This window comes from Ictalurus punctatus, chromosome 17 (genome assembly GCF_001660625.3).
Source record: "Ictalurus punctatus breed USDA103 chromosome 17, Coco_2.0, whole genome shotgun sequence".
NCBI lineage: Eukaryota > Metazoa > Chordata > Actinopteri > Siluriformes > Ictaluridae > Ictalurus > Ictalurus punctatus.
The window spans coordinates 5,974,684-6,045,003 of record NC_030432.2 but is presented as its reverse complement, the minus strand read 5'-3'; the positions used below and the strand labels follow the sequence as shown (position 1 = coordinate 6,045,003).

At 37.5% G+C, this 70,320-nt stretch overlaps 6 protein-coding genes and 1 long non-coding RNA gene across 23 annotated transcripts in view; 3 read left to right on the top strand and 4 right to left on the bottom strand.

Moving 5' to 3' along the window:
* Window positions 1-2,720, bottom strand: part of dhx40 (DEAH (Asp-Glu-Ala-His) box polypeptide 40) — a 12,064-nt gene extending 9,344 nt beyond the window's left edge. The window contains exons 1-6 of one of the 4 annotated variants that reach the window (XM_017490541.3): window positions 2,353-2,720; window positions 1,784-1,929; window positions 1,498-1,617; window positions 1,100-1,327; window positions 892-958; window positions 332-463 (exon numbers count right to left, since the gene is read on the bottom strand). In XM_017490541.3, the coding sequence (XP_017346030.1) occupies window positions 332-463; window positions 892-958; window positions 1,100-1,327; window positions 1,498-1,617; window positions 1,784-1,929; window positions 2,353-2,527 (868 nt within the window). In that variant the 5' untranslated portion in view covers window positions 2,528-2,720. Of the gene's footprint in view, window positions 1-331; window positions 464-891; window positions 959-1,099; window positions 1,328-1,497; window positions 1,618-1,783; window positions 1,930-2,296 lie in introns of all 4 variants that reach the window. The other 3 variants (XM_017490542.3, XM_017490543.3, XM_053687357.1) reach the window with 3 other exon arrangements.
* A 681-nt stretch (window positions 2,721-3,401) lies between these two features.
* On the bottom strand, window positions 3,402-9,793 carry LOC128635285 (zona pellucida sperm-binding protein 4). Of its 3 annotated transcripts, XM_053687358.1 has the most exons (8): window positions 9,260-9,793; window positions 9,048-9,169; window positions 7,444-7,538; window positions 7,220-7,356; window positions 6,864-7,053; window positions 4,408-4,546; window positions 3,670-3,727; window positions 3,402-3,516 (listed from the first exon to the last, which is right to left on the bottom strand). In XM_053687358.1, the coding sequence occupies exons 1-8, from the start codon at window positions 9,426-9,428 to the stop codon at window positions 3,437-3,439; spliced, it is 990 nt and encodes a 329-aa protein (XP_053543333.1). In that variant the 5' UTR covers window positions 9,429-9,793; the 3' UTR covers window positions 3,402-3,436. The 3 variants fall into 3 exon arrangements, with proteins under 3 accessions (XP_053543333.1, XP_053543334.1, XP_053543335.1); XM_053687359.1 differs by lacking the exon at window positions 3,670-3,727 and having other exon boundaries at window positions 3,426-3,516; window positions 4,365-4,546; window positions 9,260-9,792; XM_053687360.1 differs by lacking the exon at window positions 3,670-3,727 and having other exon boundaries at window positions 3,439-3,516; window positions 9,260-9,792.
* Window positions 9,794-12,979: 3,186 nt separating this feature from the next.
* LOC108278357 (uncharacterized) lies at window positions 12,980-20,811 on the bottom strand. 7 transcript variants are annotated; one of them, XM_017491689.3, is made up of 10 exons: window positions 20,396-20,805; window positions 19,834-20,175; window positions 19,618-19,707; window positions 18,723-18,770; window positions 18,385-18,630; window positions 17,721-17,744; window positions 17,438-17,485; window positions 17,296-17,355; window positions 15,986-16,042; window positions 12,980-13,598 (listed from the first exon to the last, which is right to left on the bottom strand). In XM_017491689.3, the coding sequence occupies exons 1-10, from the start codon at window positions 20,451-20,453 to the stop codon at window positions 13,594-13,596; spliced, it is 978 nt and encodes a 325-aa protein (XP_017347178.1). In that variant the 5' UTR covers window positions 20,454-20,805; the 3' UTR covers window positions 12,980-13,593. The 7 variants fall into 7 exon arrangements, with proteins under 7 accessions (XP_017347178.1, XP_017347180.1, XP_017347177.1 ...); XM_017491688.3 differs by lacking the exon at window positions 12,980-13,598 and adding an exon at window positions 13,804-14,123 and having other exon boundaries at window positions 17,296-17,352; window positions 20,396-20,811; XM_017491685.3 differs by lacking the exon at window positions 12,980-13,598 and adding an exon at window positions 13,804-14,123 and having other exon boundaries at window positions 20,396-20,807.
* A 3,265-nt stretch (window positions 20,812-24,076) lies between these two features.
* On the bottom strand, window positions 24,077-34,594 carry LOC108278212 (uncharacterized). 2 transcript variants are annotated; one of them, XR_001815288.3, is made up of 5 exons: window positions 33,626-34,594; window positions 32,715-32,764; window positions 32,571-32,636; window positions 32,361-32,441; window positions 24,077-25,412 (listed from the first exon to the last, which is right to left on the bottom strand). It is a non-coding gene; the product is annotated as an uncharacterized LOC108278212 (long non-coding RNA). The 2 variants fall into 2 exon arrangements; XR_008398250.1 differs by lacking the exon at window positions 24,077-25,412 and adding an exon at window positions 30,494-30,722.
* Window positions 28,004-30,437, top strand: LOC108278211 (tubulin alpha-1A chain). The gene is made up of 4 exons (XM_017491420.3): window positions 28,004-28,121; window positions 28,782-29,004; window positions 29,088-29,236; window positions 29,316-30,437. The coding sequence occupies exons 1-4, from the start codon at window positions 28,119-28,121 to the stop codon at window positions 30,294-30,296; spliced, it is 1,356 nt and encodes a 451-aa protein (XP_017346909.1). The 5' UTR covers window positions 28,004-28,118; the 3' UTR covers window positions 30,297-30,437.
* Window positions 34,595-38,100: 3,506 nt separating the features above from the next.
* Window positions 38,101-52,394, top strand: itgae.2 (integrin, alpha E, tandem duplicate 2). Of its 2 annotated transcripts, none has more exons than XM_017491419.3 (32): window positions 38,101-38,241; window positions 38,453-38,555; window positions 38,684-38,760; window positions 38,994-39,064; window positions 41,312-41,420; window positions 41,500-41,571; window positions 41,679-41,732; window positions 41,863-41,984; window positions 42,495-42,646; window positions 42,775-42,928; window positions 43,547-43,694; window positions 44,314-44,384; window positions 44,522-44,648; window positions 44,726-44,853; window positions 44,950-45,087; window positions 45,175-45,381; window positions 46,281-46,408; window positions 48,123-48,265; window positions 48,375-48,523; window positions 48,674-48,790; window positions 49,296-49,366; window positions 49,467-49,590; window positions 49,692-49,781; window positions 49,889-49,965; window positions 50,055-50,135; window positions 50,229-50,304; window positions 50,437-50,538; window positions 50,743-50,775; window positions 50,896-50,976; window positions 51,379-51,465; window positions 51,587-51,697; window positions 51,787-52,394. In XM_017491419.3, the coding sequence occupies exons 1-32, from the start codon at window positions 38,214-38,216 to the stop codon at window positions 51,838-51,840; spliced, it is 3,285 nt and encodes a 1,094-aa protein (XP_017346908.2). In that variant the 5' UTR covers window positions 38,101-38,213; the 3' UTR covers window positions 51,841-52,394. The 2 variants fall into 2 exon arrangements, with proteins under 2 accessions (XP_017346908.2, XP_053543395.1); XM_053687420.1 differs by having other exon boundaries at window positions 51,784-52,394.
* Window positions 52,395-60,123: 7,729 nt separating this feature from the next.
* cul5a (cullin 5a) overlaps window positions 60,124-70,320 on the top strand; it is a 24,846-nt gene continuing 14,649 nt past the window's right edge. The window contains exons 1-4 of one of the 4 annotated variants that reach the window (XM_053687361.1): window positions 60,124-60,322; window positions 62,063-62,189; window positions 68,790-68,899; window positions 69,020-69,119. In XM_053687361.1, the coding sequence (XP_053543336.1) occupies window positions 62,139-62,189; window positions 68,790-68,899; window positions 69,020-69,119 (261 nt within the window). In that variant the 5' untranslated portion in view covers window positions 60,124-60,322; window positions 62,063-62,138. Of the gene's footprint in view, window positions 60,323-61,943; window positions 62,190-64,817; window positions 64,949-68,789; window positions 68,900-69,019; window positions 69,120-70,320 lie in introns of those variants that run through there. The other 3 variants (XM_017490806.3, XM_017490804.3, XM_017490805.3) reach the window with 3 other exon arrangements.

Below are 70,320 nucleotides of genomic sequence, written 5' to 3'. Positions count from 1 at the left end.
AAAAAAAACAATTTACACAGATTAACCTGTTCAAAAGTTTACACCGCCACGCAAGAGAGCCACGTTTCTGTTACATGAAACGCTACTGGTGATGGTGGCACACTTTAAGGCAAATTGTGTCCTATGTTAAATGATGTCAGCCAACATCCTGTGCATTCAAAGCGTGAAACATGTCAGTGGAATAGACTGGAAAATAGTCTGTAAAAGTTTCAAACTAGTGCTGGCCAGTACTGCTCAGTCTCACATTAGTGCACCCCTTGTGTGCGTATAAAAATGTTACATTTTGAACAACCACATTAGAGATAAACAGAACCAAACCGACTGAAGATACCTGTTGGCATGGATCCATACAAAGGCAGAATAAGAAGGCCTTCGACTGTTCTATCATTCACATCATAACGGTAATCTATGGACTCGGCCTTTTCAAAGAGCATGTCACAGGCTTTCTCGATCTCAGACTGACCTGAAAGAACAACAGGGTAATATGATAATGATAATGAGCCTTTATTGGTCACATATACATTAGAGCATAGTGAAATTCTTTTCTTCACATACCCCAGCATGATAGGAAGCTGGGGTCAGAGTGCAGGGTCAGCCATGATACAGCGGCCCTGGAGCAGAGAGGGTTAAGGGCCTTGCTCAAGGGCCCAACAGTGGCAGCTTAGCAGTGCTGGAGATTGAACCCCCGACCTTCTGATCAGTAAACCAGAGCCTAAACTGCTAAGCCACCACTGCCCCCAACTTTTTTTTATATAATCATACGAATTAAAAAGACACTTCCCATATTAAAAACTAACACAATATTGAACGAGGACACTGGAAGAATTCAGCACAAATCACAGTCAAATTGATCTACAGCTAAAATATGAAATGAGTAATATCCATGCTTACCTGTCAGAAAGACGAGGATATCGCCAGCTGCTTCATTTGTATGAACATCTAAAGCCATCTTCACCACCTTAAGACATAAGAGATTTGAGTTAGGACCATTACACACTTCACTTGTCTCATCAGAAATCTTGGATTTAAAGCTTTCATGCGCAAAAAAAACAACAACAACAAAAAAAAACAGGCAAATCCGATTGATTTCACAACTCACTGCTTTCACGTATGCAGAACCTTCTTTTTCCTTTGGTCCAATCAAATTGCAGAACAGTTCTTTCACAGGGTAGGTTCTTCCAGGAATCGCAAATACAGGACAATCTCCCAAAAAGACACTCAGCTTGTCTGTTTCCAGAGTCGCAGACATCACTACCACCTTCAAAGGAAGCGTGCGGCCATGGCAGCCTCGAGATGGAGTCTTTTTCAGCAATCCGAGCAAAATATCCTGTGAGAAGAAGTGGTGTGAGGACTACACACACAAAGTAAGCCATAATCTGAGCGGAGTTTAATAGAAGGCAAGTTTAATGGGAAGAAAACAATTACATCAAACAAACACAAAACATGTTGTTGTTGTTTTTTTAAATTAATGACCCCTTTATGAATTAATGATTATACCGTGTTGAGGCTCCTCTCGTGAACTTCATCGAGGATCACAACACTGTATTGCCTTAAACTTCTGTCTGTTAGGATTTCCCTCAGCATACAGCCGTCTGTCATGTACTTAACCAAAGTGTCCTATGAACATAACAAATAAATCACAATCAAATCATACTAGAGAAAAATAAGTAAGTATACAAGCACACAAACTCATAGGTGTAAAATAATAATAATAATAATCATTTGAAAAAGTATAAGAAATCTTACATTTATGATTAAGCTTTAGAATCCAATTGTTTCTTACCTTTGTGGTGCAGTCGTCAAAGCGCACCTGATAACCAACCTGGTGCCCTAAACTGACCCCCATCTCCTGAGAGACTCTCTGAGCGACGGTGATGGCCGCCACTCTCCTCGGCTGCGTGAGGCCGATTTTCCCATCTCTGCATAAACCTAAACACATAGATATTTGTTTCATCAAATATCGCTTTAATAGTCATATTAATGTACAGAAGCCATTCTTTCGTATTCTGCATAATGCACTTATATAACGAGCCATTTGTTGTACAGCCGAGGAGGTCATTCAGTCATGATCCCAGCTTCCTGACAGGTTGGGGTATGCGAAGAAAAGAATTTCACTATGCATATGTATGTGTGATAAATAAAGACTCTATCATTGTTTGTATACGTTTCAATTTTACATTAATGCTTAGAAAAGATCTGACATGATTTATCTTAGTTTCATTCTTTTTCTTCATAAAACGTGACGTGTTTCATGCCACTGTTGATAAAAAAAATATTATTTAAAAAAAATGTTAACCTCTTAGTTTTTGTGTACAGGAGTTTTTGTGCACTTGGAGATGTGTTACAGCTCACCAGCCTTATACAGGTACTGCGGCAGCTGCGTGGTTTTCCCGCTTCCGGTCTCACCAGTTACAACCAGGAACTGGTTTTCCTTTACAGCTTCTATTAGCTTGTGTCTGTGTTGATAAATGGGAAGGAGTTTGGACTCCACGTCTCCTGTCCAGCTCGATTCTTCCGGGTTCGTCATACTGTAGCTAAGATAAGGCAGTTATGATGTGTTCATTTGCTAAAACTGAGAACGAACATAAAGTTTCTTCTTTGTTGGTAGTTTCACAACGCTTGGGAATAATATATTCTACAACTAACAAAACAACTACACAAAAACAACAGGCAACGCTTTCTTTAGTGAGGTGATGTGATGTTTTCTTTCCTGCATCACGTGTGCGGCCACACCACGGCATCAAAATCGCGCTGGTGTTCCTACACGGTTAAATGCGCCACTGCCATCTAGTGGCCAGGAGGTGTACAGCAAAACAAATGGGGAAATATAAGACGTACTGTACAGTGGTTTATATTTATTTGATGACGAGAAAGTAACTCATTTTGAGTCAGCTACAGTTAGTGAGGGATAATTGTATATTTCTGGAATTCATTTAAACTTGAGTATATAGTATATCAATGCTATTTTACTTCCTCACATTACTGAATAGAACTTCATAAATGCCCACTGCATGTTTCTAATTACAAAACTGACTGAAAGTTGCAAAGCCTTTTTTTTGTCCTTCACCAATTTGAAATGTGTAACTGTCAAAGTCCGGGTGTGCCACACAGGGTGGTGTGGCACACCCGTGCCACAAATGGTGTGATTATGAGACGACTGTGACTTCAGCTTTTCTTTCCCCAATTACCAGATTAAATGTGATACTAAATAGATCCATGATGAAACACCCCAATAATACCCAATAAGTTTTGAGAAATAGCACATACAATACACATTCAACATCATTTTGTGCACAAAACTTTTATATATAAAAAAAAAACAAAAAAAAAACTTTCAGCTCTCATTTAATTACACGGGTCCTCCTACAAATATACACAAAATATTCAAACTATTTTTCCAGGTTTCTTGAACACAACAGCTAATGCACTGATGCAGTCACATGGCGAAAATCAGAGGCCCCCCTCGAACGACTAATCTTCTGTTGAGAATTCTCTGAACACCAGACTGCCTCCTCTCTGTGGAAAAAAACACCACAAGAGAACAGGAGCTTAAATTCAATCTAAAAATAAAAGCAGAATTACAACCATTAACTACAATTCCACTAGGCTAATGGTGCCACGGAATTAAACTGTTAAACAGATATTAAAACTGATGGATTGTATATTCACTTCTTGTCTTCGGACAAAGAGCTCCTTTGCACACTTCTGCATCACAATGCAAGTAAACCTTGAGGGGGGTGGGGGGGAAAGAAACCATATTTGATGCAACAGTTTCAAATTAATGATTTAAAAATAATCCCTGTAAAAAACACACAAAAAACAAAAACAAAACCCTAAATAAAAAAGGACATAGTCCTTGGGGCAAACAGGAGTTTTAGCTATTAAAATGTGTTCTCAGAATATTAATATGGATTAATTTATGGAGATACTAGAGATCCAGATCCTTTCTGCTTCTGGATGGAGCTCAAATCTTCTTTAATTCCAGACTGCTGGGACTACGGCTGCTCCTAAGGCCATACAGACTTCATATAAATCCAAAATGAACTTTCACACTAACTGTCGTTACCCAGATGAGGATGGGTTCCCTTCTGAGTCGGGTTCCTCTCAAGGTTTCTTCCTCTTAAAACATCTTAGGGAGTTTTTCCTTGCCACCGTCGCCACTCAGTGGCTTGCTCAGTTGGGATAAATTCGCACCTTTAATATCTGTACATGTTGATATTTCTGTAAAGCTGCTTTGAGACAATGTCTATTGTAAAAAGCGCTATACAAAAAAAATTGAATTGAATTAATATGATTAACATGATATCTAGTTAAGTGACCAGTCAGTTTCTGCTCTGAGAACATATTCCAATTCTGAAACTCACAAATGCTCCTAGGGCTTTCACAAGAAGCACATGAGAAATTTACGGAGTCATAGATGTCTTCGCTCTCTACAAAAGAGAACATTGTAATCTTCAGCCACTTGTGAAGCTTGGGATATTTGACTCCATCACCAGGCCGAACTTCTAGGACTTCAACACTGTAGTCATCATCTTGTCGAGGACGGCTGAGAAAATGGAAAATAAATATTGCAAGAAATTCCTATTGGAATTTTGGTACATCAATACGAGATGAAGGTATTGAAATGAATTACAAAACTCAATTGAAATGGAAAACAAGTAAGGAATAAATTGAATAAGTGGCAAGGTGTGTTGTTATAAGAAAATAATCAACAACAAGGTGGTGTGATGTGGCCTGACATGAAGTGGAGTTACTATTATCTCTCAACTGCATGTCCCAAAGAGTTTTAGTACTTTAATATCACAGTGATTTGCCAATGATTACACTTTTTTAAATTAAAGAATGCCACATCATCCTGTTTCTCTAGACAGAGTTGTATTTAATGTTGTGGAACATCTACAAACCAAGATATTCCTGTAATAACTTATGCTATAGCAGCTATAAACTGTAATTCCCTTGTCAGCCTTTTTTTTTTTTCTCAGGAGGTTAATAAGATTTATTTTTATTTTTTTAAAAAGCAGGTTGTCATGTTACTGAGAATCCAGAATTCCATCTGTCTCGAAGACTTTCTCATCCCATCTACCTCCACAACACCTTCCTAACACTCAAGGAGCCATTTAACAATAATTATTAATTGGTGTGGCCATTAAGGTTTTAGTCAATCACTGGTTCTAAATATTTTCTCTTAAATACCCCCCCAAAAAGTCACATTTTTCTTTACATTTCCAGGCAGTGGGCTGATGTTGGAGCATCCTGTCTGTTTCCTATGCCAGGAATGCACAGTCAGCCTTTACATGCCACAGATACTTCCTGACCTTCTTAAAAGTAACAAGGTCGCAAAACAAGGTCAGGCCAAACAAGCATGAGTCCTGATCTAATGCCTACACAAACTTAAAAGAAAGAGGGAAAGTGAGAGATTGCTTTATTATACCCATTTTTACTACAAATTACATAACAGACCTACAGTGCCCTCCACTAATATTGATACCCTTGGTAAATATGAGCAAAGAAGGCTGTGAAAATTTGTCTTTGTTTATCTTTTGATTAAAAATATAAATAAATCACAGAAATACACTGCCCTATGGATATCAATCAATTGCAAACAAAACACAGATTTATAAAAAAATAAAATCAGTTATTGACACCCTTTTAGGCAATACTTTGTGCTACTTTCCTTTGACAAGATAACAGCTCGGAGTCTTCTCCTATAATGCCTGATGATGTTGGAGAATACATAGCAAGGGATCCGAGACCGTTCCTTCATACAGAATCTCTCCAAATCCTTCAAATTTCGAGGTCCATGCTGGTGGACTCTCCTCTTCAGTTCACCCCACAAGTTTTCTCTGGGTTTCAGGTCAGGTGACTGGGATGGCCATGGCAGGACCTTGATTTTGTGGTCAGTAAACCATTTTTGTATTGATTTTGATGTATGTTTTGGATCATCGTCCTGCTGGAAGATCCAACCATGGCCCATTTTAAGCTTTCTGGCAGAGGCAGTCAGGTTTTCATTTAATGTCTGTTGATATTTGATAGAGTCCATGATGTCATGTATCATAACAAAATGTCCAGGTCCTCTGGCAGAAAAACAGCCACAAAGCATTAAAGAGCCACCACCATATTTAACCGTGGGCATGAGGTACTTTTCCATATGGCTCCCTCTCTGTGTGCATCAAAACCACCTCTGGTGTTTATTACCAAAAAGCTCTATTTTGGTTTCATAACATTTCCAGTTGACTGGAACGTCTTTAATTATTGCCCTGATGGTGGAAATGGGCATTTTCAATGCTTATGCTATTTACTTATAGTCAACCTCCCATTTTGTGAAGCTCAACAACCCTTTGCCACACATGACAGCTATGTTCATTGGTTGATATATTCCAGTTATGAATGACTAAGGGAATTTGGCCCATGTTACCTCATATTTATACCCCTGTGAAACAGGAAGTCATGGTTGAACTATTTCCTGTTCCTAGTCACCGAGGTGTACTAAAAAAATTAAAAACATCAGTGGTAATATACTTAATATATTTTTCTCATATGAATTCATAGGGATGGCAATAATTGTTGCACACCTATATTTAACAAAAAAAATTTTTTATATATAAACCTGTTTTGTTTTCAATTGTTTAATATCCATGAGAGCAGAGTATTTGTGATTTTTTTTATTATTAAATAAAAGATCAAAAGGTTAAACAATACCAAATTTTCCACAGCATTTTTTGCTCATATTGACCGAGGGTTCCAATATTAGTGGAGGGCACTGTATAAGCTATAAAAGGATATAAACAAAACAAGTCTATTTTCTTACAAACAAAATATCAATTAATAGAATAAATAATCAACAGAGAAGCTGATTAATGTACCCTCTGTGAAGCAGAGTCCATCTGAGCTCATCATGTGGATCAGGACTGGGTGTGGCCCAGCAGTCATTAAGCACAAGCTCAAGGTCTTTATCCTCATGCTTTAGGACAAATACCTCCACAAACACTGGCTCCCCCAGACCGTGCATCACAGGAGGTGCCTGGATCTTATAGAAGTTCCTGAAAGAAGAATCTAACAAAGTCTGGTTAGGAAAACATAGGTCCAAAGTTTCCAAAATTGTTCTCAGCACTGCTGCTAATTCATATTAAACGTAATATATAAATGTTGAGACGATTTCAAGAAAAAGATTTTATGTGATTGTTCATTGAATGATGACCAGTAAATACTCAATACAGACCTGTGGCGAATCTCATCTGAGCACGGAGCATGCCCTCATTTTTCAGGACGGAAGCAGTTGTTAATATCGGCGCTCTAATTTCAACAGCTGTGCTGCTGCTAGTATTGAGCAGTGCATATGTACAAGACACAGTCAGCCTGGGGGGGGGAGTAGTCTGTAAGTAATTAAGTCTAGAGCGAGGAGTTAGAAATTTGGAGAAAACGTAAATGTGTAAGCAGAAGTACTTAAAAAGAGTGTCTCTAAATACTGATCCTTGCTTGGAGTGGGGAAACTTTACTACCACAATATTCACCCAGAATGTGATATTTCCACCAAGGATCTGCAAGTCATAAAGAAACACTCTGTTAACTAGTGAACACCCAAAAAACAAATGATAAGGTGGGGGGTTGGAAATAAGCCCAGCCTCATTCATTACCCTCTGACATTCATTTTGAAAGAGTTCCATTTTCTAATAAGCTTATCTACAATTTAATAGAAATTCCATTTTCCCTATTTACCTGGAGCTTGAAATTAAAGATTCATAAAGATCATCAAATACCCCAGCACTAGTGACAGAGCCACGGGAATACCCCAGCACTAGTGACAGAGCCACGGGAATACCCCAGCACTAGTGACAGAGCCACGGGAATACCCCAGCACTAGTGACAGAGCCACGGGAATACCCCAGCACTAGTGACAGAGCCACGGGAATACCCCAGCACTAGTGACAGAGCCACGGGAATACCCCAGCACTAGTGACAGAGCCACGGGAATACCCCAGCACTAGTGACAGAGCCACGGGAATACCCCAGCACTAGTGACAGAGCCACGGGAATACCCCAGCACTAGTGACAGAGCCAAGGGAATACCCCAGCACTAGTGACAGAGCCAAGGGAATACCCCAGCACTAGTGACAGAGCCACAGGAATACCCCAGCACTAGTGACAGAGCCGGGAATACCCCAGCACTAGTGACAGAGCCACAGGAATACTCCAGCACTAGTGACAGAGCCACGGGAATACCCCAGCACTAGTGACAGAGCCACGGGAATACCCCAGCACTAGTGACAGAGCCAAGGGAATACCCCAGCACTAGTGACAGAGCCAAGGGAATACCCCAGCACTAGTGACAGAGCCACAGGAATACCCCAGCACTAGTGACAGAGCCGGGAATACCCCAGCACTAGTGACAGAGCCACGGGAATACCCCAGCACTAGTGACAGAGCCACGGGAATACCCCAGCACTAGTGACAGAGCCACAGGAATACCCCAGCACTAGTGACAGAGCCGGGAATACCCCAGCACTAGTGACAGAGCCAAGGGAATACCCCAGCACTAGTGACAGAGCCACAGGAATACCCCAGCACTAGTGACAGAGCCGGGAATACCCCAGCACTAGTGACAGAGCCACAGGAATACTCCAGCACTAGTGACAGAGCCACGGGAATACCCCAGCACTAGTGACAGAGCCACGGGAATACCCCAGCACTAGTGACAGAGCCAAGGGAATACCCCAGCACTAGTGACAGAGCCAAGGGAATACCCCAGCACTAGTGACAGAGCCACAGGAATACCCCAGCACTAGTGACAGAGCCGGGAATACCCCAGCACTAGTGACAGAGCCACAGGAATACTCCAGCACTAGTGACAGAGCCACAGGAATACTCCAGCACTAGTGACAGAACCACAGGAATACCCCAGCCTGTTTGCAGCATGTGGGGACAGAAGGATGTGCTCTGGATGGAGCATAGCTGGCTATCTACACACTGCACATTCCGTTTCCTAAGAAACAAGCTAGAATACAATACGCGTGTGTTGATTAAGAAGCTGTAAAAGGTCTTCAGCTTACCGTTTTCTGCACGTGACAGCTGCTGTGTGAAACCCCAATGATGATAAAGTCTGGTGTATCGGTTACATCATATGAGCATCGCCCGGCCATCAGTCTAGCATTCTGGTACCGACCATGTTCGTCTGCAGCGTCATTTAATAGAATGTGCATTTAATTCAATACACTGCTTTATTTTTTTTTTTTATTTCTACTAATCTCAGACCAAAACCTACCTTGGACATAAATATACGTTGGCACTGGCTCACTGGAGTCTTTGGAAATATACGCGAACATGTTTGGGGCTGTACATATGATGGTATCATTGCTTTCAGTTTGTTTATAAAAACACTGGACTTCACAGATGAGCACCACTGATATTAGTAACCCCAATAATGTAAGCATCTTTTTTAAAGAATATAATGTAAAATTAGGCCAATATTTTGGGTTAGTTAGTCTTTAATCCTCTAGAGCAAGAAGGATTTTTTATTTTATTTTTTTAAATCGAAGAGCACAGCTGCGTGTTATTCATTCCTAATGAGAAAATTGCGCCTAGTGGAGAATGAGACGCGCATGCGCAATAGCACACGTGGCTCATTTCCGGTGTGACGGTTAATTCATTTCCTCTGTTTGTCCGTCACTGCGAGTGTACCTGTGACTGTATGTGTGAGTGTACAATGTGGCGTCATTCACTCTCATTGTACGTTTTTAAACCTTTTTTTGTACAAATTGGAGCCAAAGCATGCGCAGTAGATACAGCCAGTCAGCCTTTGGCCCCGCCCATACAACCTTACGCACACATCCACGATGTACCTGTGGCAATAACAAAGAAGTAGACTTTCAGCATGTGAAACACTGCTGCGAATATGGGCGGCATCCGGATATGACATCACATGCCAATGTTAAAATATACCATGTGTACCAAAGCAATCATAAAAAAGCAAATATACCAAAGCAAATATACCAAAGCAATCTAGGCAATTTCTCTTTGATGTTGATTTTATATTCTTTTAAAGCTGTGTTGTATAAAACGGTATTAAACATCATCGTTCTGAAGAGGTCATGCCGTGACGTGTCGATCTTCTATTGGTCTTCACGTGATATGAATTCGCAGGTTCACCAAACTTGAGCAGCATGAGTTCAGAGTGTTCTCATTGAATAGGAGAGTTCCAGCAGAGCAGTGGAGATGAGGGAGCAAGGTACCTCAGCCTTAGTGTCTTTGCTATGGTTGTACTGTGAACAGCTTCTCCCTCATTAACAGGTCACTGGTAGACGGCCTCCTCTACACTGTTAAAAATTTTCCTGTTAAAAAACAGTAAAGAACTGGCAGCACGGTTGCCAGCAAGTTACTGTCAAATTAGCAATGTTGTTGAAATGTACAGTTGGATACTGGTTTTGCAAATACAGCATAAAGCTGTTATTTTCCACATTTACAGTAAAATACTGACAAAGGATTAGCAGTTAATTAATGTTTACTTGACCTTTTTCACAAGAGGTATATTTGCAGGATTTTACTGTAAACTACAAATATTTACAAATGTACTACATGCTACTGTATAAGCTATTGATTAATGAACTGCTAGCAAAAAGGACTACAGTTATTTTTTTTACTTCACATTTCTTTTCTAAACCTTGTGATTTGATCAATTACCCATTTTAACAGCCTTGCAATAAAAATAAAATGTTTTAATACATTGTATACAGTAAATGTAGCCTTTAAAATAGTGACTTAAAATTTGAACACAAATAACTTCAAAGTGTCTTTAAAAAAAATTCTCTCTTAATTTAGCTTTTGAAAAGCTTTCTTGAAAAAGAAATAAAAGCCTAAAGCACATTTAGGGCAAAAAATGCAGTTTCAGGCATTTATATATATATATATATATATATATATATATATATATATATATATATATATATATATATATATATATATATATATACACACACACACACACACACACACACACACTACAAAATCTGAAGGTAATTGGTAAACAAATTTCAGCCATATAAATAATAAATACATAAATGCATTAGCAAGACTTGCAGTCTGTCCATAAAACTGAACTCTTTACACTAACAACGACTGACTAAGAGACTAAAGGAGTGTATGTAAGTGTGTGTGGGTGTATGTGTGTCTGTGTGTGCGTGCATGTGGTGTGTGTGTGTATGTATATATATATATATATATATATATATATATATATATATATATATATATACACACACACACACACACACACACACACATATATATATATATATATATATATATATATATATATATATATATATATATATATACACACATATATATATATATATATACATATATATGTGTGTGTGTGTGTGTGTGTGGTGTGTCTGGGTGTGAGAATGTCTGGGGTCACTGACTTATATAAAGTCCCACTCAAAGTCCATCCATTTCTTTAGTAGACTGGACAAACAAGGGTTGACTGATGTCATCTTTTTCCGGACTGACCTTCACCATCCGCTTTGACAGGACTTTGCCTCATCCAGCCTTGGTGCCTCTCTCAGGATTTATCTTGATGAACCGCCTGAAAAGCGACACAATGACCTCAAATCACACAGTATCAGCTGAAGGTTGTACACATCTAAGCACCTAACCTTTAAATGAATTCCAGTGTGCATGCAGCATCATCTTGGTACTGAAGTAGTAAGTAGATGTAATAAGTAGAAAAGACAGCAGCAAGCCCAGGCAGAAAAGCTGGCTGGATGCCCTCACAAATGATGTGCCCTTCAAGGCTGATCATCCAGTGGTGAATACAGCTTCCTGGTGTTTCTCCTGAAACATCTTGACACGTCAAAGTTGCCATTCCAGCATCACTGACGTTTTCAGATTAGAAGAGAAGGAATATCATGCATCTCTGAATAAAACTGAACATTAGAAATTGTACAGATCTGTAAAACAAAAGGGGACTGTCACCTATTAATTCAAACGATGAAGATGGGTGAAAAATCACAGTTTAAACACGTGTGGGTTCACTGCATTTTTCTGTTCCCAAAATGCAATGCAATAAAATACTGTAAATACTGAGTAATCTATACTATAAAATACCATTATATTTCATTGAAGTCATTTCACCAACCAAAATGAACATAATTTACTGCATTTAAAAATAACAGGATTATACTGTTGATATTTTTAATTAAATTAACAGCCATTTCTAATAGTGTAGGTAGAGCCATCATTGTTCCATATTCTTTCTGTTTTTGAATACTGAATTTAAGGGTGCTCTGCAGGATGATCAAATTTTGGGATATTGTTTGTTTTCTTTATACTGTTTGTTTAGGTATATTCTCTCTCTAGGGCTGTCCAGAAAAAGGGATTTATATAGAGATCATGTGACACTATAATTGTACACATGTCTTTGCTGGACCCTTGAGCAAGGCCCTTAACCCTCACCTGCTCAGTTGTTTAAATGTGCTAAATGTACCTTTCACTTCTGTAAGTTGCTCTGGATCAGGACATATGCCGTAAAATATATTATTATAGGTCAACTCCAACTAAATATGTGATTTCAGATGGTGACTGGGTGCACCACAACTAATTTAGGGTGTTTGCAGTATGGGGTGCAGTCATTTATTTGTAAATCATTTTTCAACCTATATTGTCGACGTCCCACCACTTAAATATTATGGGATATTAGATTAGATTCATGACATACATTATAAACCCTGACCTGACCATTGAACCCATATGTGAGCCTTCCTCAATATGTTGCCACAAAGTTTGAAGCACACAATTGTATAGGATGTCTTTGTATGATGTAGCATTAGTTTCCCCTTCACTGGAACAAACTGCGAAAAACTGTGAACAAATACTGCAAGGCACAAGTCTACTATTAGAATTTAAGATAGCTATTTATGCTTAGCTAATGCTTTCCAAAGGAGAGAGTGTATAAAAAAAAAAACCTCTGCTAAGACAGCACAGACTAATATAATTTTTATTGCTTCATTGTTTTCTAGGGTCAAATCCAACAGATCAAATCTAAGAAGGCTGATTTTGTGTCATGTTAGCGTTCTTAAATGGTTAACATTACAGCTAGGCATTTAATTAATATTCTAATCCATTGATGAGAACAGGCACAAGTGAAAACCAAGCAAACAGTAGAAATGTAAAGAGACTCAAAGGTACAAAAACTAGAAGAAAAAAAGAATAAACTAATGCTCAGCATAGACAAGAATGCAAGTAAAGACTTCACAGTATGGTGTATATACACATTTAATTAATCCATAAATGTATTGATCCAACCAAACAAGTATAGTTTTTGGTTTGTTAAATTGTTTTAGCTAACTTAAAAAAAAAAAAAAAAGAAGTTTAAAATCTTTAAAATAAATAAATAATCAGTCCAAAAAAATGCACAAAATCTATTATTTAGATTTATTAAAATAATGCAAGGTTGTGCTGTATAATTTTATTTCAGTAAAAATCACTAAGCCATAAGAGCTTTTCTCTGACTGTCACCCCGGTATCTTCTGTTGCAGCCTCTCTCTATCTTCCCACTGGCCTGGGTCCGTGTAACCTTGATTAGGTTGAACTGCATCTCTAATCTAACGGTTTTTACAAAAACAAAATGACATACAGTGAAAATCGTTTGACTTGTGATAATTTGAAGAACATTCTCTCTCTAGCAGACGCACATGCTGAAGACAGAAGGCCTCATAGATCTAAAAACGAGCCTAGGAGGAAAGATTTTTAGCTTCATAAATACTGCATTAATCAGAAACTCAGCACAAAATAATCAGACTCAAAAGAAAGAGTTAAGGACCTATTTATTGATTTATCTTCACAAGAAAAAATATCTCAAAAGTATATAACTGATGATGATTAAGCCTGATAAACAATGAAAGAAATCACACTGATACACGACCTCAGACATCTTTATGCAGTATAAACCAGAACCATGTACCCATTTTCACTATTTCCTAAGTCACAAATCCAGTGGAACAATACCATTACAGAATATTACAGTACATAAACTTAAACAGGCATGTTTTCAGTGAGTTGGAAGATGACTGTTTATTTATTGTTTGCTGGAGTTCGGTCATATAATGGATTTTTGAACTGATATTCTGCTGGAGAGAAATGAGAGAGAGAGAGAGAGAGAGAGAAAGAAAGAAACATATATAAATGTTCTTGTGTAATATTTTACAGTGTACATAGTGATTTTCCAAAAATGTCTAGTCAATGTTTAGCCTTTATCTGTGATATTTATCATCTAACAGTGTTTAGTTCCCCGAAATAAAACATTTCATAATTCTAATAAGAGTAAGTTTAAAAAATTGTCATATATAGAAATGTGCTGTTCAAAATGTACTGTCAATAGACAACAAATGTACATCGAATGTGGGCATATAGCATCGTTAATTGTATCTTCATTTATTTTAGATTCAATGATGTAGCTTCCATTTCAATTACTGAGGCAACAGCTGTGCTAGCACAGTCTCATTTATGCAGGCCTAATTATTTGAATGTATGCTTAGCATAACTCTGTATTGTGAAAATGGAAGCCCTTTTGTATTTATATTTTATAAATTTATATTTTACTTCTTTTTTTTTTTTAATGACAGCTGTGTATCAGCTAAACACAAGCTGTTTTTGCATGTCTAGTGCTAAAGACTCCCTAAAATTCATCATTATTTAAAAAAAAAAAAGGTCAAGCATTGAGATGGAATGACCCATTACTGTTTCAGTCCAAATTATATTAGCAGTATCATGAGCATTCACAATGTTATCAAAATATGGTTGTATTGTGATATGTTACTTCTTGTAGTATACTTTTCAACATAGTAGTCATTATGTAAGAAATAACAGATTGTGCGGTCATGTGACACAACACCAAAGTGAATTTTTTTCTGGTGTGTTATTCTGGAGTGTGTTATTCTGCTTATACCACAGTGATTTGTCAACTATTACAATTTTTAACATTATAGGAATGATGAACAGTTCCTAGCAAAAAAAAAGTTCACCACAGCTATGATTATAAGTTTCTTTGTTAAACAACATGTTTTTAATCAATTTATTATAGTCTTAGATTATGTAGAGCATCTAAGTTCCTGTGTATGGTGAAACCAAATAACGTATTACAAGGAAAAAGTTGAGTTATTTGAAAATTCAGTTCCCTGTACTATATTAAAAACACATTAATAACACATTATTTGATGTTTTACTTTGTGAATTTAATTTATTTTTGAAAATATGCACTCATTTCAAATCTGATGACTGCAACAAGCTCCAAAAACGTTGACAGTGACGTCTGAGGGATCAGAGATCACATGCATTCAGAAGTAGTTTTCGGCCTTGCCCTTTACGCACCTGATTCCTTGAATCTTTTAATTATATTGTGCGCTGTAGAAGGTGAAATGCCCAAAATCCTACCGATTTGTCTTTAGGGAATGTTGTTCTCAACATGTTGGATTATTCGTGACGCATCTGTTGGCAGATTGCCGAGATTCGTCCCATCCTTACTCTTGAAGGACTAGGCATTTTTTGGAGGCTCCTTATATACTATGATTAAACGATTGCCTCACCTGTTTCACATCACCTTCTTATTTCAACTTGTCACATCGCTATTAGTCCCAAATTGCCCCCGTCCCAACTTTTTTGGAACATGTTGCATACATATATTTCTTCAAAAAACTATGGAGTTGATTAAGTAAAACATCAAATACCTTGTCTTTATACGTTTTTTGTTTAAATACAAGTACATTTACAAATCACTCCTCTGTTTTTATTAGTATTTTCCATACTGTCCCAACTTTTTCGGAATTTCGGGGTTGTAGAACGAGCGTATTAATATAAACTGGGACTACTGTAAGAGCTGCATGGTTCTACAAAAAATAACGCACTGCTTCTGACCAATCGGATTAGAGAATTCAACCACACTGTGGTATAAGGGTATAATTGATTACTAAACTCTTCAGTGGTGTCAGTGTACCTTTGTCTTTGTTTCTGTTCCTAGCACAGCGAGACTTGTCTATCTCTGACTGATTGGCTAGAACACAAAAGAACAAGATGTTTTTTATTGTTTGTATACAGTGGATATAAAATATCTACACACCCTTGTTAAAATTAAGGACTTAGTCAGATCTTTTTCCATCTTTACTGTGATGTACCAAAGAAATTGAAGTGAAATACAAACAGAAACGCTTTAGGGGAAAAATAACCTTACAGTGAAGTGATTCTGATTGACCCCAAATAAAGAGCAGCTGTTTTTGTAGGATTTTCCTGACATCATCTTGGTTTCATCTGACTGCTGAAGCCATGGTCTATAAAGAGCGTACAAAGCACGTACGAGATCTCATTGTCAAAAGGTAGAGGGGTACAGAGTCATTTCCAAAACTTCCAAAAGACCTATGGCAACATTAAAGGAACTGCATGAATAGATGCCAAGTAGTGGTCACTCTCTACATGTGACAACAGCCTTTTGTGTTCTTTACATGTCTGGGCTATAGGGTAGGGTATGTAGACAGAAGCCCATTCTCAGGACTTCTTCCAAGGTAGACATTTTTTGTGGCATAATTCTAATTAAAAAGATAGCTTATAACCCAAAGAACACCATTCCCATGATGAAGCGTTCTAGTGGCAGCATTATGGTATGAGCCTGCTTCTCTTCAGCTGGGACTGGGGCTCTAGTCAAGATAGAGGGAATCATAACTCCAAATACCGATCTATTCTGTCACAAAATCTGCAGGCCTCTGTTAGACAGTTGAAGATGAAGAAAGATTTCACCTTCCAGCACAATAATGACATGATAAATGATGATAAATAAACAATGATAAAGCACAAATGAAAGTCAACAAAGAAATGGCTTCAGAAGAAGATCAGTGTAGTGGAATGCCCAGTCAGAGACTAGATCTAAATCCTATTGAAGACGTGTGGTCATTAGATCCCTTTGCAATTTGATAGACCTGGAGCATTTTTGCAAGGAACATGTGGATTAAAATTGCCAAATCAAACTGGAAGACTAAGTGTGGTATTACAGGCAAAAGGTATTTTAACAAAGTATTATTTAAGGGGTGTACACACTTTTGCAACCATGGTACTGTACGTTTTTTTTCTTTTCTTCACATTAAAGGTGGAAAAAGATCTGACAAGCTTGATCTTGGTTTCATTTTATCACAAAAACCTACTATTTTAACAGGGGTGTGTAGAATTGTTATACTACTGTAATCATTTTCAATGTATTGCTACCAGTAAATATCATCAAATACTAAAGAAATTAAAAATTAAGAAATGTTAACCTACCATAGTACAGTCCTACTGAACCCGGCTGCTGATTTGGCATTTTTCTGAAAGCTGCTGCTGCTGATGATGAGTTTCAGTCACCTTGTATGGTAATTTTATTTGCAATAAATGATAACTATGCTGTTAACAAATAATGAATTACCTTTTGGGGGGACTTTTGACTTTTGTTTGGGATTGTGCTCATCATTTTCTTAAAAACAGAGAAAAGTAATAGTTTAAAAAAAAAAAAAAAAACTTGCATCATAGTGATTGATAGCAGGTAGTAGTCGGGCAAGAACAGATAAATATGACCAATATCTAGTGATTATTATTTCAGGGAAATGTCAAATACATTTTAAACACCATTTAGAATTATACTATACATGCATTCTGTGAACATGATTAATTAAATAGGTAGGAAAAAATTAACAGGAATAAAAGCTTACCATAGACATCATTGTCATGGTAACCTGGAAAAAAGATCAACAAATTAAAACGTAATAAACACTTAAAAACAATTACAATAAATAAATCGCTTGACTATCACCAATAAACAATTGTGTTATTTCTTAGTTCTCTTAATTTGCACATTTCTTAACTGATTCAATAATTTTTTAAATGGCAGTTGAGTGATCAAATAATTCATTAAATATTTAGTCAGTAAATATTTAATGAATTATTAAATATTCAGTACTTCACTAAATAAAATAATTAAATATTCATTAATTCGCTAAATTTTAGTGGCTCAAATGGGTTTTCATAAGGTTTTCCACCTGAAAACCATTCATTGTCTGAGAAAAGCCACTTCCATGTTCAAAATGAACTGGTTAATGCATAAGAAAGCAGAACAAAGACTTTTGCTAGTCAGCTAGATACAGTATGTCAGTTAGCTTGCTCCTCCATACGACAGCCTAACCTATTCCCAATGCATAGCTCTGTTTTTATTTAAGCAGACAAGTGTTAAAATGTGATTAGCACACTGCAGGTGATGATAAATAATATGGATGGTGTCTTGATTGTAATGCCTTCCAAGGTAACAATGCTTCTGAATAAAAGGAAGTACAATAAAAAATGTGATCATTTCTAATACAATATTTTGGATTCCCTTACCTTGCATATCTCTCTCCACATGGTGTTCAGCAGGGCACTCTCTGTCAGTATCATAATACTGATCATGACCATTTCTTCTCTCAGTGTTTACATAATCCTCGTCCTGCTCTTCCCTCATTGTATCTTCTCCTGATGCGTTTTCATAATCCGCCCCTTGTGTATCACTCTCTATGTCTTCATACTCACCATCACACTCATCAACCTTGGTGCGGTCAACACGATCTCTATGTTCTCCCTCCCTTTGTTCTTATATAATATAATCACCAAAGATGTCATGAGGTCAAAGGTCATCAACTTGCTTTCATAAAGATATAGAGATGACGAAAAATAGTGCTCACCTTGGTTGACGTAATAAGAATCAGATGCACTGTTTAGACACTTTCCTGCTAACACGGAGAGAACACTGTTACCACTGTATTTCCAGATCAATTACAGTAAATGGTATTGTATATGTGCGCTAATGTTGTATACCTTACTTGTGTTTCTCTACAATTTCTAATGAAAAGTGAACTGAAAGTCATTTACTGTAAACTCTACAGTAATTTACTGGCAGCAGAGTAAAGTGCTTTAAATTCACAGTAAATAACTGAAATATATTCACAGTATTGTAATATCTTTACAGGTGATTTGGGTTACTTTTGAATAGTTTATTACTGGGGTTTTTTCCATTAATATACTGTAAATTTTTCATGTTAAAATATGTGTAAATATAATTACAGTATAATATAAATATAATTTATATATTTATACATTATAATATATAATATAATATAAACCATAATCCATTTGCTCATTTGGCTGATGCTTTAATAAAAAAGAACCCAACCATCGCAGTGGTAGAATTGAACACGCAAACTTCTAATCAGTACCCTTAACCACTGAGACACCACAACTGGTGCAACTAATTTGCACTGATTTGAGCACCTCTAACGCGGAATTCAAGGTCAACGCAAGGATTACCATTCTCACCCCTGCCAAAAATATTAGATATCCCACTATGCACTGTGTTTTCTGGTATTTTACTGTAAGCCAATGTATTGCTCTAACTGCCGAATCGTTTACAGTACAATCCTGTTTAAAAAAAAACATACACAGTATTTTGCTGTAAAATAAATATTATAAATTTACAGCATTTTTTTTTTACAGTCTACAAAACATAAACCCCAGAGACAAGTATACCTATATGGGAACATTCCTATATGAACCAATCAAATGGAAATAGAAAATGCTCACCTCTGAATTTGTAGATAAGACAAAATACAGTCACAAGCAGAATAAATATTCCAACTCCAGCAACAATGTAGTACCATGGGAAATTTAAGCCTGCAACCACATAATGACCATAGTTTCAGCATAGTGGCATAGTAAATACACTACACGATTGCTATATTAATTGGGTGAAGGGGTGGTTGAGATTTTGAAAAAACTATTCACCCTCCCAATTGTTACCTCCTTTGTGACTTTCTAAACTTTGCGAGAGCTTTATTTCGACTCTCTGGCACTCGTGGCTCAGCTGACAGCAGTAGATGCCCAGGTCAGAGGCCTGAAACTGATGAACGAGGATGGAAAAGTTTCCTCTGCCAAACAGGAAGGGGAATGCTGTCAATCTGCCATCCCTAGGATCCTCAAAGGTGACATTTCCAGAAGACCCGATGCTCAGAAGGCTGGAAGTTTGGCTCCACCTGACTTCTTCGGTTTTTCCACTTTTCAAAAGGCTGCATGGGAGCAAGACCTCCGAGCCCAGCCAAATGTTGAGAGTAGTGTTGCTACATGACTCTGAACAATTTAATCCTGAACAAAAATAGGGAGCAATATGATGTGCGTCAAAAATAAAATTCAGACCATGTTTGTCACATATAACCATTTACAAATGGAGTCATATAATGGCATGTACAATACGAATTCATTCAACCATTTTCACTATAAGCACATAGAGCTCTAGGGGTTTTTAATTGGGTTTTATGATTATCTTTCATTTGTCACAAAGAAAAAAAGAAAATTTTCCACTCACCATATGGCACAAGGGCACTGAAAAATGTTAACAGCTGAACAAAATATTTCACACACATGTCCTACCCATTACCCACACCAATTTGCAATGACACATGTAAGAAGCAGAGCACAGAAACAGCCCATCCTGTAGGTAGCTGTCCTCTTTCACTTCCTGAGAGACACCCACGTTTTCAGCCTGTATATGGACTCTTGCTAAAGTATAATACGAAACCTGTTTATCTAGGGATTCAAATTAAATACATATTTGAATAATGTTGGTTACACTGCTTACAAATGCCCAAACAATATGTGCTCTATTTAGAACATCAAAACCGCATCATATTTAAATTAAATTTTATTACACATCTGCTGCAGTTGCTACTGTTGACAGAGTTCACACCTTCTGACATAATATTTCAATGTAGCTTGTATCCAGACCTCACCACATCCTGTCATACAGAAAGGTTGATACAATATGTACATATAACTAGACCAGTAAACAAATGAATTGGGGGAAAAAAAACACCTTTTCTAACAATTGAAAGATTTTATCAATTATATTTGGTTAATTGCTTGTGCTGTAACAAGTGCTTATTTATTTGGTTATTAAAGTGCTCAAGTGCTTATTACAATACAGGTAATAGAAAATTGTACTTCATTGTAAGAATAATAAGAAAAGCTATTGTTTTTACATCTGTCAACTTGGCCTAAAATTTTAAACTGATTTAATTAATGAAACCAAAGCATTTAGGTTATGAAATAACAAAGATCTCTGTGAAATGCCCACCCCACTATCACTTCAGTTTTGCAGCACAGAGTTGCATGAAAACCACACAACCATTTGTTCCATTTTGAAAGCTGCAAACCACTGTTTCCTTTAAATGCTATTTACTGTTTTTTGTTACTTCTTCTGCAACAATATACATGGAGATTACATGACAATTATTGTCCTTTCTACTAGTTTATACTGAGCACAAATGATCTTTGGCATATTGATTTGCCTCCCCTTCCCCCCACCGCCACAGGGTTTCAAGCTCCATTTTTACACAACGCTCAGCGTAATAAGTTGACAACAAACAAACACACCAGCGCCCTCATGTGACTGTGTTAACATGAGTGTTTTAGTGGCTTCTTTCTTATGTAAAGTTGATTTTTTTTTTTTTTTAAATGAGTGAATTAGTTTTATAGTGTAACACTGTTGATTTCACAGTTCTGATCAGTCAGATGGTGTTGAAGGATTTCTATAACAGCAGCTCAGACTGTTCTGGCTGCAAGACAAATCTCAGGTTTATATCACATTACATTTTACATTATCTGTTTTTATCCAAAGCGACATACAAGTGAGGAAATACAAGCAAAGCGATATTATCAAGCTGAGAACAATACAAGTAGTGCTACTGTACAAGACAAGTGTATGAGCCAGTGTAAGTTTTTTGTTGTTGTTGTTTTTCTTTTTAACAAGGGGGGGGGGGGGGGGGGGGGTAGTTCAAGGTTAGTTAAGTGTTCATGGAAGAGGTGGGTCTTTAGCCATTTTTTGAAGATAGCGACAGATTCTGCGGTCTTGATTGAGGTTGGAAGTTCATTCCACCACTGAGGGATGGTTAGTTTGAAGGTAGCGAAAGGGACCTCATGCCTCGCTGAATAGGCACTACCAGGCGTCGGTCGTTAACCGAATGCAGATTATGTGAGGGAACGTAAACCTCAAGGAGAGTGTTGAGGTAGGGGGGTGCTGTTCCAGACAAGGTCGTGTGTATAACCATCAAGGCCTTGAATTTGATACGGGTGGCTACAGGAAGCCACTGGAGAGATATGAAGCGGAGTGTGACATGGGTTCTCTTGGGCTGGTTGAAGACGAGGCATGCTGCTGCATTCTGAATCATCTGAAGGGGTTTGATGGAGTAATGTGTTGCAATAGTCCAGTTTTGAGATAACAAGAGCCTAGACTTGTAGCTGTGTAACCTGTTCAGTGAGATAGGGTCTGATTTTCTTGATGTTATACAGAATGAACCTACCGGACCGTGCAGTTGTTGAAATGTGGTCTGTGAAGGTCAAGCTGTCATCAAAAGTCACTCCAAGGTTCCTGGCTGTTCTGGTTGGCTTGAGTGTGGTTGAGCCGAGCTGTACAGTGAGGTTGTGGTTGATTGAGGGGCAGGCTGGGGTGATGAGAAGCTCAGATTTTGCCAAGTTGAACTTATGGTGGTGTTGCCTCATCCAGTTTGAGATATCAGACAGGCAGGCAGAGATGTGCACTGAGAAGGATAGATCATCATGCTGGAAAGACAAATAGAGCTGAGTGTCATCAGCATAGCAATGTTATGAGAAGCCATGAGACTCAGTCACAGGCCCCAGAGATGTAATATAAATAGAAAAGTGCAGTGGACCCAGAACTGACCCCTGGGGAACCCCAGTTGTGAGCTGCTGTTTCAGAAGCCCCTCCCCTCCACAATACCTTGTAGGATCTGCCTGTCAGATATGATTCCACCCAGCACAGACCCTTTCCGGTGATGCCTATGGGGATAGAGTTGACAGGAGGATGTGATGATTCACAGTGTCAAAAGCAGCAGAGAGGTCAAGTAGGATGAGGACAGATGATCTTGAGGTTGATCTTGCTAGTCGTAAGGCTAGCATGTTGATAGCATGATTTAGCATATTTTAACACACTGCTAACATGAATTAGCTTGTTGCTAGCATCATTTAGCACATTGCTAGCATTATTTAGCATGTTGCTAGCATGATTTAGTACATTGCTATCGTTACTTAGCATGTTGCTAACACGGTTTAGCATGTTGCTAGCATGGATTAGCGCACTGCTAGCATGGATTAGCACAATGCTAGCATGAATTTGCATGTTTTAACACACTGCTAACATGATTTAGCATGTTGCTAGCTTGTTTTAGCACATTGCTAGTATGATTTACCGTGTTGCTAGCATGCTAATAAACACAACACAAGTAGCTAAATGTATTTCAAGAAATATTAATGAAGGCATAAATGTAATTATAACAAACTAAATCCCCCCAGCTCCGGCACACTGTGCACATTATTGACGAGCCGATTCTGGCGCACTGTGCAAATTATCAACGGGCCGATTCCGGCGCACTGTGCAAATTATCGACGGGCCTTAACAACCATGCCCTTTTTTTAAAATCACCAAATAACTCCTATACTACCCACTTATCATAAGGAAGAACACGGGAGGATATTAAGGTCAACTACATTAAAAAAAAATAAAAATAAAAAAAAACAGTATTCTTGAAAATAATTAGTGGAGTTGGAACCTAAAATGCAAATTTGGCTTGGTTAAAACATCCACTAGAGGGCCTCAGAGACATTGGCTTCACTTTTGACTCCCTGTTCCGATGTCCACCCGTTGTGTGGTTGCAGACCATCATCGTTACAACTTACATATCAGAGGGCAGAAATGGACCATCCTATGGGTGAGGGTGTTTTCACATCTAGTGCTTTTGAGACCTCAGCATGTATATGTGAACACACCAAGTAATCTCAAGCTCCCCTAAAAGGACCCAAAAACTAACCATACTTGGATCACCTCCGGAGGTCCGGTACATGACTGTATACAAAGACAAACTTTTACAAGCATTGCTTAATAGACCGGGAAATATTCCTAAATACATATTACTTAACATGTAAATTCTAATATTAATCTCTGATCCCATTGTCAAGTAGAGACGGAAGCAGGTGCAAGTTGATGTTTTACTAAAAAGCTGGTGAACAATCCAAGAATCAGAGTCAAAACAAGTCAAAGAAATTCAGGAAACAGGCAAGTTCAGAGAGTAACAAATAAAACAAGGTCAGAACCAGAAATACAGCACTTACTCCTATGCTTTGGATCATTGTCTTGCTGAAGAATCCAGTTGCACTTGAGTTTCAACTTGCGGAGTAAAGAGCAGACATTCTCCTTTAGGATTTTCTGGTAGAGAGCAGAATTCATGTTTCCCTCAATTACTGCAAGTTGTCCAGGCCCTGAAGCAGCAAAGCATCCCCACACCATCACACTTCCACCACCATGCTTGACTGTAGGTATGATGTTCTTTTTGTGGAATTCTGTCTTTGGGACCTGTGTCTTCTAAACAGTTCCACTTTTGACTCATCAGTCCACAGAACATTCTCCCAAAAAGGATTGAAGAGCATCAAGGTGTGTTTTGGCAAAATTCAGATGAGCCTTAATGTTCTTCTGGGTTAGCAGTGGTTTTCACCTCACCACTCTTCCATGGATGCCATTTCCCCCCAGTGTCTTTCTGATAGTGGAGTCATGAACAGTGACCTTTATTGATGCAAGAGAGGCCTGTAGTTCCTTTGCTGTTGTCCGTTTGGCTTTTGTGACTTGCTGTATGAGTAGTTGCTGTGCTCCTGAAGGAATTTTGGAAGTTTGGCCACATCTAGGAAGGTTCACAGCTGTGCCTAGTTTGCCTTAAAGTATCTTGAATTACTGTTATTGGCCTGTATATGTAAATTATACACAGCAAAATCCACAGAAACAAATCACACTTAAGTTCATACTGTACCACACCCTCTAGCAGATCATGCATGATGTCAACAACATAGTTATCAGTACAATGGAAATGCTGTAATGAATTGAGCACACATGATTTTTTGACACCATATATTGACCGCAGTTCAGGATTTTCATTTAGTGCCTTACAATGTTCAGTATGAACCTCTTTGGAACGGAAAATTAACCCAGAATGATTTTCAGTAAATATAGATTGAACTTCTTCCTTACTAATTACTTCCCACTGAAAATGAACTGAATACTAGTGATGTGGACCTGTGTGTGAGGAGTTTGCATGTTCTCCCCGTGCTGCGGGGGTTTCCTCCGGGTACTTCGGTTTCCTCCCCCAGTCCAAAGACATGCACGGTAGGCTGATTGGCATTCCCAAAGTGTCCGTAGTGTATGAATGGGTGTGTGAATGTGTATGTGATTGTGTGCCCTGCGATGGATTGGCACCCTGTCCAGGGTGTACCCCACCTTGTGCCCCATGCTTCTTGGGATAGGCTCCAGGTTCCCCGTGACCCTGAAAAGGATAAAGCGGTATAGAAGATGGATGGATGGAAAATGCCATTAGAAACCTCTTTATAAATGAGTCCTACAATTTTACTTTCCTAACTTCAAATTAACTACCCACACATGTCTGATAATCTGAATTTAAGTTTGATATGCCCAGTCCTCATATCAGGATCTTTGCTTCCATGCAGCTAACATGTGCACAGTAAAATCCCTAGTGTTGAATTAACACCCACAGTGTTCATTTGTGTCCAATAGACAGTTAACTCCAAATCTTCTAGTTGCCAGTGACTAAAGAGGAAGTAATTATTCAAACATTAAAACCTGAGCCTTCAATGTGGATTTATATATTTTAAAATGAACTTTTGGCCATATAGTGTAATTTGAGTTTGTATTCACAAATGTTCCTTTATTATCACAAGTAAACGATCCAAAAGATTGTCTCTCCCTATCTGAATGTGATGCAAATATTCTCTTCAGGGCATGCTGGTAGAAAAATAATCAAAGCCATGGTGATGTGATCTGTTACCACCATGAAGTGGATCATTTTTCTATAACAGCACACCCTGAAGTGTTTTATTCCTCTTACACCACAGTAATTTGTCAACAATTAAATTATTTAACATTTATTATTGAAAGACATGCTTTATAGCCATTTATAGTTACATTTAATGCTCTGGAACATTGCAGGACAAGTTACATTATAATCTCCATTTTTTTTCTGTCTCTTGAAGTTAATAAGATAAAAAAACAAAACAAAAAAAAAACAGTGCTCGTCATGTTATTAAGAAACCACAAAGTGATCAGTCCTAAAGACTTTCTTATGTTGGAAAATTTACTGACTGTTACAAAGCTGACACTATAGGTTCATTTTATAAATGTTATATATATATATATATATATATATATATATATATATATATATATATATATATATATATATATAAAGCCTTACAGAAAACCTTATCATATCAGTGATTATTATTATTATTATTATTATTATTATTATTATTATTATTATTAATGTTTATTAGATTGAGTAGATCAGTGGTCACCAACCCTCTTCCTTGAGATCTACCTTCCTGCAGATTTGATCTACTTGTGTGTGTGTGTGTGTGTGTGTGTGTGTGTGTGTGTGTGTGTGTGTGTGCATTATGCTTTGCATTATATATCCTTCCATATATAATGGATGAATAATAACAACACACATTTATCCACCACATCTTGGAGAATTTTCTAAGGAGTGGTCTTCTTAATCAATGGTGTCTTATATTCACAAATTATGGTCACAGTTAGAGTTCAGATGTAAAGTATTTGACAAATACTCAAGGCACCTGATGTTAACTTGTTAGGTTTACTCCTTTTTAGTAGTCTATGACAAGAGGTACAAGTAAAATAATCTTTTTAAAATAACTATCATCACATATGCACTGGCCTGTTTTTGTGGCATACCGTATATAAAATAGACATTTCTTTAACACAACATTAGAAAATGTACTTTGACTAAAGAGAAGAACAAAAGGCACCAGATGGAAGATGAGAGTTCAATCAAGTTACAATGAAAGATGCTTGTAGCCTGAATGTGTTTTAACCTTTAATATGACCATATTTTAAAGTGGAATCTGTGTCGCGCTGAAAATTTAAAATGCGTCATGAATTATATAATTTTTTTTGCTAAATAATAGAACTGCCATAAAGTTGGTTTTACGTTGGATGTTCGATATTCGCAGATAATCTGAAATTAAGGGACCGTCTCTAAAGTTACATACGACATTGTTAAACACGTTTCTAACTTCAATAGCATTTGAAGGGAATGACTTACAGTCATATAACCAACTGTATAACCAACATATAATAGCTTATTTTAATAAATATCAAAAATCTAAAAGATGTGCATTATATCTGACACCTATATGAACACTTTACAGTTGGTTGTATGACTGTACATCATTCCCTTCAAATGCTATTGAGCTTTAAATAATGGTATATTTTGTGTATGGGCCCATTCTGTAGTGAAATACATGTCTAATTTACATGTGATTTAATAGCTTATTTTATGAAATGTCAAAAATATAAAAGGTGTGCGTTATTCCTGACACCCAGTTGAACACTTTACAGCTGGATGTGTGACTGTACATCATTCCCTTCAAATGCTATTGAGCTTTAAATCATGGTATATTTTGTGTATGGGCCCATGCAGTAATAAAATACATGGCAATATTTATATATGATTTAATAGTTTATTTTGTTAAATATCAAAAATCTAAAAGGTGTGCGTCATACCTGACACCTAGATGAACACTTTACAGTTGGTTATATGACTGTAAGTCATTCCCTTCAAATGTTATTTAAGTTAGAAACGTGAATAACAATGTCGTATGTAACTTTAGAGACAGTCCCTTAATTTCCGAAAATCTGAGAATATCGAACGTCCAACGTCAAACCAACTTTATTCCAGTAATAAATGAGTAGCACAGTGGGGCACAAGTCAATATTTTCCTCGCGGAATCTTTTACTCGCGGCCTCTTTTCATCCAATAGTAAGCAGCCATCGTTTCCACAGCGACCAATAAGAATGCAGGAGACGCTGTCGCCAGGGCAACGCGTCAATAAACTCGGATGCTCGCGCAGTCAAAAGTCATTCTTCTTACAACGACCCGTTAGTTGTCGAGCTGTAAGATTTCTCCGCGGAGACATTATCAAACCCGTTAGGAATAATGGTGAGAACTTTCCCCCCTGTTTTATATGAAATAGAAATATGTAAAATAGGCTTACATAACCTGTTTTTTTATTATTTTTACGTATGTCATACATATATATATATATATATATAAATCAATATTAATGCTGGAGCGACTGCAGCAGCCATTAACCTCTTAGCAATAGAGTCACTGGTCATATTGACTTTAGGCAGATGAGACAGAAAATAATATCAAACGAACAAACTTCCTTTTTTCTTGGGTCAAAATGACCCAAGCATAACCTGTGTCATATAAATGTAAAGTAAAATGTTTCTATCTACAGCAGAGACACATAGTTTGACCTAAAAAAAAAAAAAAAAGGTTCGTCTTTGTGTAGAAAATTAAAACTGGTCATTTTGACCCAAACAGAGAGATAGAGACTCCCATGAAATCATAATTTCCAGGTGACAACAGACTGCTGCATAAGTACAGATAATTTCTCAGCAATTGTATAGATTTTGGTCATATCTGGATAATTTCTTTGCTATCTGTACTTAGGCATTATTCATTTTGTTCATTCATATACAGTAACACTCTGTCCTGGTCAGGGGTGACAGCAGTCCATCGCAGGGCATATTAAGGATCACTGTCTAATTCCGAAATGCTCCTTTTTCTAAACTGTGTTCCGTCCTCCCACAGCGTGAGTGCGTCTCTATCCACGTTGGTCAGGCTGGTGTCCAGATTGGCAATGCGTGCTGGGAACTCTACTGTCTTGAACACGGCATCCAGCCGGACGGACAGATGCCCAGCGACAAGACCATCGGAGGTGGAGATGATTCCTTCAACACCTTCTTCAGTGAGACTGGGGCTGGAAAGCATGTCCCCAGGGCTGTTTTTGTGGATCTGGAGCCCACAGTCATAGGTAATATTGAGATCTTATGGTGCATGCTAATGGGTCTGTGGTGGTCTGGTTCATAATCTAATTTATATGGATTTTTCCTTTAGATGAGGTCCGCACTGGAACATACCGCCAGCTGTTCCACCCTGAGCAGCTCATCACAGGAAAAGAGGATGCTGCCAATAACTACGCTCGTGGTCACTACACCATTGGCAAGGAAATTATTGATCTGGTGTTGGACAGGATCCGCAAACTGGTATCAGCAAACTGTCTACTGTTAATTACAAATATAACAGAATAATATGAATATATTTACTATATGATTCTCTTTATAGGCTGACCAGTGCACAGGTCTCCAGGGTTTCCTGGTGTTCCACAGCTATGGTGGTGGAACCGGTTCTGGTTTCACCTCCCTGCTGTTGGAACGCCTGTCTGTTGACTACGGTAAGAAGTCCAAGCTGGAGTTCTCCATCTACCCAGCTCCCCAAGTGTCTACTGCTGTGGTGGAGCCCTACAACTCCATCCTGACCACCCACTCCACCCTAGAGCACTCTGACTGTGCATTCATGGTGGACAACGAAGCCATCTATGACATTTGCCGTAGAAACCTCGATATTGAGCGCCCTACATACACTAACCTGAATAGGCTGATTGGTCAGATCGTGTCCTCCATCACGGCCTCTCTCCGTTTTGATGGCGCCCTCAATGTCGACCTTACTGAATTCCAGACCAACTTGGTTCCCTACCCTCGTATTCATTTCCCACTGGCCACCTATGCTCCAGTGATCTCTGCAGAGAAAGCTTACCATGAGCAGCTCTCTGTGGCTGAAATCACAAATGCCTGCTTTGAGCCGGCCAATCAGATGGTGAAATGTGACCCACGTCACGGCAAGTACATGGCCTGCTGCTTGCTGTACCGTGGTGATGTGGTGCCTAAAGATGTGAATGCTGCTATTGCCACCATCAAGACCAAGCGCACCATCCAGTTTGTGGACTGGTGTCCCACTGGGTTCAAGGTGGGCATCAACTACCAGCCTCCCACTGTGGTTCCAGGTGGAGACCTGGCCAAGGTGCAGAGGGCTGTGTGCATGCTGAGCAACACCACAGCTGTTGCTGAGGCCTGGGCTCGTCTCGATCACAAGTTTGATCTGATGTACGCCAAGCGCGCCTTTGTGCACTGGTATGTTGGTGAGGGTATGGAAGAGGGAGAGTTCTCTGAGGCCAGAGAAGACATGGCTGCCCTGGAGAAGGATTATGAAGAAGTTGGTGTTGACTCCATTGAAGGTGAAGGAGAGGAAGAGGGAGAGGAGTATTAAAATACTGGAAGGAAGTCATTGTCTGGTGCAAGATGAAATGAAACGTGAATTGAATGGCATGAACTTGAACTTCAAATGAAACAACAAACAAAATAACACTGTATGCAAAAACATAAAGAAATAAAGCTCCGTTCAAGTTCCCACATTTGGTTGTCTTTTAATTGTATTAAATTGGAAAAAATAATAAATAAAAAATTATTTAAAAAAAAACAAAGAATACATATTTTCTAAAGCAAAACACTTTTCCATAAGCAAATAGTAGGGTTGCACGATTATGACCAAAATGATAATCCCGATTATTTTGATCTATATTGAGATCTCGATTATTTATGATTATTCATTGATTTTAGTGACAACGTATTTTTATTGCACTTTCACATTTAAATAAACAGACCGCTGCTTTCACCTCCATGTTGTGCTACATTCCTGCAAATGTACAAATCGTATACAAATTAGACTGATCTTTAAAGTGCATCATCTCATACAAGCAAAAATAAATAAATAAATAAAATTATACCCAAAATATAGGATAAGCAAAAATAAAAATGCCATCAACCAAATGAAAATATGAAATCAAATATCAATCAATATGCAACCAAATGAAAACAATTCAGGTGTATGCAGAAAAGGCAATAACAGTGTTTACAGGAGGAGAGACGCAAGACAGTTCCTTTTAGGAGCACTTGTGTACCTAATTACAAAACTTAGGAGCAGAGGTGAATTGAGTTTTTTATTATTTATTTATTTATTTTTAGAGATGGTAACATCAATGTGCCACAATATAACACACAAGTAGGCATGAGAAAACTTGAACTCGTCGACTATGACAGAATTTAGGAACATAGTGTGAGCCATGACACATTAATTTACCTTCTGATAAACTAAATGTAATATTTTCAGTTAATTTTACAGGCTGTATGCAAAAAAACAACCGTTAACCTGTTCCACCTTGTAAACAAATACAATAAACCTCAATGTTCAGTCTTTGAATTCTGCTCCTCTTAAATATATTTAAAGCTCCATTATTAGACATTTTCCACTGTCATGGTTCGGGGCTGGAGTCAGTTCTCCAACCGCTCTGTGTGTATTGTGTATATATCTGAATAATCTCATATTGGATGTGATTGGGTGAGTTTATTTATCCGTCAGATGCACAGTGGTTTAGTTTAATGGTGTTCATTAGGGATGCACCAATCAGGATTTTTACAACCAAAACCGATCCAGATACCAATCTTTTTTAATTTAAGCTTTAATCAGGAGGTCTGTCATAAACAGTTAAATGTAAGCACTCTGCTCGTGGTCACTGTTAATTGAGTTAAAATAATAGCAATGAGAAATACTTTGGTTAATTGATAAATAAACAAGCATAAAATATTTATTTTTAAATATCTTAAACAATAAAGAGTCCTAATTAAAAGTAGACTAACACAAGCATGATCCATATTAGGAAAAAGGCTAATAGCCTTCTAAGGAAATAGCGAACTAAGCTTAATGTCAAATTGATATTAAATGCAACCCAAAGTAATTAAACATTATTTCATTTCTCATTTTATTTATATTTTATGAAGTCATTATATCTATTTTTTAAATTAAACGATTTCTTTATAACTAAGCACAATTTCTGTCTTTACATTTTATTAGTTTTCTGTTTGTTTGTTTATCAGTTGTTACTTTTAGATGGGTTCCCCCAGTACAGTGTTGCCATTTTTGATGATAATATTGTGTTTTTGGATTAAAATCAAAACATGGAAACTGGAGATGGCTTTTCAAGTGATATCTGGCAACCCTGAGTTTAAATGACGTCACTACGCTATGTATTTGAGTTACTCTACTGCCCACACTCCAGTCCAATAGGTGGCGGTAATGCACCTTTAGTGGTTTGCCAACCGCCATTAAAAACAAAAAGAAGAAGTAGTATTTGAGTTACTGAAGAGCACGAAGGACAGCAGCAGCGTGCTCCTTCTGAATAGTTGTTAGTCTTGATTATGATTGGTGAGGAATTATTTAATAAAGAAATTTAAAAGAAACGAAACTAAACATTAGAGCTGCAGCACTGTACAATACCTCAGACTGGAAGCTGAAGGAGTCTGCAGAGAGGAACTGAACATCGCTTCAGGCGCTGCTTGTCTCACCGGCACTGAGAGGCTGTGGAAAGTAGAGCATAAAGATCATAAGTGCTTCATATCATAGCAGTTTCATACTAACACATCTACCATTCTGTCACTTGTAAAATTCAGTGATTGAATTTAGTAAATAAATGTAACTTTTGGTTACCAGAACAACAGCTGAAGGGTCTTGGTGATGTTCGGTGGGCAGTAGCTGCAGGTTTGGCTCAATGACCTATACACACACACTTAGACAATAGCAGCCTACAGGTTACAAATGTAGTTAAATGATTTCTTTCTAACTGACACATACCTGAAGGACAGAGGGAGTGTCTAATGATTCTTCCAGCACATCCTCAGGCTCTGCAATAAATTACTTTTATGTGACTCAGAATTACATTTACAACTAATATTTTCTGTCATACATTTAAAACCAACAGTCAGATTTATTATTTAGTAACATTAGGATAAATATTGTGTTGTGTTGAGACCTTAAAATGGGTAGCCATGTTTTCAAGTGCACCTGCATTCAGCGAACTATTCAATTGTATAATTCATGTTTAAGCATTAATAAGAAAGAAGAATATTTGACCAGCTACTCATTTTAATGTTTAGCTCTGCTCAATACAATTTTATCTTAATGTTAGCTCCCAAGCTAAGTAGCCAGGTTTGTTAGCAGTGTAACTTATGCTAACGTGTTTGAGAAAGTACAGGTGACATGATTAAACTCTCTAAAATCTCCGGTGCATCACCCAAATCTATATAAACATTATACCTTTAACCGAGTTCAACAAGCAAACCAGCTTTAAACTCACTAAGATATTGTGTAAATGAAATAATGAGCTAAGTTGTCCAGATAGATAACATTCACCTGTAACAGTTCGTTAACGCGCTAGCTTGCTCATCACTACATTCATCATGATTTAGTGTAAAACCAGTAACCAGGTTTGGTAAAAGTGACTTACTAATGGGGTAAACATTATATTATGGAAATAAACTACATTATTAAGACAAGCTAATCAACTTGGCTAAGGATTTTAGTGTGTAATATGAACCAGTAGCCAGGTTCGCTAGCACGGTAACTAGCATTAGGCTAATTAGCACCAATAGACACTGCTGCTTGTGAACTAGATGACATGACACTGTAACACTGTGACTTGAACATGATTTATTGTAAAAGCAGTGAGGCAGTAAAGTCACATGACCGACCGAAGCTCCTCTTACCGTGAGGAGACGGAGTGTGGTCAGGAGGAGCGCTTCCTCTCCGCATGCGGCGGTAAACACGGTAACCCGCACCGGCAGAGAGAACGAGCAGCCCCGCAGCACAGGCGATCTCACCCAGTTCTTCAGATCCGGCAGAAATCTTCGGAAATCCATCGCTTTCTTCCAAGTCACTTGTTGTAGAGTTGAGGGAGATGAAGTTGATCCGTCACGAAGCAGAAACTCGATGTTGTGTTTTGGTTCAAAATAATTCAATGGAACGCATTTATCAACATGGAGACATTTTAAACACAAACATTTTTGTGCACAGATGGATGCACAGATAGATGCACAGATGGATGCAGGTGCAGGCTCTTGTTTTATTTTAAAAATCAGGTAAACAAGCTACAACACAATCCAAGAGTCCAAAATGGGTTTCAAAATATATCAGGAAAAGCTCAAAACCAGAGGAAAAAACAGAGCGCAAAAGTAACACAAGGTCAGAATCAGAAATAAGCTACAACAAGCAATATAAATTCAGAAATTAATTCACAAATATAGCGATTGTATCACTGAAAGTTGCCAGTCGCTGTACTATGAAGTCGCCAATAGGCGTGCCTACTACTGGTTGCCATAGTAACATTTATCAGTGGGTGGTGCAATTAGCATTCCACTTTCGGCAACAAATCAGTATTCTTGCCACTGAAATGAAACATTCTGGAGGGAGAACGTTTGTATATAAAATTCACAAGTGTACAGTATATATGCATATACTACAATATGAAGGAGAAGCAGTGTGTGTTCTTTGACATTGCAGCCATCTATCTGTGGCGAAAACACAAGCTGTCTGGGTCCACAAAAAAATTTGGACGCACAGACAGAATGGCGGATCACGGATCACTCTACTGTCCTCACAACCATTGGTAGTCTCTGCACTAAATCACACAAAATTTGCATAAAGTGAAACTTTCATCTTTCTCGCATCACCGGACACGCCCACATCTAGTCGCTGTCGACCATGTCGCCGGAAGTCACCAGCTCTAATTGCAAATAAATGAAAAAGGAGTCACTGTATGTGTGAACATACCTTGAACGTACCATAACTCAATTGTAATCAGTCAGTGATGCATTAATCAATCAAAGGTACATTATTCTAAAAGTTTCTAAAATATCATTTTTGATTCAACTTTAAAGTTTAAAGCTTTTGGTGGATATGTTATGCTTGGAATATGTAGGCTATTTAAAAAAACAAACCAATTCAATTATTTCAGTGAAAAAGCATGCACCTGTGTACCCCTAAATGTAGTCATCACTGTATGTGGACGTCTGCTAAAATATTACAATAAGCCTGTTCATCCAAGACTTTTAAATAATTTTTTATTTGAATTATGTCTGTTATTTTTGATACATTGTTTGATGCATTGCAAAAACCAAAGCAGCATGTGCCATTTAATATCAGCATTGTGTCATATGTAATGAAATGAATTTATATATTTTTTTATTGCGGCTGTGTTTGCTGCGGCCTCTGGTGTTGAAAAGTTGTAAGTGGATGAGTTCACATTCACTGATGTACTATTTTACCCTAGGTCCAATCCAGAACTTCACGACATCCTGTCATACTCTGAAAGAAAAGTTAATCAAATCTGTACATATATCCAGAACGGAAAACAAAAGAATTGCTCCTATAGTGCAGGTCAAAGCAGTGCTTCTGTTTTACATTTTTTAAATCTTTTATTTATGAGTGCTGCTCAGATTTTTATTGTGACTCAAGTAAACCAAGACTAGGAAATGACAAAGATCTCTGTGATATGCTCAGGCCATTTTTATTCAGCTTTGCATCAGAGAAGTGCATGAAAACCACATAGTCACATGATCCATTTTGAAAGCTGCAAACCACAATGTGTTTCCTTTAAATGCTATTTCTATTTGGTACTACTTCTACAAATATGCATTCTTTTCCAATGTAATACAACAGTTTTCATTACAAATGATATCATTCACAACAACTGTGTGTTTGTGTGTGTGTGTGTGTGTGTGTGTGTGTGTGTGTGTGTGTGTGTGTGTGTGTGTGTGTGTGTGTGTTTTACTATGTTTACTCTTTACGGATTTGCTTATATACTAATGTAAAATATGAAAATCAGAAATTCCCCAGCAGCTCTGAGATTCTTAATTTTTTATTTTTTTTTATAATAACACTAATTAAGAAAAAAAACATAGCCTCTTTCTGATTGGAGCTTTTGATCACTGTTGAATTCACAAATATGATTAGTCAGAAGATGTTGATTAATTGTTTATAACAGCAGCTCTGAAAGTACTGTAGTTCCAGCTACAAGGAAATCACTTGTGTGATTGTTCATATAGTGAAGCATTTTGTGAGAAGATTGTACGTTCACATTACCGTGGTGCAGAATGGGGTTCGATAACATCATTTGAGTAGGTGGGTGCTGGTCTATTATTTTAGCTTTGTAGGCAAGCATCAGTGTTTTGATTCTGAAGCAGACAACTACAAGATGCCATTGGAGAGAATGGAGCAACATAGAAGAATTTGGGAGAGTAAGAACAAGAAATGACAATCTTGAAATGACAAGGGACTGAAGAAATCCTTATTTATTATTCATCATGTTAAACAGTAGGCTCCCTGTTAGAGTTAGAGTAGGGTTACAGCTGAATTAACAAAACAGTATGCCAACCTACTGTAGCTCTAGTAGTGGCTATGGTGAACATTCATGAATATAACTTAGATATCCTTTCATGAGGCTTTGGCTAGAAATACACAGAACACATACTGTATATGTTTGCCAACAACTTTCTTAAAAACCTCCAAACATGGTGTCATACAGACCCATGCAACTCTTTTTTTCCTCATTTTTGCGATGTAAAAAAAATTTTAAACCAAGTTAAATTGTGTCAGCATTTTTTCCACCCTCAATGTGAAATTATAATGTATAAAAATTAAGTAAATTTTTTTAGGGACAAATAGGACAAATAAAAAAACTTACAATAAACTGGTTGCATAAGTGTGCACACCCTTTTATAACTGGGAATGTGGCTGTGCTCAGAATAAACCAATCACATTCAATCTCATGTTCAGAAGTAATTATCATACAGCTGTCTTCAATGGGTTATTCTGATTAACACCTAAATAAAGAACAACTCTTTCTGTAGGATTTTCTTCACATCTTCTTGGTTTCATGACAAAGCATGCATGATGTCTAACTTGTTGAAGGGAATCAATTAGGAGAGGGGTAGAAAAGAATTAGATCCGAAAACATTAGATGTACCATCAAACATCGTGAAGGCCATCAATAACAAGTGGAGAAAATGGAACACCACAGTGACATCACCAAGAACAGGATGTCCCTCCAAAATTTATAAAAGGATGAGACAAAATCTTACCAGGGAGGCTGCCAAGAGACCTACAGCAACATTAAAGGTGCTGCAGGAATATCTGACAAGTACTGATTATTCTCTGCATTTGATAGCAATTTCTCGTATTCTTCAGATGTCTGGGCTATGGGGTAGGGTGGCTAATCAGAAGCCCTTTCTCACAGAAAAACACCACCAAAAACCCAACTAAACACAAACCATGAGGCAAAATGTGTTATGGTCTAATGAGACTAACTCCAAAAGGTATGTTTGGTGCAAAATAAAGCACATCACCCACAGAACACCATCCCCATGGTGAAGCATGATGGTGGCAGCATCATGCTTTAGGGCTGCTTTACTTCAGCAAGAACTGGGGCTTTTATCAAGGTGGAGGGAATCATGAATAGCTACAAATACCAGTCGATTTTAGTGCAAACCCTTTAGGTGTCTGTTAGTAACCTGACAATGAAAAGGAATTTCACCGTTCAGCATGACAACATCCAAATCAACAAAGGAATGACTTCACCAAACGAGCATCAATAATTTTGAATGATCTAGACAGAGTCCAGACCTGAATCTAATAAAAATCTGTGGCGTGACCTGAAGCGGGATGTGCACAGTAGATGCCCTCATAATCTGACGGCTCTAGAATGTTTTTGTAAGAAAGAGTGAGGAAAATATTGCCAAGTAAAGATGTGCCACTCTGATAGACTCTTACCAAAAAAAGACTGAGTGGTGTAATAAAATCAAAAGGTAGAATGTTTGTATGTCATTTAATAGGATACACTAGAATGGCCCAGCTTACATGTATTATTTAACATATTAAGACTAATATATCACTGTGAGCTATTCCTCTATATACTATATTTGCTTAACATTAAGACCTCAAGAGTATTTCTAGAGCTGACACCAGAATCATCCTGAATTAAAGTGTACAGTAACAAGTCTTCAAATAAATGAAATCCCTTCTGTTTTCCTCTCTGCGTCAAGGCCAATTCGAATGCCTTTTATTGTTTTTAAAATAAGCATGCAGGAAGATTTTTTCAGATGCTGCAAGTGTGCCAGATTCCTTCAGCTTACAGAGCCCAGTTATCATATAAATCAAATTCTTTCCATTTTTCAAAGGCTGGTAGGAGGAGTGGATGTGTGTTCACAAAGAGGGCAGGAAGAAGAACAACGGAAGCTTTATATGCAGACAATGTAACAGTCATTTGTGGCATACGAGCTACTCAACTGTCTCAGCAAGATGTTTGCAGCTGTGCTGTTTATAACAGGTATGTCCTTTTTAGACTATTCTATGAGCATCTTACATATTTGAGTAAGAAGTATAAAAATTATACGTGACCAAATATATATACTTGATTCTTGATTTTTTTTATTTTTTATTTAAAGAACCAAGTGTTGAAAGTTTCTTACTTTTGTTAGTATTCTGTACTAGGCTTCAGTCCTTCTATATTTTGTAAAAAAAAATTAAAAAATTCACAGGGATATACACAGCAGTGGGATTCAACATATACATAACGCCAGTGAAAAGTTTTACAAATGAAGACCCACTGTTTGGTCAAACCATTATTCAGTCAAAGGATGGGTTAGTATCTTCAACTAAGTTTTTTTTAAATTGTAAAATATGTTTAATATGCTTATTTACCAATGGTACTGGAATAAAAATGTATTTATTTATATATTTTGTTTTATTGATTTATTTATTTATTTTAGAGTTTTTGTTCCTTTGCCTACCTCTGGAGACGTTTTCAGATGCACAAAGATCAACTGTACTCTAATCAATGTTAATGGTAAAGTTAGTTTTCTTTTCTTTTTTTCTTTTTTTTTTACTGTGGTAATGCGTTTGTCTATTTCATACATATTTTTAAAAAATAGGTCAGACATGTTTATACACATACTATACTATTGCACTTTAATAAGTTACATTATCTTTAAATTGCATTTGCTGTAAGATTATCTTTATCTTTTCACACTGCAATACTTCCATGTTATATGAAAAATAATCCTAATAAATCAATTACAGATGTAATGAAAGGCCTGAGTCCAATTGCATCTGTAGCATCCAGCTGGAAGGAAGATAATGAGCAGTTTCTGGTATTTTTTTATTTAAATTAAATATTTTCCATGATGATGCTTTAATATATTTTTTGGTCATTAGAAGTGAATTGTGCTCAAATTGTAGGTCAGATACTGTACGTGATGCAGTTCGTGTCTGCTTCTCATGACAGTCTATTTCTGTGTAAAACCACAGTTTCCCCTGCTAAAGGCGTCAGACATACCGATTCTCTTTTAGGCAGCGAGTCATGTTCCCTCACAAATTGGCTATGAAAAGAAAGGACATGTTGCTGACTTGGGGCCTGATAAGTAAATGGTGTCTAGACTATGCACAAAACTGTAGCCTACACAGAAGCAGACACCCGGGGTTAATAACAAATTAGCAGATTGTTTAAAATTCTCATTTATCCATTCATAACAGCCACCTGCAGTCACTCATGACCTTTCTTAGTCACAAGTCTAACCACACACATTTGTGACATAACCGACCCAGATTTTCAGTACATAATACAGATGGAGTTTAATGTAACTTGGAACTAAACAAAAAGAAACTTCCCCAGTAACCATGTTCTTCCTGTAATTCAGATTTTCTGGGGTGAGTCACTTTACGGTGCGGTGAAAAAGTATTTGCCGCATACGGATTTCTTCTGTTTTTGTGTATCTCTCATACTAAATTGTTTCAGAAATTAAAACACAATCTAAGATAAAACAAAGGCAACCTGGGTAATTACACAATACAGTTTTTAAATGAGAATGTTACTTACTGCAGCAAAAAAGTTATCCAAAACCAACTGGGCCTGTGTGAAAGGGCCTGTGTGTATTTGCCCCCATACAGTAGTTACTAATTCCCCAAATCTATGAAACTGCATTCATAATGGGGTTCAGCTGGACTAGACACAACCAGGTCTGATTACTGCAAACCCTGTTCAATCACATCAACACTTAAACAGAACTTTTTCAACAGTAGGAAGTTAGTTAAAACGTCTTACCCAGTAACACACCATGCCAAGAAATCCCAGAAATGATGAGGAAGAAGGTGATTGACATACATCAGTCTGGGAAGGGTTACAAAGCTATTTCAAAAGCTCTGGGACTCCGAAGAACCACAGTGAGAGTACAGAGAGTTCAGTAGTGAACCTTCCCAGAAGTGGCTGACCTTCCAAAATAGAACAACAATAAGGCTCATCTGAATTTTGCCAAAACACACCTTGATGATCCTCAAACCTTTTGGGAGAATGTTCTGTGGACTGATGAGTTGAAAGTGGAACTGTTTGGAAGACAGAGGTCCTGTTACATCTGGCGTAAACCAAACACCGAATTCCACAAAAAGAACATCATACCTACAGTCGAGCATGGTGGAGGTAGTGTGATGGTGTGGGGATGCTTTGCTGCTTCAGGGTCTGGGCAACTTACAATAATCGAGGGAAACATGAATTCTGCTCTCTACCAGAAAATCCTAAAGGAGAATTTCAGTCTGTAAGTTGAAACTCAAGCGCAACTGGATTATGCAGCAAGACAATGATCCAAAGCATAGGAGTAAGTCCTAGTCCTAGAAGTAAGTGAAAGTCTGATCTCCAGTTATCGGAAGTGCTCAGTTGCAGTTCTTGCTGGTAAAGCTGGCACAACCAGATTTTAAGTTTAAGGGGGCAATTAGTTTTTCACATGGGTGATAAGTGTTGGATAAATTTTTTGCTTCAATAAACAAATAAAATAAATATAAACTGTATTGTGTCTTTACTCAGGTTGCCTTTATGTTGTATTTTGTTTGAAGAGCTCAAACTATTTAGTATGAGATATACACACACAAAAAAACAGAAGAAATCAGGATGGGGCAAATACTTTTTCACAGCACTGTATTATCTAAAATGTGACAAAACATTTCAGACATTTTCTATAGCATCACTTAAACATTGGAACAAAAAAGCAAAATCAGCAAACTTTTATTAATGCACATGTGACAATAATCATGAGATTGTGACAGTTGGATCAGAGCAAAGAAGAAGAAGACGCTGGGATTTTGAAAGAAGGAGACTAAATACTGGAAAACAGAGGGTTTATATAACTAACCAAGTAACTGACTAATTAAGTTAAATAAGTACATTTAACTATATAATTAAATAAGCCAAGTAAGTAAATAAATAAACTATAAAATTATTTTATTCATCTTCAACCTAGAAGATGCCACTAAGCCATTTATTTATACCACAGTAAGTTTCATTTGAATTGAAAAATACATGAAAAACAAATGATTCTCCAAAGCTCTTGAACCTTTTTCTTAACACTTAGGTTTGTAACCAAGTTCGGACAAGGAATTCGTCAACTGAATATTACAATGGAAACTGCACATACCTATATAATGAGCAGAGAAAGAGTCAAATCTATCCTGATAAGTTGGGTATGTGTCTACACTAAATCATACACAAGAAATTCTGTCATCGGAAGACTTCCCACTTAATAACATTACACCACTTTAGTTTTACAGGTACTGGAACAAAATGCCAACAACAATAACAACCACAATAAAGGCAGCCAAAAATCTCATCAAGGTAAAAGCATCTGAGGAAAAAGTAGAAATGATTAATAATAATTAAGTCTATATTGTGCATATTTTATCATGAATGTGTTTTTAAATACTGTAAATGTTTGTAATTAGACCACTGGAGGAAGAGAAGAGCTGCAGAGAATGATGAGGATGAAGAAGATGAAGGTAATTAAAATTTTGTCTATCAATCAGTCCATGAACAAAGTTTCTTAAATTACACTTCTTTAAACTACAGTTTAGATTCTCATGTAGGTAACATTTGTGAAATCTCTCTGATACTTGTGTTTATCTGAAGATGCAGGGACGGAGATCACTTTTGTGCTGGACGGCTCTAGTAGCATTCATAAGGTCGATTTTGAAAGGGCCAAAGACTTTATTTATAATGTGATGAACAATGTTTGGAAGACATGTTTCAGTGTAAGTACGGGATCAAACAGTATGAAAAATTAATGATATGATAACTGTATAAACCAGTATAAAAAATTTAACATACTGTGATATTTTAGGAAAATTGCTAGAATATTTAATTGCCTTTAATTTTTATGTAATGTCCTCTGCTTTAGTGTGTCTGTAAAAAAAAAGACCACAATTTAGATGTCCAAAAAATGATATTACAGAGAAATTATATGATGAAAGAACAAAAGAAAGAAATAAAGAAAGAAAGTAATATTAATTATTAGAACACTTTTTAGATAATGTGAATATCATTGAACTTACAGAACATCCTTAAGGCTTTCTGGAATTACTCCATGATGAAGCCATTCAGAGACCTTTCACTAAGGTTCACAAATAAACTGAGCTCTGAAGTTCTAAAAGAAAGCTACTTATTTAGATAAACATTTATCATTAGCAACAAAGCCAGAACTAAGGTAAACTCTGTCTCTCTCCACAACCCCCCCCCCCCCCCCCCCCCATCTCTCTCCTCAGTGCAACTTTGCAATAGTGCAGTATGGCAGAAACATAAGTACAGAACTCTCACTGAAAGAAAATAATGACAGTGTTGAAGCCTTGAATAAGGTGAAGAATATAACACAGATTCATGAAATCACCAAGACTGCTTCAGCCCTCTACCATGTTCTGTAAGTAATCAAACCCATTTGTTATCATGGGTTTGCACAAAAGTGCATCAATGGCTGACAGTCTATCAATGTTTGCAGCACATCTTACTAAAGTCCTTAATAGCTTCTGTGTCCTGTACTACCTGCAGCACAGACGTTTTTGTTCCTCAAAATGGATCAAAAGAGAACGCAAAAAAAATGATTATTCTGCTGTCTGATGGAGAAATGTTAGGAGATACAAGAACCCTCACAGATGTTTTGAACATGCCACAGATGAAGGGGATTGTTCGCTATTCTATAGGAGTAAGTGCACAATTTTACAACGTTTCATGGCTCTAGTGACAAGAATAGAACAGGAACTGTTAATAAGCTGTATGCTATACAGTGAGGGAAAAAAGTATTTGATCCCCTGCTGATTTTGTACGTTTGCCCACTGACAAAGAAATGATCAGTCTATAATTTTAATGGTAGATTTATTTGAACAGTGAGAGACAGAATAACAACAAGAAAATCCAGAAAAACGCATGTCAAAAATGTTATAAATTGATTTGCATTTTAATGAGGGAAATAACTATTTGACCCCTCTGCAAAACATGACTTAGTACTTGGTGGCAAAACCCTTGTTGGCAATCACAGAGGTCAGACGTTTCTTGTAGTTGGCCAGCAGGTTTGCACACATCTCAGGAGGGGTTTTGTCCCACTCCTCTTTGCAGATCTTCTCCAAGTCATTAAGGTTTTGAGGCTGACGTTTGGCAACTCGAACCTTCAGCTCCCTCCACAGATTTTCTATGGGATTAAGGTCTGGAGACTGGCTAGGCCACTCCAGGACCTTAATGTGCTTCTTCTTGAGCCACTCCTTTGTTGCCTTGGCCGTGTGTTTTGGGTCATTGTCATGCTAATACAGCGATTTTCTATTCTCAGGTGGGGCCAGAGGTTCTGAATAGACCAAACGCAATACTAGAAATGATAGAGATAGCTGGCAGTGATGAACGATTTTTCAATGTTTCTAATTATGCAGCCTTAGAAAAAATCCTTTCTTCTTTGGAAAAAAGCATCATTGGAATTGAAGGTAAGTTATTTGAAAATAAATGCAAATCACTTGTGCTTGTTAATAATTGATCGATAAATTATGCCTCAGCACTGCTGAATTTTCACATTGGTCAGAACACTGCTGATTTTACAGATTTCTATGATTGCACTTGTTCTAAAATGTTATAATTTCTATTCTAAATGTGTAAGTTAACAGTGTTGGCACGTTGTAACAGTCAGTAGGTCTTCTGCTATGGGAGAGAATTCAGGATAAAAGACTGTATTTTGTGGTTTCTCTATAACATGACATGGTGCATTTTATTCTTTTTATTATTTTATTTGGTAAATTGGAGTGAGACAAGTGGAATAAAACACTTCAGGACGTCCTATAGAATGCTAGATTTTCATGAATGGAGCATTGCTGAATTGTACTCTTTTTTTCAGCAGACATTTAGTCAAAACTTTTTCACTTTGGAATGATAAACTCCGTGTTTCATTTGCAAAGATAGTGTTGCTTCGCACTTTTGACTTGTAGTCTTAAAGTTGACCCATATTAAAAAAAAATTAAAAAGTTTTTTTTGTCTAATATGGTTCTAGTTTTGAATAAAATGCTGCAGATATTGTTCGGGGTGTTTTTGATTGATTGTCTCTTCTATCAGGCATACAGAAGGGAGCAGGATTTGAATTTCAGCTTGCAGAGGCTGGATTTAGCTCTCACTTTACCCATGATGTAAGTGTTACTCATCAGTTATAGCTGGAGATTATTTAAAGGACATAGAGTAACTGCTTTTGTTTAAAAGTTGTTATGAAGTCAAGTTTGTCCTTATACACAATATACAATTACATACCATCTCTTTCAACCTGTAGGGTTCAATCCTTTTTGGTGCTGTAGGGGCCTATGACTGGAGTGGAGGGATCATTGTGAAAAAAAATAACGAAGAGCCTGTGGCATTTTTCAATGCAACCATGGACGAATCCAGATTTTCCTATTTGGGTATGATCAGCAGAAAGCATGAATGTTGAAGAAAATTGTTTAGTAGATCTCATCCTAAAGCTTTTTGGAAATTATAGGTTACAGTGTGGTATCTGCACATCTGGACAAGAAAACATTATATATATCCGGGGCACCCAGGTACAACTTGACTGGTGCAGTATTTATTTTTGATGGGACCAATCAGGATTTGCTAAAAGGAGATCAGGTTTGAATAAATAAATAAATAAATAAATACATTAACTTTTTTAAAAAGATAAAAATAGTAATTTGACAATAACTGACATGCATATTGGTTCTACAGATAGGATCTTATTTTGGATCAGTTCTATGTGCCTTGGACATCAATAAAAATATGGAGACAGATTATCTTCTGGTTGGAGTGCCGCATTTTCATATAAAAGGGGAAGAGGGCAAAGTACTGGTTTACAAACTGAATAAAGTATGTCTACTAATTACATCTTTCCTTCCAAATATTTTTTTCATTTTGTCTCCTTTAAATTAACAATTCAGTGGATTGCTTCTGCAGGGAAAATTTGAGAAAGAAGCCTCTGAATTGCGTGGACTAGCCAAGTACACATATGCAAGGTTTGGCTCAGCCATAGCCGATATTGGAGACATTGATGGGAACCATTTCAATGATGTGGCAGTGGGAGCTCCTCTTGAAGAAGATAACGCAGGAAGTGTCTACATATATAACGGATTTATGGATGGGATAAAGCACCAGTTTTCACAGGTAGGCTATACAGTGCCTTGCATAAGCCTTGACCTTTTCACATGTTGTAATTTTACAACCTGAAATTGAAATGGAATAATTGGGCTTTTTTCTTTTTGTTGCTATTTGATTTACACAACATTGAAGGTACAAAATATTTTTTATTGTGACACACAAGTTAATAAAACAAGAAATTCCAGACATTTTTGTGGGTTGCATAAATATTCATGCCTCTGGTTCAGTACTGTGTAGAACCACCTTTGCCTCCAATTACAGTTGTCAACTTTGCATCTTTGGCTGCAATAAAAGTTCTCTAGGTTCTGTGTGTTAGTTTTGCATCTTTACATTTGGATCCTGATATTTTTGCCCAGTCCTCTGCAAAATTGCTCTAGCCCTGTCTGATTGGATGGAGACCATTTGCAAATAGCAATTTTCAAGGTTTGATGATGCTGGTTATTTAGATAGGTTCTCTTACCAAATCTGTGGATTTCCAGGAACAGGTGTATTAATCTTGAGATTATGCAAAACTTTAATTGCACACAGGCGGACTCCGTTTAAATAATGTTGTCATGTCTGATTATAACTGGTTGTTATTTAGAGATCTCGCAGCAATGAGTATTCAGTGGTTGAAGGCCTGGATCTAATTAGATTGCAATCCTCTGCAAATAATAATGCACCATTATCGGATTATCGGACAATTATGTAATCTCATTACACAACAACAAAATTATTTCTGAAGAACTGTATTATGTGTATAGCCAAGTAAAACCTACTATTTCTTCTGTAATGGGGTATTGTTCATTGTCAAAAAGCGATTGAATATGAATGTCATTTTTCATGACTGATCATCCAATTGACCTGTTTTAGCTCATTTGTTTCTTGTTTGTTTTGAGTGAGTGATTTTTTTTTTTTCTTCACAGAGAATCACACCATCAGACTTTGGAATAAAACTTGTGCATTTTGGCCAGGCAGTGAGTGCCATGTCTTCCTCAGAAAATGAGGCACCACTAATCAGTGTTGGGAGTGAAGGAGCCATACATGTCTTTCAGTGAGTATAGAAAATAGCATTGTAGGAACTAGGTGTAGAACAAAAAAAAACCCTCATGGTATGACAACCCAGTATCACACTTTCAGTACTGTATATGACAGTGTGTCCTATTTCATCAGTTTTCAAAAAGGATGTTGTGGTTGTTGATTGTTCTTTAAAATACAATGAAGGCTACTGTTTTTTGTAATGAATGGTTATAAGCTACAATTTTTAGGGACATAAAAATATCACAATTTTAAATCTACATAATGTAACATTTGGGAATTGCATCCTTTCTAAACAGAAAAACACTATTGTGAGCATTTTGTATCATGTGTTGTGCGGTGTCATTCTGAGCCACATGAATTAATCATGGGGAGTTTTCCAGAAAGAAGGTTACTACTGACCCCAATCTGTTAATCTCAAGCAAATTACCTTATATTGACACGATCCAGCGACAAAGCAACAGGTGACCTTCCAATTTCGTTCGGTGTGTGACACAGAGATGTGATTTCACAGACACCAGCCTGCTACAAAGTGACAGTGGAACAAGAATCTGAATTGAGATTTTCTTAATGCTATGAAATTTAGGTATAACACAGTAAAGCAACACACCTGAAAGAGTGATCAAACGATTCCTCTAACTAATCCTATGCCATTTGTGGTATGACGATTCTTCAGTTCCTCACTCACAATTTTGGTTCCTATACCTCCATTTTGTTCACATTGCATGTGCTATATACACTGTGGCCAAAAGTATGTGGACACCTACACTTCCTACCCATATGGGCTTGTTGAACAATCCTATTCCAAAGTTAGACCCCCTTTTCTGTTATAACAGCCTCCAATCTTTTGAAAAGGCTTTCCACTCAATTTTTGTATGTAGTTGTGACAATTTTCCCATGAAGCCAAAAAAGCAAAATAAATATGGGAGACAATCAAGTTAATAAAGAAATATTTGGGAGGGTGCCAGATAAACCAGTGTAGAAGGATGGGGTGAGATTTGGCCTAGGTAGAAGATTAGATTGCAGTTAGGTTCCAGTTATGGACATCATGGATCTGTAAGAAAAAAACATCTTATATTATCACTGAGGGCAGTGGTAGACCAGTGGTTAAGACGATAGACTACTGATTGGAAGGCTGTGAGTTCAAATGCCAAGCTGCCACCGCTGGGCTCTTGAGCAAGGCCCTTAACCCTCAACTGTTCCGTTGTATAAATTAGATGAACATAAGTCACTCTGGATAAAGGAGTCTGCCAAATGCAGATTAACTTAATTGAATAAATATAACTGTTTAATTTATTTAAAATTACTTCAGAACTACTGAACCTTAGTTTAGGCCATATAATCTTTAAACACTGAATAAACTAATCAGGTTTTTTTTTCTCGAATGTGTAGAGGTTTCACAGTTTAAATGAAATTTAATTTCAACTTAAAATTTAGGGTTTTTTTAAACCACCATTCTGAAATGCACCCCCCTCCTTTTTCATTTTGAACAAATGAATCCTTAGCACGTGAGCTTTGATATTATAGCCGTTTTTTTGTTTTCTATATTACAGTATACTCCTAAGCCTGTAAATGACTACATTCCTAATAAAAAGTTGATTTTAAAAATAAATCACCAAAATAAATTAGTTATAACATGCATTTGCTTATTTGCATTCATTATTTAATGGATTCATAGTGAGAAGAGATATGACGATAAATGTGTAATGTAATTTTTATTTCACTTCTAGGACCATTCCTGTTATGATAATTAAACCAAAATTAAACATTGATCATAAGGAAATTACCCTTGATAAGCAGAACAATGATGAATCAAGCCAATTTGACACAAGGCTCCAAATCTGCTTCAATGCACCAAAAGGAGAAATTAAGTGTAAGTAGTCCTACCTAAACTTAAATGTGTCAGCTTAGTCTTCTGTCTTTATTTTTTTGATTGATTTCCATTTTTAATCGTTTTTGTCTCTCACTCTTCATCCCTTTAGTCGGTGAACTACCACTTGAGTACAATATTGATTTGGACTCGGGAATGGAACAAAAGCGACTGATTCATACCAAGCCTTATGAAGGGAGAATGAGCTTTAATCTGACAAATTCCCAAACCTGCACTGAACGGATAGATCTGAAATATGTGGTAAATTAATGTGAATCTCTTGAGTCTTGATTCCCATGTTTAAAAACTTGAAACTCTTTGATTTAATAAAGCTATTTTATTATTATTATTATTATTATTATTATTATTATTATTATTATTATTATTATTATTATTATTATCTGTTTGCAGGGCTGCTCTGACTGTTTCTCACCTATCAAGATTAGGGTGAATTTTACATTAACCCCATCCACTGGATTACCTATTCGGGTTCTTGATGCATATAATCCAAAAGAGGCCACAGAAGAGGTGAATATGAAAAACTGTGAATTAAATATTAAACCAAGGTGGTAAAAAATTGTAGCTGTAAAGCTGTCCACAGAATATTAGGTAGTTTTTAAGATTATAATTGATCTTAACAAATCAATTTAATGTTTTTCTTCACTATTACTCTAAGATAGTAGAAAATAGTTTTTAAAAAAAAATAGTAGTGTATAATGTGTCTATAGAAAATTGCATACAGTATATATTGGATAGATGGAGAGATCGATAGATATTGAGCATTGTTAGCTGAGTAAGTAGTTCAGTGGTTAAGGCATTGGGCTACTGGGCTACAGCACCACTAAGTTGCGAATGTTGGATCCTTGAGTATGACCATTAACCCTCAACTGCTCAGCTATATCCTAGCTCAGTTGTAATTTGGTTTTGATAACAAGCATCAGCCTAAGGTAAATTTACAGTCCAGACCAATTTCTTGTTTTAAAAAGGAATAAAGAAATGCACAAATGTCTAATGTCTTATTTTTATGGTTCAGATTACGTTCCAAAAGGATTGCAGCACTGAACACTGTAAGGCTCATATTTCATTGCTTGACTCAAAACTCAGGTGAGGCTGTCATTATGTCAGTTTTTGAAATCCTTGCCCTGCAGACCCCTTTTTAAAATTATTATTTTAATGCTGACTATTTTTTTCCCCATCATTATAGCAATGACATTTTAATAATTGGCTCCAGTCAAACCTTGGATATAAAGTTTAATCTTGTGAACTCTGGGGACAATTCCTATCTGACCACTCTGACTGTGAATTATCCTGAGATATTATCTTATAAGGTAAACCACAATTATCCTTAAACTTTTGGGGTTTTGACTTGAAAACCACATTGATCGTGCTTAATTTCAGTTGAATATTAACTTTTTATGTGTTTTTACAGAAAGCTGACGGCGGAACATGTGAAGATAAAAATGACAACCATCAAATAGTGTGTAAAATTTTGCATCCTATATTCAAAAGGAATAAACAGGTATTACTCAAGCATGTTTGTGGCAATACAATCTAAATTATTTCACAAGATTTTACTTTTTAATATAACTGCTATTCTTTTTTTTCTTCTTCACTTTGCTGCTATAGGCCAATGTTATTATCGCTTGGCAGCCTATCAACAGAAACTCAAACCGCTCAGTTGCAATTACTGCTGTCTTAACAGGGTTGGCAACTACGCTTGTATTTTAACTGAGAAAGATTTCTGTGCGTTATGTTGTACTGAAATATTTTATTAATCCATATATATTTTCAGTGGAAATAATGCCAGTGAGGAACTTGCTCGTAGGAACTATCATTTCACAGTGAAGAAAGCCCTTGCAGTTCAGCTTATTGGGTAAGGAAAGATCATCATTTAAAAAATATTTTTACAACCTTGTGTACCTAATTCTATTGTTTACAGGCAATTTTTTTGTTGTTTTTTTAACAGCACAGCCAAGCCAAACAGACTGAATATTACAGAGGGTGAAGAAACCATAACACAATTGCTACATTTCACTTTTAAGGTAAAAGTTCTGAATTGTAAATTGTCACAGCTCTGAGAATTCATTTCTGCTGTAGGGTAATGGGTCATATTCTGGTCACTTTTAACATTCAGAACTCGCTTGTGCTTGTGCGCTTGTGTCTTATATTTGCAGCTGCTGGGTGAAAACAAATATAATGCCAAAATAAATGTGACGATAACAATTGAAAAGCAGACACATAAAACTGACATCATCATCACGAGCGTTGAACCAAAGGTACAAACAGTCATGAGAGGTTTCATTTGATGCAGTTTGTACTAACATGAGGATATGTTTTTGATTGAGACTACAAAGGACTTCTCTAATCACTCTGGATAAAAACATCTTTTAATGTAGTTCATTTAAAAATGTAGATGAAGGTATCTGGACAAACATCTTCCCCGTATGTACATTCTAACATTACCGTTTTCTTACTGGTAGAACTGTTCATGGCCCACTGACAGAACTGTTAAGGTAAAGGACTTCTTATCAAATAAATGATGAAAGTCATCATATTCTTTGCTATACTGTATATTTTGGTGGAATATTTAATTTAATCATGTACAGTATGATCATGTTATTTTGTCTCTGTAGAGCACCTTCCAGATTGTATGTACTCTGACAGAGTTGCATGATGTTAACATTATGGCTGAAACACATATCCATGACATTCAGGTACAGTGGTACTTGTATATTCATAATCTTTTTCTGAAGTGGTTGATATTACTGATTGTCAAACACAATTCTCAGGCATACGGGCTCAAAATATCTGTGAACAAAATCACTGTGTGAGTCTTATAGGTTATGACAGTTCAGCATGAAGGATGAGAATAAAATCAGTAGAACAAACTTTATATGTTATAAGCAATATCAATGGCTTCGTTACCAGTACGCTTGAGGCAATATCAGCGGCTTCATTATCAATCAGGACATCTAGCTGCAAAAGCAGGGAAATACTGCAAATGTTTGTATTTTTAGTGCATAATATATTCATTTAAAAAGTTAATTTTGTGCTTTATATGTGTGCAGACGTCATGACCAAATGTGAACTTGTTCCTTATCCTTTCAATTAAACAGGCAGAAACTGAACAGATCACTGCCAAGGGAGAAATTACATTTGATGAGAGCATCTATGATGGAAAAAACATTATAAAGACACAGCAAGTGGGTGAAGGTTAACCTTAAATACCTAAATTATATCTTAAGTAAATCTATAAATGCCTAAATTTGTTTTTTCATCTAATAAACGTGTTTAACTGGCTCATGTTTTTCTCTGGAACGGCAGGTGGAGGTTTCACTTATTAAGCTGACGGTTGTGACATCAACTGCACTTATTGCAGGCAGCGCCATTGGAGGGTTTCTCCTTTTAATCGTCATCATCATTATTCTTATCAAGGTAAAGTTTTTTTGTTCTGCTTGCTACACCCTTCTCCAAATTTTATATTCATTTTAAAATGTTAATACTCCATTTTTTCTTATAAGCAGTGTGGATTTTTCCGCCGACGCCATAAAGTGGATCGCAGACAGAGTAAAAACTGAACACATTCATATTATTATTGTTATTATTATTGTCCATTTTAGAACATGACTGCACAGATGTTTTATTATTATTAAAATTGTTTATTATTATTATTATTATTATTGAAATTGTGCACATTTTGTTAATCACTGAATTGTGAGCAAGAACCCAAATGTTACTTCTGTGGGGGGGTTTTTTTCACTTAAAATTTCCTTTGTTTTCCTAAAATCTTGAGGTATTTTGTACCAACCCTGTGTAAAAATAAGCTCTGTTGCCAAATATTTTTTTGCATGCATTTTTGGGTGAGAATGAGAAAAGAAAAAAAAAAAAGATTTCATTATCCTTAAGTCCTGTGTATAATAATACAAGGAATTGAAAGCACAAGACATATACAAGCTGTGAGCACACGAAAACTACACAGGTCTAGCACATAAAAGATAAATATTTCTACTTGGAAAACCTCACTGCTTTCTGCTTAGTCCTTAATCCTGTGTTTTTTATTTCCATTTCCATTCATTCTTTCATTCTGTCTTTTAATTCATTTGAAATTAAATAAACCATTCTTTCTCTCTGATTTTTCAAGTAATGTTCATTAACCTAAGTGGGATAATTAACACATCTGTAAATTTCCTGGGAAAATGAATAGGGTTTTATTGTGGTGTGAGTGGTATAAATTATTAGTAACTTCAATGCCAAATTTCCAGACAGACAACCTGGGAGTACCATTACCAGTCTGAATGTACATAAAGCCAGTACTGCAACAAGCACTTGATATTGTAAATAAAGGGCTGCATACTCCAGCCAAATCTATCAACACTTATAGAGAGGGCACACAGTGACAATCTAATGCTGATAGTCAGTATTACTCTTTGCCTCATTTTGTTGTATTTGAATTAAAATTGTTTCCAATATCTTTCTAACAATTGTAGAAAATGAGCTTCTATGCCATAGCCATCCTCCATTCAAATCAAGACCCAACAAAAAATAAGTGCATGCTATTAACCATGTGTGAGTATATGAACAAAAACTCTAGCTTAAAACAATTGAATATTGTTAAGGAATATAACTTAAAGGATGTAGAGCAGTGGTCACCAACCCTGTTCCTGGAGGTCTACCTTCCTGAAGACTTTAGCTCCAACCATAACTGTGCCCACCTGACCATCTAATTGTTGCCTTAAGAAGTTCTTGATCAACTAAAACAGGTGTTATATTTTGGATGGAGATGAAACCTGCAGGAAAGTAGATCTCAAGGAAGAGGGTTGGTGACCACTGATGTACAGAAAATATATAGTGTATTGAGTTGGTGCCTGAGTTCATCCCTAATGCACTTAAAGTGTGGAGTAATAAAAGATTACCAGGAACATCACATACCAGAAAATGGACGCAAAGACAACAGCAGAATCTCATAATAGTATTATTAAAATATTTATATAAGCAGTGCTGTCTCTAGGCAAATTTGGGACACTCAAAAGAAAAACAGCTTACAGAACATCTCTCAACAATTACAAAAGCTTAACTAGAAATCAATCAAACCAAATCTACCACACTCACAAGATTGGATTAAACTCTTAAAGGATGTCTTTGTCATTGTAAAAAATAATTAGCTTTCCATCTAAAACTCCAAAATTGCAGATTTAGCACATTCTGAGCGAATTTGTCAGTCCTAATCACCCTAAGGTATTTGTCTGGCAGATTATTGAAGATACATACATGAATGTTGCCAGCAGCATACTGGGAACAAAATCAGCATGGAAATTTGATTTAAACTGCCCCTGTGCATTTGTCAAAATGACATAGCCTAAATGAAAGTGCATCAACTATTGTCAACTATTGTAGGGATACATTAGGCCTAGTGTATAATGTCACGTAAATAAAATATAGCCATAAACAACAGTGTTGTATGAAAATATACAAATGTGTTCAAACATTCCATTTATTATAACATTACTGCGGTCTTCCATTTCACATAAACAAATCTAATCAGCACATTTTGCATACTTCAAAAATTTCTCTAATAAAGAATAGACAGTTGATTAATGAGCTAAATGTTTTTAATGCGAGACACAAAATTAGATCTGGTGTCACCATTTCAGAAAACTAGAAGCACCAATACTAGCCATTACCTGGTTGTTAACTGTTAAAGGACTGTAACACCAGGATTAATTTAACTTAAGAGGACAATACTCCATACACTTGACCTTTGACACTAATTTGCAGTGTTTAGTGTACACGTATATATGTCTAAATGGGTCTAAATATCAGATCTGAAATATTGATGGTACTTGAGACCCAGAGCACCCACAGAGCTGGTGCTATTTTGTGTGTGTGTGTGTGTGTGTGTGTGTGTGTGTGTGTGTGTGTGTGAGTGTGTGTGTGTGTGTGTGTGTGTGTGTGTGTGTGTGTGTGTGAGTGTGTGTGTGTGTGTGTGAGTGTGTGTGAGTGTGTGTGTGCTTCCTGCCAGATAGTGTGAGTGTGTAGGCCCATGCAGAGGATAATTACCTGATGACTAGTCCACCTCTGACTACTGCTGTGAAATGTCTTACTGAAAATCTGGAAATATTTATATAGTCAGAGGATTCAGATAAGGGGCTGTTTTTGTTGATGTTGGGGTAGCCTGCATTAACTGGCAATCATATGTCCTTTTCAATAATTAAATCAGTTGGACCTAATAAGAACCCAAGAAACAGTGAGCAAGATCAACACGTCAGGAGAAGGTGCCTACAGAATAAATGGAGTACAGCACTGCAATGCAGTTATAAAGCACACTGCAGGATTTAGAGAATGTGTATAAAGTTGCACTATACATCCCCATTAACATCATGGATGTGTGTAATGGTTGTTTCCTTGCAGTACTTCGTTTTGGTGCTACATAGAAGCAATTCTACCCAAGACACAGTGAAAAGGAACATCTTATTTTTTCTCAGAACATGTATGTTTGACCAAAACAGCTTAATTAACAACTGAAGGAAAGGGCTTATGAAAAATGCTCTGTCCAACGTAAACACTACACTGACCTGGCTTTTGGTGTCTTAATGAGCTGCTTTGCATGTCTCATTATGAGTCTATATACAGTGCTGTGAAAAAGTATTTGCCACATCCTGATTTCTTCTGTTTTTGTGTATCTCTTATACTAAATTGTTTCAGAAATTTAAATAAAATCTAAGATCAAACAAAGGCAACCCGAATAAACAAAAATAACACAGTTTGTAAAAGATAAAGTTATTTATTGAATCAAAAAAATGTATCCAATACCAACTGGCCCTGAGTGAAAACTTACTTGCCCCAAGTAACTAATTCCCCAAATCTATGAAACTGCATTCAAAATGGTGTTCAGCTGGACTAGACGAAACCAGACCTGATTACTGCAAACGCTGTTCAATCACATCAACACTTAAATAGAACTTTTTCAACAGCATGAAGTTGGCTAAAAGGTCTTACCCAGTAACACACTATGCCAACGTTGAAAGAAATTCCAGAAATGACGAGGAAGAAAGTGATTGAAGTCCATCAGTCTGGGAAGGGTTACAAAGCTATTTCAAAAGCTCTGGGACTCCAAAGAACCGCAGTGAGAGCCATATTATCCAAATGGAAAAACTCAGCACAGCAGCAAAACTTCTTCCCAGCTGTGGCTGACTTTCCAAAATTCCTCCAAGAGCACAGCAACTACTCATCCAGGAAATCACAAAAGTGCCAAGGACAACATCGAAGGACCTACAGGCCTCTCTTGCATCAGTAAAGTTCACTGTTCATGACTCCACTATCAGAAAGACACTGGGGGAAAATGGCATCCCTGGAGTGGCAAGGCAAAAACCACTGCTTACCCAGAAGAACATTAAGGCTCGTCTGAATTTTGTCAAAACACACCTTGATGATCCTCAAACCTTTTGGGAGAATGTTCTGTGGACTGATGAGTGGAAAGTGGAACTGTTTAGAAGACAGGGGTCCCGTTACATCTGGCATAAACCAAACACCGAATTCCACAAAAAGATCATCATACCTACAGTCAAGCATGGTGGTGGAAGTGTGATGGTGTGGGGATGTTTTGCTGCTTCAGGGTCTGGGAAACTTGCAATAATTGAGAGAAGCATGAATTCTGCTCTCTACCAGAAAATCCTAAAGGAGAATATCCAGTCTTCAGTCCGTAAGAAACTCAAGTGCAATTGAATTATGCAGCAAGACAATGATCCAAATCATAGGAGTAAGTCCTAGTCCTATAAGTAAATGAAAGACTGATCTCCAGTTATCGGAAGTGTTTGGTTGCTAAAGGTGTTATTCAGTTATTGCTGCTAAAGGTGGCACAACCAGATTGTAAGTTTAAGGGGGCAATTAGTTTTTCACATTGGTAATAGGTGTCGGATAACTTTTTACTTGCGTCAATAAAAATAATAAAAACTGTATTGTGTCTTTACTCAGGTTGCCTTTGTTTTATGTTGTATTTTATTTGAAAATCTAAAACTATTTAGTATGAGATATACACAAAAACAGAAGAAATCAGGACAAATACTTTCCCCCAGCACTGTACCAGTCGAGGGACTGCAAGCAACACTGTTGCTGGTAAAGGTTCAATAAAGGATTGGAGAAGGTACATTAACCTCTCTGAAGGCCCAAAATTCCAACTTTGTGTTCCTGCAAGTTGAAACAACTAAAAATGGGAAGGAATTATTCTGTGTTTGACTAAAGTTCATAACTCTGAATTTTCAACCTAGGAAAGATCAAAGAAAACACCCCCTTAACTGGCAATTCCTACAAGGTGTCCTTAACCCTGAGTTCAGCATACGATGTCATGTCAAAACATCATCAACAGTAAAATTAAATATCACTGTATATATAAAATAAATATTCACTACTTTAAATGGGTTTATAGTAGGATTGATTTAGATTAATCAACGGAGACACACTCTGTTAAATCTTTAACACTGGACGTACAGTTCATTGTTTTCAGAAAGTAAATAGATCATAAACTCATGATTACTAATGTTAACTGGCTAACTTGTTGCTAAAAAAACACGTTTTCATGGATGTGTCCGTTTTTCCCCACTTTGTCATCTGAATGTGCCGAGCTCAAAATGACATAATTCTGACTTCAGACCTCCCATTTCTGAGCATTAACTTCAAATGGAATTGCATTCGGTTAAATGCTTTGTTACTGGTCTAATAAACATGTACAGTATCTCACAAAAGTGAGTACACCCCTCACATTTTTGTAAATATTTGATTATATCTTTTAATGTGACAACACTGAAGAAATGATACTTTGCTACAATGTAAAGTAGTGAGTGTACAGCTTGTGTAACAGTGTAAATTTGCTGTCCGCTCAAAATAACTCAACACACAGCCATTAATGTCTAAACCGCTGGCAACAAAAGTGAGTACACCCCTAAGTGGAAAATGTCCAAATTGGGCCCAAAGTGTCAATATTTTGTGTGGCCACCATTATTTTCCAGCACTGTCTTAACCCTCTTGGGCATGGAGTTCACCAGAGCTTCACAGGTTGCCACAGGACCACATCTCATCAGACCACAGTACATGGTTCCAGTAATCCATTTCCTTAGTCTGCTTGTCTTCAGCAAACTGTTTGTGGGCTTTCTTGTGCATCATCTTTAGAAGAGGCTTCCTTCTGGGACGACAGCCATGCAGACCAATTTGATGCAGTGTGCGGCGTATGGTCTGAGCACCGACAGGCTGACCCCCCACCCCTTCAACCTCTGCAGCAATGCTGGCAGCACTCATACGTCTATTTCCCAAAGATAACCTCTGGATATGACGCTGAGCACGTGCACTCAACTTCTTTGGTCAACCATGGCGAGGCCTGTTCTGAGTGGAACCTGTCCTGTTAAACCGCTGTATGCTCTTGGCCACCGTGCTGCAGCTCAGTGTCAGGGTCTTGGCAATCTTCTTATAGCCTAGGCCATCTTTATGTAGAGCAACAATTCTTTTTTTTTTTCAGATCCTCCGAGAGTTCTTTGCCATGAGGTGACATGTTGAACTTCCAGTGACCAGTATGAGGGAGTGTGAGAGCGATGACACAAAATTTAACAGACCTTCTCCCAATTCACACCTGAGACCTTGTAACACTAACAAGTCACATGACACCGGGGAGGGAAAATGGCTAATTGGGCCCAATTTGGACATTTTCACTTAGGGGTGTACTCACTTTTGTTGCCAGCAGTTTAGACATTAATGGCTGTGTGTTGAGTTATTTTGAGGGGACAGCAAATTTACACTGTTACACAAGCTGTACACTCACTACTTTACATTGTAGCAAAGTGTCAATTCTTCTGAAGGTGTGAGGTTTTCTGTTCAAGTAGGAGTAACAACACCTCATGTGGAACCAAGAGGCTCAATTCTGAGTAACCGACCAGGTCACTGGATGCCAGCACAACTTTCTCAGCTGCTGCTACCTCACGTACATATGGGGGAAACCCTGTAGCGACTCGACACTGTGCCCTGGAGAAAGTGGTAGAGGTGCTAAGTTGTCCTTTAGCATTAGGTTGTATATCGTTAGTGATTCTCAATACCCTTAACACAAGTGTGTGAAAGTGTGAAAGTGTAAGGACGTCCATCAAATAGGAATGCAAACCAGAACTGTCTTTATCAAGAGATATACTGAAAAAATGCATTAGCTAAATCTACGACTGAAAACCATTCGCTATTTACTGGAACCTGGCTTAATGAAGTGTAAGAATTTGGCACATCTGGAGCTCTCTGTTTGACTGCTGCATTAACCGCTTGCAAATCTTGCACAAATCTCCATTCATCATGTTGTAGGTTTTTTTTTTTTTTTGCTTCTCACACTGGAAATATTGAAGTGCGCACTGACGAATCAGGACAGGGGACAAGGACCCCTGCTTTTAGTAGTGAATTAAATACTGGCCTAATTCCCTCAATAGCTTCTGATTTAAGAGGGTATTGAGATTGTCTGGGCCTAAAGTCAGATTTGGGCGTGATCACGACTGGTGGTGCACTTCTAATCAGGCCTACGTCACGTTTCCCTTGGGCCCACAGCCTGAGAGGCACCTTCTATAATTGTGGGTGTCGGGCTTGTCCCAAGGTTCAGAAACATTCCTTTGTCATGACAAATAACATTCCGGTTAACCTTGCACATTTCCTTAAAGAATTTTTATAAACTCCCAGTGACAGGCTGTACCACATGTTGGAGGTGGGTTTCTGTTCCCAATCTGTAATTTTCCCACTCTCACATAATCTGACCGACAGTACCACGTCTTTCTACTGTTTGTTCTTTATTTTGGCTTATGAGACGTGGGGCGCTGATACTGGGACAAAAAATACATGCAACTGCGTGTCACTCAATTTGACTGAGCATGCACAAAATTTGTCACACCAGTATAGGTACAGCTTTTCACTTTATGGGATATCCATAAACCATTCTTTCTCAAAATTAAAGTCTCTTCCTTCATGCACTTACGCTGTGCAATGAAAGGCAGAGGACAGCATAAAATCAACATAGTTGTCCTTCATCTTATCATGTACCAATGTCAACAACTGAGCAAAGGCTCTAGGCTCGTTATGCATGGACCACTGATAAACACAGAGCTCTGTTTCTTTAACAAATAAAGTTCCCAAAGATGAGTCATCAGTTATTGTTGCTCCCTGAGGTGAGGACATCAAATTTAACTGTAAAACACACATTAGGTCCCTGCCCAGTAGATTTACTGGACATGAAGATGAAATTAGGAATTGTTGGGTTACTCGTTTCCCATTTTCACATTCGCAAACCAGCTGTTCAGAGAAACGTTCTAATACTGAATGTCCTGTCACGCCCATGGAGTGCAGTGACCATGAACTCATTTTCATGGATTCTTTTAATTTGCAGTGTTTTATTACTGAATACGTTGCTCCTGAATCTACCAAAAATGTGACAAATGTGACTGTCTGTTAACTACAAGAGTTATACATGGTAACTGTGTAAAAGGAGAGGCATTATACTTTAAAAGGTTAAGGGTCATGACTGGTTCAGACATTTGTGATTTGTCAGTCTGACTAATGTTGGATGTGGGTATGTGCATATATTCCTGTTCTTTGTGAGCTAACTGATAGTTTGGGTGTTTGGCGCGGTGACGTAATGACGTGTGTCTTAATCTAATTATGTTTTATAACATGTAAAACGGGTACATGAAAGGATTATTCTAAAAGTGACTCATGTAAACACCTTAATCACATTATTATCTTACTCAGAGTAAGGTCAATAATTAGATTACTGCTGTCCATGTAAATATAAAATTCATAAAATTCATAAAATTCTCATTCTAATTCTAAATTCTTGATGATTCCTACCAGTCAGTGGTAAGGCTGCATCGGTCTTTCGCTCTGCACAACAAAGGAAAAAATCGCCTACGCAAACACGTACTTCAGAGTGAAACTTTTCGCGAGCGTCCTCCGGTTTGCTTGTTGTCAAGAAAAGCTGAAAAGACTCTCGCAGCTCAGCCAGAGACGCCAAATTGTCGTGGAAATTAGACACAGTCGCTGACTCGTCCTCTGAAGGTAAAAAGGTTTATTACAGAAAGATGGTTAATACAGGATAGAATAAAGCAGGATAGAATAATGAGAGCACTCTGAAGCGCTTGTGCTGAACCACTACTATATATATGAAATGCAGAGCATGACACACTTCTGTGTACTGATAAGAAGCGGTTTGAGGCAGTTCAAACAGGCTTTGTTTTAGGATCTTGGAAGATGTTTATATGAACCTTGAACAGAAGAACATGTTTGTGTCTCTGTAAGCAGGTAAACATTCTTTGTCTTTAATTTATTCATTTTCATATGAATTTACATGTGATTCATTTACATGAGATTAATTTTCATGAGATTCATTTTCAAGTGATACATTTTCATGTGATACATTTACGTATGATTCATTTACATGTGATTCATTTACTAATTTGCTTCTCTTTAAATCCAGTTTTAGACTGTGATATCACAAAGGTTTTTCCAGATTATTACTTGCTACACTGTATGAGATAACCCCAGTAAAAGTGCCTGAATTCTATAATATAATTTGTTCACCATGTTAGGTTTAAATCCTCTAAAAACAGATTCGCAATTAAATAACATTACATCCTTCAAAGCATTGGCATGTTCTGCTTACTCCCACAATCCTCCAAACTTCCACACCCAAAGTCTCCATAAACAAATGAGACAGTAGTGTATCCTACAGAAACCTAACGTTGTCCACAGTGTGAAAACACCTCGGAGAGTAACATGAACTAACCAACAAAATTACCAAGACTGAAAAACAGTCTGCACACAATATTAAATATAATGTCCCTACCTTTTAAAGACTTGTAACAAATAATATAACAGTGTATCACGTAAAGCCGAGGAGATAACACTAACAAAATTAAATATACAGAAACTCTAACCCGGTCAGAGCTTCAAAACAGAGAAGCACATTAATACAGAAATACATTTTAAGAGGAGTAAGTCCACAAAATCTAGGTGAAGTAATGCAACGACAATATCTTCGATAAAAATCTGAATTCTGTAGAGCTGGAAGGCCGAGTGCAAAAAAATAAAAATAAAAGAAGAGCGAAAAAGACTCCGCTGTGTAGGTGATGCAGTTCACCCCGATATCAAGAGTTTAACGTAGTCTCCTACTTCCTCCACTGAAATAAAGTCCTTCTGGACACCGTTATATGTAATGCGAAGCCGAGCTGTGTGAAGTATTCCATAGCGAGCGCCCTCAATACCACAAAGTTGACGACGAACCTCGTTAAATGCGGCCCGGGCCCGGGCTGTCTTGGCTGTGTAGTCAGGGAAAACGGAGATGGTCAGATTCCTCACTTTAATCCGCTGGGTCTCTCTCGCACGGCGAAAAATGTCAACACAGTCACTGTAATAGTAGAATCTGCACACAATAGCTCGTGGTCGTTTGGGCTTCAGCTGAAGGGTCTGGTGGGACCAGTCCAAAACCGGCTCCTTCTCCAGACCAAACGCCTCTTTTAACAAGGCCGCTGCAGCAGCAGTTGTACAGGTGTCAGCGCCCTCTGGAACTCCCACTATCCTAACGTTATTGCGCCGTGACCTCGACTCCAAATCCTCACATTTATTCTCTAATTGAGTCACGGTCGCAGTGAGAGACTCGATAGGAGTCTTCATATGAACTATGTCATCAGTGCAACCGGAGAGAGCGTGCTCCGTTTCCCCAACAGGACCTTTCAGTGTTGATATGGTAGCCACGGTAGAAACTTTATCACTAGCCAGCTGTCTTTTCACGGCCTGCAGGTCAAGCTGGACAGTAGACAGCGCATCCCCGAGAGTCTCCTGGAGATTCTGGAGCTGCTTTTTAAAAATATCGGCGATGTCCTTCCTCAGTAAAGCCAGCAGCACGAGCCTGAGTGCGGTGAAGTCAGTGAGTAGCTCGGCGATGTGGATTCAGGGGGAGAAGGGGACTCACTTCACTGAGGCGCGCACACTTGGCCTCAGTCGTGTCTGAATGCTACCACGGGTTTTCGTGTTCTTTCCAGACATTTAACATACCACAAAGTTAAAATTGCAAACAAGGAAACAGAGTAGAATAAGTCAAAATATATTCTATGACCGAAAAGCACTAATTACAATTTAAATCGAAATCAGCAGGAGCCTCCAACTTCGCGTCCTACTCCATCGAATTCCGAACTTTTTTTAGGTAAACATTCTTTACTGATCTCAGTGACATGACACGGCCTTCTTAGGCGTTATCCTCAGATGATCAGAAAAAGAACAAAACTATTACAAAGTGAAAATTTGTAATTTCCCTCACAGATCACGAGAAAAAGTACGTAGCTGATGTGATCACTACTTAATAATGACAACATTTCTTCATTTTGCTTATTTTTCCAGAAAAAAGATATCACAGTTAGCATTCTTGTTTTTAGTCATGCTTTCAATTTCACACAATTTTCACACAAATGCATTTTCACTAGACCTTTAACATGAAATATTATACTTGCATTAGACTACAAAGTGGATCAAGCCCGTGTAATTACACATATTTTAGATTATTAAAAAATCTAAATCATATTGCAGTCTGTGAATTTACTCAAACAACTGAATGCATGCAAGATCAAAAATAAACACTGAACTCTGCATAACAGAAAACCCACTGGCCTTGTTAACAACCAATTGGGAAGCAGTTAAGAGAGTTCTGGCCCTCCCACCTGGAGTTCTGACCTTCCAATTTAGTTTTATGACCCACCCATTTGGAGTTATGAGCCTCCCTTTTACAGTTATGCTCTCCCATTGGAGTTATGACCCTCCCATTTGACATTATGACCTCTTATCACCCCATTTTGACATCTGGCTTTTGGCATTATGACCCCATTATGACATCTGGAGTTATGACCTATTTGCAGTTATGCCCTCCCATTTGGAGTTACACCCTTCCCATCTGAAATTGTGCCCTGCCAATTGCAGTTATGACCTTCTATTTGCAATTATGACCTCCTCTTTGAAATTATGACCTCCCATTTAGAGTTATGACCTTCCCATTTGGAATTATGCCCTCCCATTTGGAGTTATGACCTCCTATTTGAAGTTATGACCTTCCCATTTGGAGTTATGCCCTCCCATTTGAAGTTATGCCCTCCCATTTGAAGTTATGACCTCCTATTTGGAGTTATGCCCTCCCATTTGGAGTTATGACCCTTCCATTTGGAGTTATGACCCGCCCATCTGTTGTTATGATCCTCCCACTTGAAGGTACACCCTACCCACTTGGAGGTATTCCAGTTTGCAGTAATATCCTTCTTGGTGCCAGTATTTGGTTGTGTTGTGCTGAACCCTGTCTCCGGCAGGTTTAAAAGAAGCTAGATTAAAGGTCAGATACAGTGACATCTGGTGGCAGGTGTATTATTTATAAGTGACCCAGCAATTGAGATTCAAAGTAAGCAAGTGGCACAGCCAGGTTTAACCCACACTCTATACATGAACTCAGTCCCAGAACCGGAGCTGTGACAGTGCAATTGCTCCACTAATTTCCAAACACCACACTTTAATATCATGACTGATGCAAAAATTGCTCAATTCGTGTGATTTTACACTTTACTACCCCTGTGAAAATGAAAATACTGGTGCACCTCAAAAAATTTGAATAACGTGGAAAAGTTTTTTCCGTAATTAAATTTTTTTTTTTTATTATTGAACTTTTTTTGGAACTGTGCTTCTCCACTCTTCCTCCAGACTCTGGGACCTTGATTTCCAAATGAAATGCAAAATTTGCTTTCATCTTCCCCATGATTGTGGCTGTGTGTACTGAACCAGACCGAGAGATTAAAGGCTCAGGAAACCGTTTCAGGTGTTTTGAGTTAATTAGCTGATTAGAGCTCTTCTCAGGTCGACATTTCTGTATTATAAATTCTTTATTCTAATATTTTGAGATACTGGATTTTTTTTATTTCCATGAGCTTTAAGTCATAATTATTAAGATTTTAAAAAAAGGCTTAAAATATTTCACTTTGTGTAATGAATCTAGAATATATTAAACTTTTTAAATTAAATTACGGGGAAAAAAAACACTTTTCCACGATATTCAAAGTTTTTTTAGATTCACATGCATATAACAAATCCAGACACAAATGGTAGTTACCTGGACACCTCATGACAGATAGCCCCATGAATAGTGTTCATTGTGTTTTACATATATATGTTATATATATATATATATATATATATATATATATATATATATATATATATATATATATATATATATATATATATATATATATATTGCATATGTATGTATATATATATATATATATTGCATATGTATGTATATATATATATATATATATATTGCATATGTATGTATATATATATATATATATATATATATATATATATATATATATATATATATATATATTGCATATGTGTATATATATATATATATATATATATATATATATATATATATATATATATATATATATATATATATATATATATATTGCATATGTATGTGTGCGTGTGTACGTATGTATTTCGAGACAGTCTAGTATTTCCGTTCAGCTGCCATGAAGAAACTACATGTGTCTACCTAAACCCTCTCTATTCTCATGCACTTCAACACTCGCGAGATCAAGAGGGAGAGTAAGTTAAGGAAATATGGCGATGTCTAATTTGTTAAAGGTAAGACCTTACAGTTCGATTGTTTCCTATTGTGCATCAGTAACTGGCGCTCTGCGTGTTTACTGAAAACGCGAGGAATTATTTCCTCTTGTGTTTTATACGTGAGAGTTTTGCTTGGGTACCTTCCTGCAAAACCACTTTCTGCCAGGTAGTTGACTAAAGACTGATTAGCCGAGCTGTTTTGCTAGTGAACGAACATCAACGACCGTTTTCCCCCGCACCTGTATTCCGACGAATGTGGCATTCCTCGCCACGATTGGTTAGTCATATGTGTCCGGCTCTCTGATTGGTTAATACCTTCTGCGCTCCAGGACGTGAGTTGGAATTACTGGCCAATCCAATCGCTGAAGGCGACCCCCCCCCCTTTCTTTTGGAATACGGGTGGGGAAAAATAATGCCGCACAGCTAGCTAGCTAGCATTCAAGCATAGTATTGGCCCATTTTATCTTAATAGCTAGCAAACAGTAATATTATTCCTTGTATTATTGATTCAAAGCTATATTCTGTCTGTCGTCTTTATTCTTTGCTCTGCAGACGCGCAGTTTTTATATAATCGCACATATTAGTTTGGATGTAGTTAATCTGCGGTGGATTAGCGGTTAGCTTGATAGTTAGCGAAGTAGCTGCCTGGGATGGTTTCAATAATTTGATGCCGGTTAGCAGCACTAGCAAGCAAATATTCTGATTATGAATGCATTTGAAAGTTTTACATGAATTCTTCCTCGCTTAAACAAAAACGGGGCGACTTAGCAGATATTAGGTTCGTGTTAAACCTTTCATTCACTAACATGAAAGATTTTATCTGCAGCCTAGCCTAGCCTAACTAACGCCTCCGCTGCTCTTTACATTTACAGAGCCTTTAAGAAAAAGTTCCTCTGTAACGATGCGGTACAGTTTATTAAAAACTGTTGTTACATAACTGACATGGTGAAGTGTTTTTAAACGAGTTTTGGACCCTCATAAATGAACCAAGTTCCCCTGTCAGCTGTCACCTACTTTACATTTCTATGTCAGAAGATTTTCTGGAAAGTGGCTCAGATGGAGAACACACTGCAGGCATAGAGCTGGTTAAAGGGCTTGATTTGAAGCAAAACTCCACCCTGAAACTCTTTAAATAGGTTTAGATTCAGATATTTGTGATGTGTTTCGTGATGCAGGTGCAGATTTTTTGGTTGGTGGTGTATTTTCTTGTTCTTGGGAGAAGTTAGTGGTTGTGTGCAGTGCTAAGGCCACAAGAGGAGAAAGGCTGCCATCCCAGACATACAGCGGTGCTTGAAAATTTGTGAACCCCTTCGAATTTTCTGTAAATATGACCTAAAACATCAGATTTTCCACACAAGTCTTAAAAGTGGACAGGGAGCACAAATGAGACAAAAATATTATACCTGGTCGTTTTATTGAGGGAAATGATCCAATATCACATATCGGAGAGTGGCAAAAGTATGTGAACGTCTAAGATTAATAGTTAATTTGAAGGTGAAATTAGAGTCAGGTGTTTTCAATCAATGGGATGACAATCAGGTGTGAGTGAGCGCCCTGTTTTATTTAAAGAACAGGGATCTATCAAAATCTGATCTTCACAACGCATGTGTGTGGAAGTGTATCGTGGCATGAACAAAGAATATTTCTGAGGACCGCCGAAAAAGAGTTGTTGATGCTCATCAAGCTGGAGAAGGTTACAAAACCATCTCTAAAGAGTTTGGACTCCACCAATCCACAGTCAGACAGATTGTGTACAAGTGGAGGAAATTCAAGACCAGTGTTACCCTCCCCAGGAGTGGAGACAAAGAAAGATCACTCCAAGAGCAAGACTTGTAATAGTCCGTGAGGTCACAAAGGAGCCAGTGTAACTTCTAAGCAACTAAGGATTATGTTTGGAGAAAGGAAAACACTGTATTCCAGCATAAGAGCTTTATCCCATCTGTGAAACATGCTGGTGGTAGTATCATGGTTTGGGTCTGTTTTGCTGCATCTGGACCAGGACGACTCGCCATCATTGATGGAACAATGAATTCTGAATTATACCAGAGAATTATAAAGTAAAATGTCAGGACATCTGTCCATGAACTGAATCTCAAGAGAAAGTGGTTCATGCAACAAGACCGTGACTCTAAACACACAAATCGTTCTACCAAATAACGGTAAAAGAAGAATAAAGTTAATGTTTTGGAATGGCCAAGTCAAAGTCCAGAAATGTTGTGGAAGGACCTGAAGCAAGCAGTTCATGTGAGGAAACACACCAACATCCCAGAGCTGCAGCTGTTCTGTACTGAGGAACGGGATAAAATTCCTCCAAGCCGATGTGCAGGACTGATCAACAGTTACCGGAAACGTTTAGTTACAGTTATTGCTGCACAAGGGGGTCACACCACATACTGAAAGCAGAGGTTCACATACTTTTACCACTCACTGATATGTAATATTGGATCATTTTCCTCAATAAATAAATGACTGTGTGTAATAATTTTGTCTCATTTGTTTAATAATTTTCTCTTTATATACTTTAAGGACTTGCGTGAAAATCCCATGTTTTAGCTCACATTTATGCAGAAATACAGAAACTACACAAACTTTCAAGCATCACTGTAAGTACAGAAGCCCTAAGAGGCTATGCATGATCTTTTTTTTTTTCTTTCTTCTTCTTATTTTTTTTTTTTGTTGTGATAACGACTTTATTTTCTCGTAATCGCCGCATAACAAAAAGCTGTTTTCTCACAACGTAATTTTATCACGAGAAAATCTCGCACCTTTGTGATTGGGACTAGTGTCACATTCACGTTTTTGTCTTCACAGTTGCCATCATGAATTTAATCATTACCCTCTGCCGAGATGGACTTTATCTCCGCGTTAAGAGAGAGGGGTCCTTCTCACATGTCGGATACGGCTGTCAATCTCTGACAAACTTAGAGCTTTTTCAGCTTGAGTGATGATAATTGAGTAATAATGCATAGCCTCTTCGTACTTCCAAACATAATGGTAACGGTCAGGTTGTGCTCCTATCTTACATGGAAGTTACGGAGACAACAAATCCTGGGCTTAAAGTTAAAGAATTCAGCGTAGCTGTACAACACTGTTTTGTGATGAGTTGCAGCATAGCCTCCGATGACTGTTTATAAGATGCACGTATACAATGGCATTGAGTGCGCTATATTAGCATGAAAGTTGAAGCTTTGGTAGCTGATCAGTTTGAGCAGAGTGTCCAGATGAAGAGGTGAGAGAGCTGGACAGACTAAAGGACTAAAGCTCTGCTGCATCACTCTTTCGGTAGAAGAGAAGCAAGAGCTAGATGGCACAATCACTGGGATGTGAAACAACACGTCATGAAAGAAGTTTATTTAGGAAAAAAAGTCCATTCAGAATTTATTTATAAAATAAATCTGTCATGCAAGATCACATGTTCATTTTAAAGTATAATACACAAGTCCTTCAGATTTTTTTATATTTTTTTCCTTTAAGGATTCGGACCATTAGCGGCTATCTGCCAGTTCTGGGATTCGTTCCAAATTTCCGTGCATCAGAAAATGACAAACCTGATCTGATTGTGATCCGATCCCAACGCTTACGATTTCGTCTGACACGTGAACACAAACTGTCTCAAAGCACCCTGCCATCGCTCCTCTGATATTTATTTTTTTTAACAGAAGTTTGAGTGACGTCTTGTTGACTGTGTGAATGTCCGTGTGAGAATGTCAGTGATGTGCAAGTGTCTGCTCTCCAGAAAGATTAACTGGAGCGTTATTCAATAGAGCGCTACAAAAACGAGGCCCGGCAAACGTTAGTTTAAAAAAATAAATAAATGAATACTGTGGTGTTTTAATGAAGCCATTTTGATCTTTCTCAGAACAAAGGGTCCCTCCAGTTTGAGGACAAGTGGGATCTGATGCGTCCGATTGTCCTGAAGTTACTTCGCCAGGAGTCTGTAACGAAGCAACAGTGGTTCGATCTGTTCTCGTAAGATTCTTTCATTGAAGTTGATGCTGATTATCAGACTTGGTCTAATCTTACTCTTTAAATTCGCCTGAAATGTCCATCTTAATGCTGTGTCTTTTTCTGCTTTTTTTTCTGCCATAGAGACGTTCATGCAGTCTGTCTATGGGATGACAAAGGCCCAGCAAAGATTCACCAGGCTCTTAAGGAGGACATTTTAGATTTTATAAAGCAAGCCCAGGCGGTAAGGAAGATCATGTTTTTGTTATTGTTGTTTGGTTGTCTTTGATCCAATAAGGAGCCGTGTGAGATAAATTCCCAGCATCACTGTGTATTTGCTGTCATCATCATGGCAAACATGGAGGACAGCACCTGTGGGGACTGCATTCAGTGGAAGGATGGGGGAAATTGGCGATATACTTGTGGTGGTTATTGGTTATTTAGAGAGTTGTGTTCGAAACAGTTACCCAAGAACTGTGGCTACAATGATAAAGAAATATCCTCCTGTATAAATGTTCAGTGACTCCTTCAGCACTGTGATCCCACTGCTCCTGACTCCTCATCACTCAGTGTCAGCAGTAGCTGCAAAAAGCTAGCCATCTGGTCTTTTTCTTCACCTTCTCGACCTGATAATGTACAGCCGGCTGAGAAAACAAACTGAGAAAATTGTGCTGCAGGCTTGGGGTATGAGCACATTTTGATTTGTTTCTTCTACTGTCATGGATCGTCTCACAAATACAGTGTGATGCGTGTGAATTATGGAGCACAGATATCCAAAGATTTCAGAGGAGAGGAGCATTCACATTAAAGTCACAGTTCCAAATGTAACTTACTGCCAAGAAGAGCACGAATCGAAATTGTAAATTGTGCAGTAAATCTTGTAATGTGAACGCAGCTTCAGTCTGAGCATCTGTGAGGGGTTTTTTTGGTCAATTATTATACTGCGCTTCTTGACATGAGAAATTCATGTCATGAACACTGACTGTCTCCCAAACCAGTTACTGCTGTGCTAAAAATTAGTACATCAATCATGTTGCTGTTTATTTGACTGTTTGTGACGCGGCGTACGGGCTAGAACGTACGCAAGCAAAAACAAGCGTGAACCTAGCCGAACTGTTGAATCTGCGATGTCAGCGAACCCAGCGGCAGACTGGTTATATGCCACTTTCAGCATTTTTGTCCTTGCTGTTTGGGTGGAAATTGATTTTTTTTTTTAAATAATTGACTGGGGAAAAGTGTTCATGGCATGCTAACTAACTTTTAAACACAAGGTCGATGTAGAAGAGATTAGATTAACATGGCATCCTGCAGTAATTCCATCATTTGAAGGTGCTACTCAGTGCCATGTCAGTGTTGTTTTGTTCTCCTCCTCTGGAAAAAATACAGATCAAATTACCTGTGTTTTTTTGTTTGTTTTTTAACTATGAGCTCTGATGATATTAGAT

What these genes read in the sequence shown, in the direction of transcription:
- LOC128635285 (XM_053687358.1), bottom strand. Translation starts at nt 9,428, where the DNA reads ATGCTTACATTATTGGGGTTACTAATATCAGTGGTGCTCATCTGTGAA. An exon ending in TGGACTCTGCTTCACAGAGG is followed by an intron (nt 4,547 to 6,863) that starts GTACATTAATCA and finishes CCATTTTCTCAG; the next exon opens with CCGTCCTCGACAAGATGATG. An exon ending in GCGAAGACATCTATGACTCC is followed by an intron (nt 3,728 to 4,407) that starts GTAAATTTCTCA and finishes ACCCCCCTCAAG; the next exon opens with GTTTACTTGCATTGTGATGC.
- LOC108278357 (XM_017491685.3), bottom strand. Translation starts at nt 20,453, where the DNA reads ATGTGTGTGAAATATTTTGTTCAGCTGTTAACATTTTTCAGTGCCCTT. An exon ending in CCATGACAATGATGTCTATG is followed by an intron (nt 17,486 to 17,720) that starts GTAAGCTTTTAT and finishes TCTGTTTTTAAG; the next exon opens with AAAATGATGAGCACAATCCC. An exon ending in GAACAGAAACAAAGACAAAG is followed by an intron (nt 14,124 to 15,985) that starts GTACACTGACAC and finishes ATTTCTCTCCAG; the next exon opens with CAGAATATCAGTTCAAAAAT.
- LOC108278211 (XM_017491420.3), top strand. An exon ending in TCTGGAGCCCACAGTCATAG is followed by an intron (nt 29,005 to 29,087) that starts GTAATATTGAGA and finishes TTTTTCCTTTAG; the next exon opens with ATGAGGTCCGCACTGGAACA. An exon ending in TGGACAGGATCCGCAAACTG is followed by an intron (nt 29,237 to 29,315) that starts GTATCAGCAAAC and finishes TTCTCTTTATAG; the next exon opens with GCTGACCAGTGCACAGGTCT.
- itgae.2 (XM_053687420.1), top strand. Translation starts at nt 38,214, where the DNA reads ATGTTTGCAGCTGTGCTGTTTATAACAG. An exon ending in GGATAGATCTGAAATATGTG is followed by an intron (nt 48,524 to 48,673) that starts GTAAATTAATGT and finishes ATCTGTTTGCAG; the next exon opens with GGCTGCTCTGACTGTTTCTC. An exon ending in ATTACTGCTGTCTTAACAGG is followed by an intron (nt 49,966 to 50,054) that starts GTTGGCAACTAC and finishes ATATATTTTCAG; the next exon opens with TGGAAATAATGCCAGTGAGG.